Here is a 72,089-nt window from a genome sequence, read left to right on the forward strand (position 1 = left end):
AATTATCACTGTCCTCAATTTCAACCATGGTAGAGGATGTATTTTTTGTGTTCAATTATATATATATATATATTTTTTATTTTGTGCGCAAAAGCGCCTCCATGCGGCTGATCTGCCGCGCAGCATGCATTTTGGCGACGCATGCGCACTGGCGCACCAGTTATGTGCACCCCTGCATATACCATTCCCATATATATATATATATATATATATATATATATATATATATATATATATATATATCAGTGGAGGGCGGCTGGTAACTTCCAGAATTGAGGAGGCCAATTTTTTTCTGCTTGCTCGCTTCACTCGCGATGGAATGTTCCCTGTTCTTCTTATCTCTGAAGAAATTACATTGCTGTAAGTCTATGAGCCTGCCTGATAATTAACTAAACTTTTTAAAATATAGATTTATATTAAATATATAGAATAAAACTACATTTGATAAATAAACTGTTACTTCTCTTTTTTATATGCTAAACTTGATTGAATTGATGATTACATGTTGAAGCTAAAAAAAAATGTAGGCTAAACAAAATTGTTTTTTAACCACATAATTATCAAATTCCTGCCTTTTACACATGTTCACTGGGCATTTATTACATCCAAATGTCATTTCTCAACTTAGTTATCAGGCAGGCTCATAGACTTACAGCAATGTCATTTCTTCAGGCAGGCACATAGGCTAAGCTCTGCACAATGAATTCCATCAATCAGAACTTTCTGATTGTAGCTTACACTCCAAATAGTATGCCTTTGGCCAGCACAAAGACAGATAAGAAGAACAGGGAACATTCCATCGCGAGTGAAGCGAGCAAGCGGAAAAAAAATGGCCTCCTCGAAATCGACTACATTAAAAATAAAACTGTTCAATAAATCCTAAATGTTGTCTACCTATTCGATGTATAAATAGCGCCAGAATCTCGCCGACCTCCGAGGTCATTTTAAGCAAAACTATTTGGCCAAATGAGCTATTATTTTCAGGGATAATAGCCATGGGTGTTCTAGACGTGTCCTGCAAGTTGACAGGACACTCGTAGCCACTATGGCGAGTGTTTCTTTGACTGAAGTGACTGGCGAATTCTCAAAATGTGATTGGACGAACAAAATGTCAATCTTTCAGACCTGGACTCAATGCATGGTGAGGCCAGGCCTCCTCTGCCCACCCATTTTCAGTGATTTGGCCAATCACATATTGCCATGAAAAAAATTGCATTACTTTGACTTCTATGATAAACCACTTTCCTCAATACAAACGGATAGGGATTCTGGCCTGTAGGTGCTTTACAATTGCAATATTGGGTTTTAGCCATGGAAAAATTCAGATTTACGAACAAAACGGAAATAATATTAATATAAAAAAAATAAAATGTTTTTTTGTTAAATAAATAATAAAATATATATATAATTATTGCTTTTTTAAATCTCTCTCTCTCTTCTCTCAAATTATTGGGGAGGCCAGGCCTCCTCCACCTCTATGGAGGAGCCATATATATATATATATATATATATATATATATATATATATATATATATATATATATATATGCCATATATCATGCCTCCACTAAGATTGGAAATGAATTGGTGTCCAGTTGTGGAATTATATTTAGTATATTCGGAGTCTGGGGCAGTTCTTATGCGCTCTGCCCTTCTGACTGCGCGATGCAGGACAGCTGTGAAAGGAGACTGACCGGGCAATCTTCAGGCATCCATTCACACTTACCGCAACCTGGGACTTTCCAAAGAATTATACATGGTCTCGACCCGGGTAATTGCCCGGGCGGATTTCCCTGGTCAGTCGCGTTCAGACATCCGCCGACACAGGAAATTGCATGGAATCTCCTGGGAAGGCTTGTATGTGTGAAAGGGGCTTAAGTGATTTTAAGGCAATAGACTGTCATTCATTCTGACAATTTCAGACTAGCTTGTCTGTTAACAGCTAAAATATTATAATTATAATTGTATATTAATTTAATCATATTCAGAAATCATCAAAACTAAGCTGAGATGTTATAGTAAAGTAAAAAAAAAAAAATATTTCTTTATTCGAACACCACACATGTTTTTGTTTTATCTCCTCCCTACAAGTAAATACTAGTATTTTAAACTTGTGATTAATTATGATTAATCGCAGCCTATTATTGTGATTAACTTGATTAAAATTTGTAATCGATTGACAGCACATTTTTTGTTTTAATATTTCAAAATACAATAATATATACAATCATATAGGGCTATATAATTGTACAAGTTAATGACTAACTAAAATGGCCATATGGAAAAAAAATGCTCTTCAAATGGCTTGATAAATATGAATGAATGAATTCGAACCTACGCTAAGTAAAAAAAAAAAAAGCTTTTTGTCACGTTTGCGGTTTTCAGGTACTTGTTTGACGTAAATGGAAGCTAATCAGATATGGGTACCAATATTTGAAGTCTGTTAATTCTACTGTATATAGCACTATATCTTTTTTTTAAATAAATGGTTGTTTTAGAGTGAGTTTGAGATTTATATTTATTTTTTGATGCAAATACTATTGTTAAATACCAAAATATATCATGGCTTTACAGTTTAAAAGTGATTTCCCAGAAATCGTCAAAAAGGGTTTGACCTGGAGACATTTCGTCCCAGGACTGCTATAGGAGATATTTTCTGCCTGCTGCATCCGCGATCCTCGATCGGGGTGATCAGTCAGGCTGGGAGAAGTTAAATCATACTGTAAATGGACTGCACTTATATAGCGCCTTTATCCAAAGCGCTTTACAACGGCCTCTCATTCACCCAGGGTTCGAGTTATAAGCTGAGCTTTGTGGGGGTCTCCAAAATAACAGTGCGAAATGTTCTCATGCACGCGCGCGAATCATGCCCACACAGCGTTGGGACTTACAAGTTTTAATTAGCCATAGGCTACTCATTTCACCACATCAACAGCACCACATGAAACAACAGCTATAAGCGATAGTCACAGGTATCTCGGCCAATCATTTTGTTGTTTTTGCAATACAGTCCATTCACTTTCCCTGTTAGCACGACACATTGTCCACATCTCCATTTCCAGTGACATCGCACCTGACATAAATAATCATGTATGCTCGTCCATGAATTGTGCTTTCATCTAATGTTATGCTACTACAGGAATCAAGTGATTTGACATTAGAAATGAATTTGTTTCATCTCTTGTGCAATGTGCTACAATCTGGGCACATCAATGATCGGATCGGTGAGCAGGGGCCAACTGTCGCGCCATTCATCTCATTAAGTTTCATAATTGGATTCAGTTTTGTATAAGGCATCCTTTCTTTAGCGACAGTATAGGCTACCCTGAACGAACTAGCTGTCTCCTTATACATACTGGAGGTGAGTTCTGCTACTTTCTTCGGAAGCACTTGGTTTTGTTTGAGCTCTGCTATTTCAACAGTTTCAACGTTGGGTGTCATAACAGGTGCAGCTGAATTCAAGTTTGGTTTCTTGGTTGAAAACACGAAACTTTCCAGGCTTGTCGACTCGGTCGGCAGCAGTGGCCTTTTTTGGGGCGGCATGATAGCTAGCTACTGAATGTTTTCTTCTCAATAATCGTGTTTTCACGTTCGCAAGCTCTCAACGATCATATTCTGCTGTTGCACAATATTCTACTGCGCCCCATATTGTCTTGGTGGTAAAGTGCAGGCAGTCAAAGGCATACTGTCATTCACAGGAGATTAATGCTGGTGCGCGTAGTTCTTTTGGAAAACGTGTTTATTTTAGAATATTTATCATATAAATATAAATAATACTCATTACGTTGACATTTTTGATCAAATAATGGTTGTGGTAATGTATTATTAGCGACCCCCACAGATGTATGATTTTACTGCTTTCATGGGAGCTCAGACCTTCCTTATGGGAGCTCAGCTCCCATTGGCTCCCACATAACTCAAACCCTGCATTCACACATTCACACATTCACACACCAATGGCGACAAGCTACCATGCAAGGTGCCGGCCCGCTCACTGGGAGCAATTTGGGGTTCAGTATCTTGCACAAGGACACTTCGACATGTGGCCAGTCGGGGCTTGAACCGCCGATCTGCCAACCTGGCGATCATTAGACAGATCATTAGCTCTACCTCCTGCGCCACAGCTGCCCCAGTAATGTTTGTATGATGTTTCAGATGTCTATTTTATTCTATTGTCACTTTATTTTGTTATTGTTGTTTGTGATGTGAGTTGTTTGTGATCTATCTATCTATACCAGGAAACTTTTGGTAAACAGCCTTGGTACCATTAAGACCTTAAGTTAACCAACTTATCTTGTCTTATACTGTAGTTTGGCAAGCAAGCAAAGTACAGAAGCGTAGTGTGGCATGGTTGAATGCAGAAAGAGCTGTTCAGTAAGTTACCTAGCACTGCTGGTCTGCTTTCTGTGACAAAGCTGTCAGGTCCAATGCTTTGATACATACAATGCCCTCCAGTACCTGATGATGTAGAGAAAGGGAACATATTACTCAACCATTACAAGATACAGATCAGACGAGGCAGACAAGGACCCACACCCACATAACAGCCTGTTCTCCATGCTACCCTCGGGCAGGAGGTACAGGAGCCGAAGAACTTGCACCAACAGACAGAAGAACAGTTTTTTCCCCCAGCCATAAGACTGCTAAATAAATAACACACACACACACACACACACACACACACATACACACACAAACATATTACATGTTACAAATGTATATTTTGTGCGTATCATTTTCGATAATTAATTCGATAATTTTTAATTTATTTAGTTTTTACCTCTTTTTAAAAATATATGATATTCTCTATGTCTTCTTATGCACCCTAAATGGAGACCCCCCACCCCCTGTACTTGTATAACCGGAGTTACAAATAAACACCTTGTATCTTGTACTGCAACATAGCGCTCGTTCTATCAAGTTATAAAGTGAGGAGACATGGACACCATCGATGAATTTATCTGGCTTTCAACACAGTATTTACAGAGGGGGATATTTAACTACTCTCACAGTACTGACTGAGTCCTCTAAACTAGGTATAGCTTCCCTGTATTACCCAGACTTGCTAGACAGAACAGATAATTTAAGTCACCAGCTTGTCATAGTGAAAAACAACTGATATTCTCAAGCTGTTATATATAATATATATATATATATATATATATTATAAATATATATAAATGAGCTCTGTTGTTGTATGCAAGCATATAAAATATGTGGAATTTATACATGCGCTAATCACATTGTATTGACAGTCTAGGGCACTATTAGCTTTCAATGAAACATCTCTAGACATTAGATGACCATGTGCATATTATGCAGAACAGAAGTATTAAATATTGGCCTTGTACATATGTGAACACTTATAAAAACTGCAAAACATTTTAAAATTGCTTTGTTTAACAGTCCTTTCTCAGTTAATATCCATAAAGAAATGATGTGGTCACAATTAATATGTACTGGTGCTCACTGTACCTAAACATATCAAATAGAATCAGCAACTACCAAATAGCACAATGCATGTAATTATTTAGTAATTACCATGCTAGACATTACTTTCATTTGAAAAGCCAAATAGCTAGGTCTGACCAAAACTTGTCATTGAGCATATCATTGAAATACTTTTTAATAACTAAACACCTGATTAAGTCTTACCTTGCTTACTTCTCTGTGTGACATTCAACAAATGATCATATTTCTCCAGGAAGCTTACAGTCCAGACACACACTGCACCATCATGTAACTATGGTAAGCATGAGCGTCAACTTCTCTTCAGTAAGGATACTGTACAGCAGGGGTGCTCACACTTTTTGGAACCAAGATCTACTTTTCAAGTAGCCAGTCTGCCAAGATCTACCAGTCTAGTTTCAACATCGCAAACGTACATGCACGTACTACAAACACACACACACACACACACACACATACACACACACACACACACACACACACACACACACACACACACACACACACACACACACACACACACACAGTTCCCAGCCTGCATAGTAAACTCACAATACACTTTCCCTCTCTCTGTCACACAGCCACAGGAGAAGACTATCACAAACCCTCCCTCTTTGCTATTCTCGCTCACACACATTCACACACACACACACACACACACACACACACACACACACACACACACACACACACACACACTCACTCACTTTCTCTCACTCACACACTGACAGCCAGTCTGCAGTACCATAGCCAACTACTGATCCAACAAACAGAAAAGTAAACCAGATACAAAACAGGTAGTTCCCTAGTTTGAAAGGAGGAAATAAATGCATTTCTCTACCTTAGTGGGAGACCTGGCACTGGGAAGAGGCAGCTAGTTTCTAATAGTCAGGGCTGTAGGAGCTGGTTGCAAGGTGTCATCAGCCACTCCTGGATCTGTCATCGAAAAGGCAATCTGCAGCCTCGAGAAACTTTTTTCACAATTTCGCCGTCTTTGAATGACTTCTTGTGTTTAACAAGAACGTGACTGACGCGATAAGAAGCTATCGTTGCAGCCGTACGTTTTCGCTCTTTTGCCACATTTCCCTTCTTCGAAATAGCCATCGTAGATTTGCAGATCAGACAGACGCATTTCCAATATCACATCGTGTAAAAAAGTCCTCCTCCCATTCTGGATGGAAGTTATACGTTATTGGTTTCTTACTTGGTCCAGCTTCCCCACTCATTTGTATAGCCTTTATTTAGTATTATATAGTAAATAGTAGAAATTGGAAGGCTAACTAGGTAATTAGTCTCGCCGGTATTTTGTATTTTGTAGTTGGTGCTGTTGACTGCGCATGCGTGGTGAACCGCGTGTTAGGTGTAGGTGAAAAGATCAGATCTCAGACTGGCTTACCTGTACGTCAATCAAGTGGCAAAAGCCATAGTGAGGATGGATGATAGGCGATTTATTTATTTATTTTTCGTTTTGTTCAATGCCATGCGATCTACCCATACTACCTTTGCGATCGACCGGTCGATCGCGATCGACGTATTGGGCACCCCTGCTGTACAGGTAGGCAATGACCCCGAAACCAGGCCCGGCACCTGAACCAAGACCTTGGGTGGGCAGGGCCAACGGGGCGGGGTGGCGGTGCTACTGGTCAGAGGTGTCAAAAGTATTCACATTCATTACTCAAGTAGAAGTATAGATACTATGGTTTAAAAAGACTTCTGTAGAAGTTGAAGTATCAACTCAAGCTTTTTACTCAAGTAAAAGTATAAAAGTACTGGTTTCAAAACTACTTAAAGCTCTTCCCCTCTCTGGAAGAGCTGTACAACACACGCTGTCTCAGGAAGGCCTCCAAGATCTCCAGGGACCCGACCCACCCTGGGCACGTACACTTTATCAGGCTGCCCTCGAAAAGGAGGTACAGGACCCCGGCCGCTAAGACAAACAGACTGAAGAACTGCTTCTACCACAGGGCCGTCAAGGCCCTGAACACAGCAAAGACCTAAGTTCTGGGCCCAGGACAGTCTGGACGGATTGTATGGCAGCTGCTGGACTGAAAAAATCAGGTGTAGTGCTGAGGCACAAACATGTACATTTCAAGCCTGCAAACTGTGACACTTTAAATAACGTGAAAAAATACTATTGTGCAATATGACAACCCTAGTTGACTATCTGTGCAGTATAGTACAGTGGATTGTGTACATAGCCTTTATTTATGTAAACCAGCTCCTTACCTTCTTGTGATTTTATTCTTTTTCTAAAAGTTTTTTTTTTTCCCTTTCCTAACACCAGGGGAGCCACCCCTCCTAAATGTCGTTGTTTGGTACCTGTACTGTAGCAATGACAATAAAGTCCATTCATTCATTCATTCATTCATTCATTCATTCAAAAGTAAAAGTAATGTAAGGGGAAAAAAATGCCATTAAGGACAAAAGCTTAGGCCACGCCACAGGGGCCTATAGTGCACTACCCCACCTCCCCCCCATTTTTTTTTTTCTAAAGGCCATAATGACTATTATGTTATTATTAAAATGTTGAAACATTTGGGATGCACTTGTTTCAGACGCATTTATGCCCATTGAAAATGAACACATTTTAGTACAATGCAAATACATTAAAGAACCATATATGTGTACTACTGAGCATTAACATGTGAACACGGAAGATATGATGACTAGTTGCCTAAGTATTGTAATGGTGCAAAAAGTCAAACGTCAAAAGTCAAACGTCAAAAGTCAAAAGTCAATAGCCTTTATTGGAACTGTGAGGGCAAAACCATACAAACCATAACAAAGTAGTGATTCAATATTTCCTGAAAAAACACACACATACACACAATCTACATCAGCATCAGAGTTACCAATAAGCTTTGTTCAGCCGCAAAAGCAGCAGGTTCTCAAAGTTCTTTGAGCCAATGCATGCTCTTTTTGGCCTGAAGATCAGCCCTGCGACACTAAACAGTCTTTCACAGGCTGCTGAGGCAGGGAGTCCCGTATTAAGTCCAACTGCTGGGACGTTTCAAGAGGGCCGGTCTTCTTCAAGGAGGAATATAAGTCCTCTTCCTCAGACGATTGGGAGCCCTCACTGAAGTGTTTCTCGGCCTGACAGTCCAAGTGGCTTCTGATATAGTGAAGGCCTGTGGAATAAAAAACAAAAATCATGACAATTTAGACTATATGGCAGTATTGTAACTGTGTATTGGATAGTGTTGTGTGTGTGTGTGTGTGTCATTAAATGTAATTTCAAACTAATTTCACTGGCTTCATAGAAATTAGTTACACATATTAAGCGGAAGTGAGACACTTACCAAGTTTGAGGATATTTTCGTCACTTGTCCAACAGGTCTTAAATTTGGGAACTAGAATGGCTGCGGCTATCAGTTCTGGATCTGCAAGCATCTCTCCGAAGCGTTTCTCAAGGCCTGAAAGAAGTGCAGCAATCAAAGGCTCACAGAACTTGGAGGCGACTTGAAGGTGCTGTAGCTTGGTCCTTAGCAGAGTTATGGTGGGGACCAACCATCCCATCTGCACACTGGTTTCTCCCTGAAGAACATCCAGTGCCTTTGCAACTGGGCTCATTGTCTTCGCATAATCTGCAAGAAATGCAAGTTCCACTGGAGTAAACCTGTACAAAGAAGAAGAGAAAAACACAACATGGAACATTAAGTCTACTTGATGTAGCACCTTCAACTGGAGGAACTGATCATTAAAAAGGAAAAATATTGTCATCTGAGACTTGAAGTTGTGTTGCTACAAATCACATTCATAGTAAATATGGGGACTGCATATTGGCATAGTGCATACGTGTTCTACAGTATTCCAAGTATAAAACTGTGACTTAATCTATTGTTAATCACTTCATTAACTGTAAGGCAGAAAAACACGCACTTACTTGGGTGTATCTAGTTCACTGCAGACAGCTGCAAGGGCTCCCTCGCCTTGTTCTCGTGTTATTCTCACTATTCTTTCTACGGCTGAGAAGAGTGAATTCCACCTTGTAGCAACAGGCCTTACGAGTTGGAGTTTGCAGTGGTCTTCAATTACTTCAGATGCGGTGGTTGATCTTGAACTTTTATTCCACAGGCTAGAGCATTTGGCAAATGTGGACCTTGACACGCGCTTGTACAGTGGGTTGAGCTCTGCTTTTGAAGCATCAACTGTGGACACTAAATTGAGGAGGTGGCAGGCGCAGCGATGGTGCTTGGGTAGCTGGTATTCTAAGTAGTCATCTTCTTCCAACAGGGCTCCGGCATCAACAAATTCAACACCCTCAAGGCTTTCCTCTTCTTCATCGTTATCATCATTTTGGCCACCATCATCCTCTTCTCCATCACCCTCTCCTACAGGTTCAGCATTGTTGTTCTCGTCAGTCTGCCCATAAACTCTGAAGGCTTTCAGGAAGTTTGATCCGTTGTCAGTTGTAGTGCGAACAATCTTCTCTCTGACATTGAATTCTGTGTGAATATCATTTAGGGCACCAGCCAGGGCAGAAAAGGTATGTGACCCTTTAAGTTGCTTGCATGCCAGGGCAGCACAGGATCTCTGCATGGTCTGGGGGTTAAACCAGTGCGCAGTGACACCAATGAAACCGCGACGGTGTGCCGTCCAGCAGTCTGTTGTTGTTGCTATGAACTCAATTTCACTAAGGGCAGCTTTCAGTTTTCTTTTCATTTCAACAGAGGCCTTTGTGACTTTGTTAACAACAGTATTACGCGTCATGACATTTGTATTTGGCTGAAGATGTTGCACAAGCTCAATGAAGCCCTGTTGCTGAACAATGATAAATAGACTACAAATGGTTCAAAATGCTGCTGCTCGTGTCCTTACTAGGACCAAACGGAGAGCGCACATCACACCTGTCTTGAGATCACTACACTGGCTCCCTGTCAGTCATAGAATAGACTTTAAGATCCTTTTACTAGTTTATAAATCACTTCACTGTGATGCACCCAATTACATGGTGGACATGCTCATAAGATACACACCAGCTAGACCCCTACGGTCTAGTGGCACGGAACTTTTAATAGTGCCAGAGGCTAGGACAAAGAGATTTGGAGGATCAGCTTTTAGCATATATGCTCCTAGATTGTGGAACACCCTACCTGAGGGCCTGAGGTTGTCTAAAACTCAGGACATTTTTAAGCGTGACCTCAAGACCTACTTATTCAATGTCGCCTTTTGATACTAAGGGAGACATTGGACATTATAGAACTAGGATCACTAGGCCATTACACCATGTTTTGAGATTTGTGTTGACAGGAAAATGGACCCGGGTGCTGATGAGGCACTGTCAGCTCCAAATAGCACCTAGAGCAGTACTGGAACCGGTACAAGGGTGTACCAGGACCACCATCAGGTTGTATTGCTGTCATCTTTATTGTCTCTATTGTGTTGTTGCATCATAACTGTGCTTAAGTTTCTCTTTTGGCAGGACCTGTGACCATACTGGATGCAGAACGATGCAAATACAACACAAAATTTATGGACAGTGTGTACGCCGATAATATGCAAGGAATTTTTCCTGGATACATGGTGTACAGGTTTTTGCCCTTGCTTGCTTGCTTTGTGCCGGTGGTCCTGGCCTCCCCTGGGGGACCGCTGGGTACTGGTAAGCAAACTGGCTAGTAGTCGCTCTATTGGTAGAGGGCTGCAAGGGAATTTTTCCTGGCTACATAGTATACAGGTTTTTTACTTTTGCCTGCTCGCGGCTCTGTCAGTATTGATTGATTGATTGACTGATTGACTGAACATTTTCATTGTGTGAAGCGCATTGAGTTGCATCTTGTAAGAAATGCGCTATACAAATAAAATTTGATTTGATTTGAATTTGAATGTGTGGTGGGTGCAAGCCTTGGACAATGAATTTGAGGACTACTTCATCCACACTTGCCTGGGACACTCTTCGAGCCTCCCACAGCTTGGTTTGTTTGGAGGGTGGGGTCAAAGAACCTTCAGTGGATGACTTCCTTTTGAGGGCTGTTGAAGAAAGTTGTGTGTACCTCTTTAGACGAGTGGGGTGTTTCTTCTGTGGAGAAAATGAATGCACAGGCACAGATTGAGATTCATATTATTTCTCTCAAACCACAAGCTGAGACTATCTAGGACTTCCGCTGTATTAAATGTCACGCTGGAAGTTCATGAATGGAGGTCAGACTACAAGTTAGGGAGCAGTTTCACTGGTCTATGCAATTATGTTGAGCAGACCAGAATATTGCCACTTAAAGCTGTTTTAGGACCACAAGCAGCTGCTGGCATGACTGAAAAGTAACATTAGTGTTAATGGCACACACCGTGCACATTTCTTCTCCCGTGGGAACATAATTAACTCTTTACAGCAACAAACACGGTAAAACTCCGACCTCAACACATGAAGGATTACAAATGAAACATTGAATCATAGCCTACTGCTAGCAAGCAAATCATGGCATGTTCTTAGCCATAGCAAACATTGCAAATTTACCATTAGTACGTTACTAGGTTACTACAAAATGTCGACTGATAATAACAAACTTTCAGCTTACCTCAATATGCTTTTTCAAATTAGACGGTGAGTTTTTGAAGGCCATTAGCTCGTGGTACTTGGGTGCGCAGAGCTTGCAGCGCATTCGAAAGGAGTTGTTTTTGCATCCAACCATTTCAAAAAATTCTTCCAGGTACGGCCAGGGATGGAGAAGGGTTGGCTGATCTTCCTGGCTATCAACCTGGTTGATGCTGGTGCTTGGTTGGGACATTTCGCTGTTATTTTGAGTCTCTGGCACGGTCACAGACATCTTTGGCTACATACATCTGCTTTCCTTGCTGGAGTGTGATTTGTGTCATGTGCAGCAGATGGAATGCATCTCGTACAAACCAATAGGGTGTCGGAATGGTATAATGTTTATACTTCTCATCCAACCACAATCAAATTCACTCTATCCGGATGGCGCGACTTATCTGGATAGTTTTTTTTTGTGTGTGTTTTTTTTAACGATGAAAAGCTGTAATGAAAACAAGCTGAAATGAAATAGGAGTAACGAGGCTATTTTTAAAATGTAAGGAGTAGAAAGTACAGATAATTGCGTGAAAATGTAAGGAGTAGAAGTAAAAAGCCGGCTGAAAAATAATTACTCCAGTAAAGTATAGATACACAAAATGTCTACTTAAGTAAGGTAACAAAGTATTTGTACTTCGTTACTTGACACCTCTGCTACTGGTCACTGGCATGACAGGTTTGATCAGACGTACATACCGTACATGTACAAAAAATACATCAAATTACACCAAGCAAAAACATACTTAAACTTTAGTTGTTGTTTTTTACATCTTTTAATTGGTTTTAACAAATACTAAAGACTCATTGGATGACAATGGCATATTCCATATACAAGTGAGGGTGGAACATTCTTCATCATACATTAAACATAAGTGATAAACGCGATCAAATCATGAAATCCCAATTAATAATGTTGCAGAGTAAAACAACATTCTCTGTTGTACAGTATAATACTTAAGAATGCTGCACAGTAGCAGCTAACTGACCTTGATAGTTTTCTCATAATGTGAATGTCTGTCCATCTATTCTATTAAAATGTTGCCTTCTGGAATAACTTCATTATGCATTAAAACAAGTCCTTCAATACCGTACACAGTATGTAAAGTGCTACAGTATATGTTGTTTGAGACCTCAACAAAACAGGTAATTCATTCACAGTAGTGTCACTCTTTCCTGTAAGGCCCACAGTTGCAAAATTACAACATCACGTTTATAGCTATCCTAAAAGAAAATCTGTAAATGACCAGATGGACATAGTTGGTCCTATTTTTTATCCTCGCAATGCTATTGTATGGTAAATGTGTTTAGAGGTCCTGCCCTCTGGCCACTTTCCTTCATGCTCATTATTGGAATGGGTTTGTCAAGATTCAAGTAAAATGCCTTAAATATATATTTTTTGTGATTACAATATCTAGAACATGTAGATATTTAGCTGTTGTGGAATACATTCATCAAATTAGATTTTGAGCTTGTTATTGCAATTCTACATATCTGGGCAAGGTTGGTAGTTAAAATAGCATGTGCACCTCACACATTACATGGGGACATTACACTTCTCACATGTCCACATATGGGTAAAAAATACTAATAGAAATATAATGTCTTTGATTATTATTATTATTATAACTACGTTCTAAATGTCTTTTCTGTGTTAAAATGCTGAGTTTAGACCAGAATTGAATAAATGACTTAAATTATTTCTGGTTGTTGTATTTGAAACTCTTATCTTTAGCAGTATTTGAAACGGTATCTCTATCTTATCAGTTAAAAAGGCATTTTTCTGGCCTTTGTTTCTTTGTCCAGATAGCTGCTTGTTGCATTAGACAGAAACAGGTTCTGAATGTTCTGGAATGTTTTGGGGGATTCTTGTTGCATTGTTCAGGGGCAGGCGAGACTGGGTTAGGCCCACTAGGGTGTAACCCTAGTGCTGTATGTAGGGATGTAAGTGTACTGGGAGGATGCATGTATTCCTTTTAGTATGATAAGTAGAGAGCATAATAGGCTAGCTGAACAGTATTGTGTGCACTTATTGGAAAGTGTGAATAGGATTAATTTGCATTGAAATTATTTAGCCTGGAAAATACTTAGCTCTCTACTGTGAACATTTGGTCCACCACCCTATCTATTGCTTCAGGTTAACTAATGCAATACTCCTATGTATTACTTACAGTGGGGTGCAAAAATGTGGGCACCCTTAGTCAAAATGCCTTTTACAATTAATATCTAAGTGAAAAGAAGCAAACCTAACCTCTAAATGGTACAATGTTAAACATGACACATTTCATCACATTATAAAGCAAGATACATTTTTATTTTTAACTTTTTACAGTTTAAAAATAATAAAACAAGGAAAAGGGCCTTGTGCAAAAGTTTGGGAACCCTGTCAACTAGTACTTTGTAACTCCTCATCGGGCAACTATAACGGCTTGCAAACGCTTCCTGTAGCCAGCTAAGTCTTTCAATTCTTGTTTTTGAAAAATTTCCCCATTCTTCCTGGCAGAACACCTCTAGCTTAGAAATATTCTTCGGCCTTCTTGCATGCACGGCATGTGTTGCTCTCCACAGATTTTCAATAATATTCAAGTCTGGGGACTGTGATGGCCATTCCAAAAACCTTCATCTGTCTTTCTTGGAGGTAATTCATGGTTGATTTTGTGGTATGCTTCGGGTCATTGTCTAGCTGGAATACCCAACCTCTTTTCAACTTCAATTTCTAGACTGACCTTCGAACATTAGCCTCTAGAATGTCTTGATGGAATCCATTCTTCCTTCCACAATATTGCCTGTGCCCCCAGCTGCTACACAACCCCAAAGCATAATGGATCCACCTCCATGCTTAACAGTTGGCAAGGTGTTCTTCTCTACAAATGCTTCACCCTTTTTTCTCCAAACATACCGGCTTTGGTTGTGGCCAAAAAGTTTTTTTTTTGTTTTGTCAGTCCAAAGCACATTGTTCCAATAGGCTTCAGGTTTCTCAAGGTTTTCTTTTGCATACATCAGACGCTTAATATTGTGTTGAGGTCGTAGGAAAGGCTTCTTTGTGGCAACTCTGCCATGTAGGTCTTTGTTGTTTAAGATACACTGTATTGTTGTCCTGTGAACAACTAGACTGGTGTCTGCTACTCTTTTTTGCAGCTCTTTTGCAGTTATGTGTGGGTTCTTCTGACCATTTCTCACCAGATCTCGCGCCATTCTATCTGAAAACTCTCTTGGTCTTCCAGATCTTGCATTGACTTCAATTGTTCCATTTATTTTCCATTTTCTGATGATGTTTCTGACAGGGTAGTTTGAAACGTTGCAAGAGTTTTTTGTAGCCTTCTCCTTGATGGTGGAAGTGAACTATCTTGATTCTGACATCCTTGAATAACTGTTTAGAGGAACCTATGGTTTTTAACAGCAACAACAACAGCCTTGGAGATTAATTGTAACAGACATTTAAACCAGGGGTGCCCAAACCTTTTTCCATGTCAGAATTCCACCAGCAAAGACAGGTCTTCTATACAGTGTGCAGGATGTGATTCTGTGATGCTGCCATCCAAAATGTAGAGTGATTTTGAGATGGAATCAGATGACACTGATGCGAGTGACGAAGAGGCGGTTGAAAAGGCTGTTGAAGTGGACAAAGAAACCCAACAACCCACTGACTTCCCAGACGATGATTATGTGGACATCGAGCCCCAACCAAACAAACACACCATGCCCCAGGCACCTGCACCATACCACCCGCACCGCTATGAAGAAAGTGTAATGTTTGTCTTTGCTTTTCAGAGGAAAATAACTGTTTCTGGGACTATCATTGCAAATGAACATAGCTGAACACAGGGACCAAAGACTCATCAAGGATCCCAAACAGGGTCCCAGCCAAGAGGTCATCAGTACACCCCCCACTGGATGTACGCTAGGCAGGCCCAGCCCTAGAACTTTTTTGGTCCTGAACAAGATTTTGATTGTGCCCCCCCCCCCCGGCCACATTTTGTTGACGGCGGCGCTAGTAGCAGGGTTTTTGATTGACGGGTGTTTCGGTGACTGGGGGGCGGGGTGGTAGCTTGCACTAAATTGATGGGTGGTAGCTTGCACTAAATCGACGCCGCACATATGGCCGCCTCTAGCGATGTCCAGTGGAATACCTAATGTATCTGGCATCTCACCTGTGGGGCACAGAATACATTATTGTTCCAATTCCATTGCCTTATGTTTTCTATGCTTTCTGTGTATATGTGACAGGGCATGGTTAAAAAGTCCGCAACTAGGGCAAAATCAATTTTCTATTTTTTCCAGATTATGAAAGGGTAGATTGTAAGCTTTAAAATGATGTGTCATACATTGAAATCTGAAACAAGTTGAAGAAGTCATGGATATTTGAATGTTGATACCCCCTGAACCACCGTACTAAGATATCCAGCCTCAGTCTTCAGAGACGTTTTTCACAGAGGTAATGGGTGGGAACAATAGCTGGTTAACTCCACCCTAATCACTCCCTTAAGACAACCACACCCTCAAGACAACCACTCCCCCATTACACTACCTGTCATTGTCTACCTGTCATCTGTCAGTGGGGTTGTTGCAGGGCTGACACGTTTAAATTGCTAAACAATAATAATAATAATAATAATAATAATAATTCAAGATTCATGATTTCTTATTGCCATGTGTGCCAAAAGTGTATTACATCCCATTACAAGTACAAGAGAGTAAAATTCATGGCAATGGAAAACATTAGGCAAGATACAATTGAGCAATACAATAATAGAATGGTAAAAAATAATAATGTTGTGTCCGTGTGCATGCATTTATCATTATAGTCCATAAAGCATCTAGTGGGACTTCGGTGTGGTTCCTTCCCATCCCATCTGGGCATCAAAGCTGTAATAAAAAAAGAAGACAGTACATTTAAAATGATTGCGAACTGTTACCAACACCACTTATGACGAAATAGCCTACCACTATCTTCATAAAATAGAATTGCTTATATAATGACAATGACAAATACCTGAAGTGCTGGTGACTCATCAAGGTGTCATCTCTCAGAACCTCTCACCTCCTCATTCTGTAACACAAATTTCAGGTCAGACCTACTGTAGGTTTTCCATAGACTCAGTGTACTGTAAGTAGGCTTTGTATGTCAGCCTTGTTTTGGGGTCCGGTTTTCTCCTCCTTTTATTTTCCGTTATTTGTCCTGTGGTGGATATCTGTAAATTCAATGATTCAATTAGTTACCCAAGTTTCAATGGTTTATGATCAATTAAGGCTTTCTGCAGAATGGATTGTCAACATAGAGAAGTAAGGTCTCTCATGAAGCACAACCCTGAAAACATGGCAACACAATTGTCTAATTGTCACAATACTAGAGGTGGTTTTGATGACGCATGCAACAGTTCTGCATGTCTGCTCTCGATCACGTGCAAGGGTATCGTTGCCCTTTAAAAGATGAATCTTTACTAAACCAAATCACAAGATCATGTAAGGCTACAGAAAATTAAAGTCAACAATAATCAGTATACAATTCAACAGTCTTAGTATTTTTCTATTGCAGTACTTTGTACTTTATTACCGTTATTTGGACTTTGCCTAACTACCGATCTCAGTAAAGACAACTTTAATTTACTATCGTTGTCTATCGTCTACTCTCTGCTCTGCACCTGGGTCCACAACATACACCAAAACCTTACAGTTTACCACTTACCTTTGTTAAATCGCTTAAATTTCTATAAAACTGGAAGAACTATTGCCATTTTCTCTTGCTGCAATGTCAAGAAAACCGAAGCCTACGATTTTATACTTGTGTAATGGGATGTTACAATCCCCAAGTAACATGAAATGGTCTACAGACATGGGGAAATCAATGTTGCAAACTAGGCTAATATATTTACACGCCCTCTGATATCAATGTTAGTCCATACCTGTCACTGTACTGACAGGTACGTCATGTTCTGTCATTACAGGGATTACAGATGCATTAATCTGGAAAAACAACAATGGGAGCATGATTAGATTTAACTATTAGTGTGCCTACATACATTCCAGCCGAGAGCTGACTCCTTTAGCATTGTGGTTAGCTGCATGATTCATGCACATCGTACGCACGATTTACTACATTTCCTGTGCTCGATGTAGTAAATTGTGGCCTTGTTTTCTTTTTTTTCTTCTCTCTGTGGCCACTCCAGGGCTTCGTAGTTTTGTGTTGTTGTAAAGAGTAATAATACAGTTTACAGTGTGATAAGTCTACCTGTATAAATAAGCACAACATGATAAGCTTTTTAATTAACATTAAAGAACAGTACATACTGTACAATAGGGTAAGTGTTTACAGTTCTTACCCTATGGTTAGCGCCTCTGCTTGCTGAAGAGAAAGTTCCTACTATAGCTGCCCGGATCTGAAAGTAGATGATATGTTTGAATCAGCACATATTTACACTAACACAACACTCTTACCCACATACACACACACACACACACGCACACATACACACACACACACACACACACACACACACACACACACACACACACACACACACACACACACACACACCTTGGAATCTAGAAGTGTGCCAAACACCAAAATTAAGAAGCCCTTAGAAATGGAAAAATGGAATGAAGGATTTAGTATTAATCTTCTGTGCATACCACACTGTACAGTATTTCACAGAACATTGTTATGCAATTGTAATCATTTGATACTTCAGAACATAATACTGTACCAAAATGCCCTTATTTTGAAACACTACATTTGGAAATGTGAAACAAGGATTTATGTACCAGAAACCCACCAATACATGTGCAGTTACCTGTAATGAATTGAAAAATGCAAACGCAATATGGATGCCCACATTCTCTGGACTAGTCATGGTTCCTACTCCCAGCCCCCAGGTAAGTCCAAAGAAGGGTGTCAGAATGGCCAGACACCTGGCGATGACCATCATAGCATTCTTCTCATCTGGTTGTCTGGAGTCTCCAGAACCTCTCCTCAGAATTTTATACAGAACCACAATCAGGACTAAAAAGTTGATGAACACTATGGCCAGGGCAGGGATCACAAATGCCAGGAGGGCCATGGTCTTATCAAATTTTAGCCAACACGCCTCTCTTTCCCTAATGTAACCACCACTTGGGGCTGTTGCAGCCACGGTAACCACAGCGATAATAAGAGGTCCGCCGTAGCCCAGTGAGAAGCCAATAGCCAGCATAGTCGACTTTGACATGTGGGAGAAGACCATGATTGTCCGGTAGAACAGAAGGAGGCCTGTGACAAGCATCCAAAAGAACAGGGCGAGGTAGAAAAAGTGGATGAAAAATGTTGCAGCGCTACATGGACCTACTGGTATTGTGAGGTCTTCGTCTGGTTTTTCAGTCTTCTTCAATATCGCTGCCCCAATGATGAAACAGATGTCGGCAATCAGGAGAGACACAGCGATATTCATTATGGAGACGTGACACATGTAGGAAGTGCTGTTCCCTGTCACAGCCTTCCATACAACCCCCTCAATAATGAGACATATGACCAAGCTTCCCATTGATATACCCACTCCAATGTACGACATTACATCTAAAAGTTCTCGTTCTGCTTCTGGAATGGAGGGCGACAACAGGGAGGAGAAGGGGGCATCAGCTGCTTTAGTACACGTGTCTTCCACGAGTCTCCATTCTCCATTACTTTCACAAATCGCAGTCTTTCTTCCGACCTCATCTGCATTACATTCTGCCACTGCTCTGTCATTCAAGCGGTCATTACCATATTCATTGTCCTGGCAGACAAAATCTTTTAAAAAAAAGAAGAAAAAAAAAGGATAAGTTAGTATGAAATACTGCTATACAATTAACGTTTGATTTATTTATTTATTCATTCATTCATTGAGCATAAATTCTAAATCTGGACTTTTTTATTTGAACTTTTTTGACAACTAATGAGTACCTACCCTCTCTGAAAATGGTTAGTGTTGTAATGATTGCATAACTCACATTTTTTCTCAACAGTTTTCAGTGTTAAGAGTACCTGGTGTTGTCATTGGAGAGTTCGTTGTTGTTGTTGTTGGACATGGTGTCAAATCTGTTGGTTGAAGCAGAAATTATATTGTTTAGTGAATGGAGGTGTACAGCAGTGGAGGCTCCTCCATAGAGGTGGAGGACGCCTGGCCTCCCCAATAATTTGAGAGAAGAGAGAGAGATTTAAAAAAGCAATAATTATATTTTTTATCAGACACACAACATACAATTCAGAACAATACTTCATCCATTTCTAATATTTATCCTGCAGAACAGCACTCATACACGCGTGTGGCGGAAAAAGGTACTACACGGAGTCCAGGCCTCCTGTCGGAAAGTGGTTTCTCATAGAAGTCAATGTAATGCAATTTTTTTCATGGCAATATGTGATTGGCCAAATCACTGAAAATGGGTGGGAACAGGAGGCCTGGCCTCCGTGTAGTACCTTTTTCCGCCACACGCGTATGAGTGCTGTTCTGCAGGATAAATATTAGAAATGGATGATGTATTGTTCTGAATTGTATGTTGTGTGTCTGATTGACATAGTGTTTGAGTGCTTTTGACATGTCATTGATTGTATGTAGTATGTTGTGGTGAATGTTGTGAGCCTGAGCAGAAGGAATAATAGCTGCTGCAGGCGGACCAGAGATTCATGCCAATTGTTTTGTTTATTTGATGACCCATTGTGCAGGCAATAAAAGCTGCTTCATCCACCATCCTGCGAGTGTCCCAATCCCTTCAGTACCGCCAAACACAAATTATTAATTTTTAACAAAGACAGATAAGAAGAACAGGGAACATTCCATCGCGAGTGAAGCGAGCAAGCGGAAAAAAAATTGGCCTCCTCAATTCTGGAAGTCACCAGCCTCCACTGGTGTACAGAGTATGTGTGTCAGAGAATGTATGTCATTATATGTATCTGTATTTGTATCTGTATCTTGTATCAGAAAAAATTATCTGCATTCGGATAGAAGACCGGACGTATGCGTGGTTTATACTGGAAGTCATATTAAATCAGGCAAATGTTGTATTTTCTAATCTAATATTCATTGGCAATGCAATTTTGAAGCGGTGTGTGTGTGTGTGTCTGCGTATTCGTGGCATGAGATTTAAACCAATCAGGAGTCGCCTATGCATCACATGCCCGGCAATACAATAGTAGTTTGAGAAAAGCATGCCCAGATTCAGACAGCTCTATCTCAAAAAGTATAAATGTTTTGTGTATGTTAAAAACTGTTGTCGTGGTCACAAGTTAGGGTTTGAAATGGAAATTACCAGCTCCCACTAGAGTGGAGTTTTGAACATTGCACCATTTGTGCGAATGGGGAGCATGGTTTTCAAACAACATTGAATATTTGAATTGGTTTGCCGATATGAGGACCAAAGCATGATTTCATATTGGTATATAATAAATTATGAAATATATTTCCACATCCCTCATACTATACTTTTAATCTCTCTCTCTCTTTTAAAAAAAAAAACTAAACTAAGTTTTACTTTTATCTTGTGGCCATCCACAATGATATTAATTGATTTAAAGAAAGCACAGACGTCAATGATGGCTTTTTTTCAGCAACTTCGGGTAGAATTTGTATCTGTTTCCATCGCATTATTTGTGCTTTCCTGAATAACATATTCATATTTGGGTACATCCCTATTAGTGAACAAAACCTACAACATGGTAACAACACCATCACCTATCAGGATGTTACTGCTTACTTTGGTGGAGTACCGACTGGCAGTACTCTCCATCTGGAGGAATGGCACTGATGCACCAAAGTTTTCTCAGTTAATTATGATTATAGGTAGACAATTACCATGCAATTACTTCCAGACTCTCAACTGACTGTTCCTACCTGTAGTGAAGTTGACATCAATGATTTTTATTTGGTTATTGATTGTGATGGTGTAATTGGTGTTTCTCAGACTGGTCCTTAGTTGATCTATTACTTTAACGTCTGTGGTGTTCACTTCAATATCAACAATGTACTCATACAGAGTTGGTGGGGCTGTGTAAACATTAAATAAACATTGTCACAAGTTAATTAGGTTTCATATCATTAAAGTCATGCATTTAAACACAATTTCTTTTACATAGCTGTTGTTTTTGGAAAATTCATCAATAATTTTGTTCTGTCTTCGGGTGCTGTTGTTGGAGAGTCTGTTGTAAAGTCTGGTGGGTGAAGCAGAAATTATATTACAGAGAAAATAAATAATAATGGAAATGTTTATTTAGTTTCTTTCTTGCAGCAACAGAGAATGGATAAAAATGGCATACAAGCAGCAGTGGAGGTTAACAGCCTGACATCTCCCCCATTTACTCAGCAGAGGGTTCCCTGACAGGGTTGCCCTTTATCACCGCTGTTCTTTGCCCTAAACATGGAGCTTTGGTGCCAGAATAAGTCTGGGCCAAATAGTGTCCATCCTATTAATGTGTGTATCTTAAATTGGGAAGACAACTGTAATCTTCTTGCACTTGTATAGCATTAAGGTTGATGCAGGCTCACTAGTCAGCTATAGCTTTTATGTTGGCATGGCCATTTTACATGAAAACAGCTGCTAGCATGCTAATCAATTCGCTCCGCTAATGTTGCTGAGTTGGCTAGTTAACCCACATCACATCAGCCAAAGTAGTGATAAATATAATTCCATAACTGGATACTACTTTGTTTCCAATCATAGCTAGCTAGTTTATGTACCTAGCTTACTTACGTATCAAGTCTAGCTTACTTACCTATAAAATGTAGCTTTTATGTTTATATTTAGAAGCCGGACACTATTTGGCAGACAGACTCATTCTGGCATGACAGAGCCCCTGGCTGAGGCAATTAGAACACACCTTTGAGAGTGGTCATAGACATTTCAGAATCTCTCTTTATGCGGATGATGTTTTATTATGTGTGACCAACCCAAATCAATCACAGCTGTACTTAAAACGAATGAATTTAGTATTTTCTCATTATATGAAATAAACATTGGTAAACCTGTGGCATTTCCAATAGGAGCAGGTAGGAATCATGAAAATACAATTGTCACTCTTTCATCAATCACGGGATCGGTTACAGTAACCTATGTACTAACCAGTGGAGGCTGGTGACTTCCAGAATTGAGGAGGCCAATTTTTTTCCGCTTGCTCGCTTCACTCGCGATGGAATGTTCACTGTTCTTCTTATCTGTCTTTGTGCTGGCCAAAGCACACAATCTCGCCGACTTCCGAGGTCATTTTAAGCTAATTTGTTTTTGTATTTGGCCAAATTAGCTATTATTTTCAGGGATAATAGCCATGGGTGTTCTAGACGTGTCCTGCAAGTTGGACAAGTTGATAGGACACTCGTAGCCACTATGGCGAGTGTTTCTTTGACTGAAGTGACTGGCGAATTCTCAAAATGGCTTCATGTGATTGGACGAACAAAATGTCAATCTTTCAGCCCTGGACTCAATGCATGGTGAGGTCAGGCCTCCCTTGCCCACCCATTTTCAGTGATTTGGCCAATCACTATTTCCATGAAAAAAATTGCATTACATTGACTTCTATGAGAAACCACTTTCCTGGGGGAGGCCTGGCCTCCCTCAATACAAACGGATAGGGATTCTGGCCTGTAGGTGCTTTACAATTGCAATATTGGGTTTTAGCCATGGAAAAAAAATCTAATTTATGAACAAAACGGAAATAATATTAATATATAAAAAAATTAAATATGTTTTTTGTTAAATAAATAAATAAATAAATAAAATAAATATAAGTATTGCTTTTTTAAATCTCTCTCTCTTCTCTCAAATTATTGGGGAGGCCAGGCCTCCTCCACCTCTATGGAGGAGCCTCCACTGGTACTAACAACACCTAAACCTATCAGGATGTTGTTGCTTTATGATTTTTATCTGGTTATTGATTGTGATGGGGTAACTGGTGTTTCTCAGACTGGTCCTCATTTAATCTTTCACTGGAATATCTGTGGTGTCTCTGTGGTGTCTCTGTGGTGTCTCTGTAATGCACCGAAAAAGCACCGATTTAGTTTTTCCTAAATTTCGTTGTTTGGTACCTGTACTGTAGCAATGACAATAAAGTCCATTCATTCATTCATACAGGGGGTACTGTGGACAATTTAAGATAAGGATATAGAAGACAAGTGTTCTCACTGCATTATGCTATTCACATTTCATGAATGCATTTGATGAAATTAGATGATTTCAATTTATTTTACTATCTTTGTAAAAGTGAAATATGCAAGTTGCTAAATTACTTACATTCTGTCTTTCTGTCAAAGAATTGAGGACATTTCTGTGAAACAAGAATAACAGAGTTCATAGCATTAAAATATATTCTATAAAAGATACCATCATATTGTATTTCTTGAATAGTAAAGGCGTCTGCTAAATGCCAAAAATGTAAATGTAATGTGAGCTTGGCTTTGCATTCAGTGTTAACTTTTAGATAACTCTCTAACTCTCTAATTCCATAAGTGCCATAGAGCCCCCTTGTGGACAATCATCAGGTGTTCTGTCTTTGTTAAAATGCAACTCAGGTCATTCCTAGAGTTGAGTTGAAATCTCTTCACCAGTTAACAGAATAAATAAATAATTTTGGTATACACTAATAATAATTTAGACGCAAAGCATCCAATGTTCTTGAAAGTGTTTTTGTGTTCAAACACTGAAATTGTTGTTATTAATTTATTTATGTTGTAACACAAATGGATGTCTTACCTGCGAAAAGAGTCTTGATATGTCAAAGCAAACACATGTTCCCAAGTTGCAGCATCTCAGGAAGGTGGAGATATACCACCATTTCACTGACATTGTCATTCCTGCAATTCAGTAGAAAAACAATTCAAATTCACAGAAGCTTAGATGTATTAACTGAGTTCAAAAGTACATCACTTTAGGAAAGGGAAGGTGCTATTTTGCCTGACATTATATAAATGTTCTTATGTGTTTAGATGATACAAATCTAAAATATAATAACATGCTTTTTAAACAGGGACCTCTTAGAGTTTACAGTGAGCATAGGAGATTTTTCTCTACCCAGGATTCTAAACATTCTGAACAGATAAGAGGTATCATTAATAACCATTGGCATATACTTTAATCTGATACCAGTCTGCATAATACTTTTAGGGATCCCCCCTGACTGTGTTTAAGCGGGGTAGCAACTTGAGAGATTGACTAGTTAACTCTGATCTACCTCCCACCCGTGCTGTACCCAGTCAATTGCTTCTTACACCTATTCCAGATGGTAATCGGTGCTGTGGAGCCTGCTCCCAGTGTAACTACACCTACCACTGCAGCTCCTTTAAGCATCCTCATACTGGGAAGCCCCCCCCCCCCCCGTTCTCTATATACAGTATTGTATGATTCTTTTCTTTTCTTCTTTCAGGATTCATCTCTATGCATTAGGCTACATGTTATTTCTATCTAGCCTTCACCAATAAATCGATTCATGTGCATAGAATCTTGAGTTAGTGTATAGCCTACTTGTGACACTGATTGTTTTGATTGTTCTTAATTCATGTACTTATGACGTCATTGTAATCCCACTCAGGTGTGCTCTCACAGGTCTACTCAATTAGCCTACCTGACTATATAATGGCTGTCTTGCACTGTGTGTTTGTATTTAAGACTTGACAAAGGCTACTGCCGAAACCGTTGTCCTATTAAGCCAGAATTTGTTACATCTGGAACTTGAGTGTGCGGCTTCCACTTCTTTTAATTGGATTTTGTTCCGTTGCCAGCACCTCGGTCACATTTTCTGTGGTGTGCGCTCTCTTCTTTTATTAAGTATAGGAGATAACATAGGAGTTAGCAGGTTAGTTGAAAGGTTAAAACTTAATTCTCTCTTCAAACAAAAAAACTGGTCAGAAATCTTGGTGTTATTCTAGACTCCGATCTAAACGTCAACAGCCACAAAAACTAAATCAGCCTACTATCACCTGAAAAACATAACAAGAATGATTTCATGTCCAAACAAGACCGTGAAAAGCTCATCCATGCATTTGTTTTGAGTAGATTTGATTATTGTAATGGTCTACTAACAGGCCTATCTAAAGGGGCTTTTCGTAAATTGCAGCTCATCCAAAACGTGGCTGCTAGGGTCCGAACAAAAACGAAGAAGTTTGAACACATTACACCAATCCTGAGATCTCTACACTTAATTCAAAGTACTTCTAATTGTATAAAAATCACAAAATGGTCTTGGACCAAAATGCATATCAGATCTCCTCCCACCTTATATTTCAGCAAGGATCCTAAGGTCAGCTGAGACGGTGCAGCAGCTTTTAGTCACTCTGCTGCGTGCTCCAATAACAAACTCCCTGAAGAAATCAAACAGGTCCAAACTCTAATATAATTTCCCCTTTTTTTTATCTGTTTACTTTTCTCCCCTTGATGTATCTTTTTAATGCTGTATGTAAAGTACTTTGAATTGCCCCTGTTGTATGAAATGTGCTGTACAAATAAACTTGCCTTGCCTTGCCTAGTATGTTGCAGGATTGAGCTTTTGGCCTGGTTGGGAAACTGGTGGTGTATCCAGTATGTGCACGTGTTAGGGATATAGGTAGGAAGAGGGGTGGACTCCAGTTAGGGTGCATCATGATGAAGTCACCTGACCAGCTGCTTGGTAAGATAATTAACTATGTATTTGATGAAGACAATGGTAGTAAAGTCTGGTAAAAGTCAACAGTTGCAGGGTCCAAAGATGTTAATGGAAAGACCATCTTCCATGTTAAATATGATGGAGAAAGGAGATTGTGGTGGTTGGATTTATGGAGGGAATTTATTGAAGGCTATGTGGAGTTGGTGTCTGTTAGTGCTGCATACATCATCGGCCAAAAGATAAACCACATGTATATAAATGGTAATGAAGATGGATTGGTGTGCTGGTATCCAGGCACGGTTGTAGATAGCAGCACAAATAGTTTACTTGTTGTTGAGTACAAGGTTGAAGATGAGGATGGCAGTGTTTTTGAGTGCCCTCTTTTGGATGACTATGTTAGTCATGTGGTTAGGAAGTAAACAGGAAACATAGCGAGAAATCAAAATCATTCTTTTAAGGATATAAACTGTCGTTTTAGAGTGAGTTTGAGATGTATATTTGTTATAGGCCTATATATATATATTTTTAAATTATTATTATTTATTTTATTAAAAAATATATATGCAAATACTATTGTTAAATACCAAAAATATATCATGGTTTTACAGTTCAAATGTAGTTTCACAGAAATCGTCAAAAAGGTTATGACCTGGAGACATTTAATTGCACTAAGGACCATTATAGGAGGTTTTTCTGCCTGCTGCAGGCTTGGGGATGTTAAATCATACAACAATAACAAAATAAAGTGACAATAGAATAAGAGAATAAATAGACTGAAACTATGTATACCATACGAACAGTCCAGTTTGTGATGTGAGCTGCTGTCACACCTTATCCGTCAATGTCCTCCTCCCATTCAACACTACCAAATCTGTGCAAAAGTGGCTTCTCAACTTTGGTCCAGCTCAAGTCAAAGCAGAGGAACAGGTTGGACACTGAGCATGATCTGAGAGTAGCTCTCTCTACCATCATCCCAGACTTTGAAACTCTTATCGGGAGTAAAGCACATCCCCAATTATTTCATTAGCTTCCCCAAATGCCTGTTTTTGAGTGACAGCCCGTTTAGTAGGACTACTCAGAGAGGTGATCATATTGTGTGTAAACACAGATATGTAGTTATGATGTTCATTTTATTCATAATCACCAGGATCAGCAGCATGCAGTTTGCTATTGCTAGAGTAATGTGACCCCTTTATATTATATATATATATATATATATATATATATATATATATATTTAAAAAGGTCATGATAACATTGTGTAAGTGTTTACTAGACCATTTTACATAGTGTAAGTCTAGTATTCAGTATATCATTTTTGAGAAATAAATTTGCTTGGTTTGAATTCTATAAAAGTGGGTTGTGACTTAATGACCTTGGGAAAATGTGGGTCCCAAAGCCAGACCAATGAGAGCCACTGCTCTAAACTATGTATAGCTGAACTGTACCCCCAACTCTGAGCAGACAGACAGAACAGATAATTGAAGTCATCATCTTGTCATAGTGGAAAAACAACGGGCAGTCTTAAGCTGTTCCTGGTGATAATACTTAACTGGAATATAAATTAGCTCTGTTGTTGTATGCAAGCATATAAAATATGTGGAATTTATACATGAGCTAATTGTATTGACAGCCTAAGGCAGTTTTAGCTTTTAATGAAACATCTCTAGACATGAGTTGAGAATGATGTGCATAAGCAGAACAGTATTACACATTGGCCTCGTATATGTGAACACTTATAAAAACTGCTAAACATTTTAAAATTGCTTTGTTTAACAGTCCTTTCTCACTTCATATCCATTAACAAATGATGTGTTCACAATATGTTCTGGTGCTCACTGAAACTAGTGCTCACTGATTCTATCTGGTGCTCACCTAAACGTATCAAATAGAATCAGCAACTACCTGGCACCAAGTAGCATAATGCATGTCATTATTTAGTAATTACCATGCTAGACATTACTTTCATTTGAAAAGCCAAATAGCTAGGTCTGACCAAAACTTGTCATCGAGCATATCATTGAAATACGTTTTAATAACTAAACACCTGATTAAGTCTTACCTTGTTTACTTCTCTGTGTGACATTCAACAAATAATTTTTCCAGGAAGCTTACAGTCCAGACACACACCATCATGTAACTATGGGAAGCATGAGCATGAACTAATCTTCAGTAAGGAATCCTTATTAAGGACACTGTACAGGTAGGCAATGACCCCGAAACCAGGCTGGGAACCTGAACCAAGACCTTGGGTGGGCAGGGCTGACAGGGGGCGGGGTGGGATGCTAGTTGTCACTGGCATGACAGGTTTGATCAGTGGAGCAAGATGAGATCAGTGGATCAAGTTAATGGATAAATACTCAGTGGAGATGACACATAGTCTGTGGACAGACCACCATCATCAATACATGTTTTGCACTCGCAACACATCACTACATGTACATACTGTGCATGTACAAAAAATACACCAGCAAAAACATACTTAATTTTTTGGTTTTAATTTGTTTTTAACAAATACTAAAGACTCATCGGATGACAATAGCATACTCCACATACAGGTGAGGGTGGAACATTCTTCATCTTAACAAATTCATAAGTGATAAAGGCAAAACAATCCCAAGTAACATAATGTTGCAGAGTAAAACAACATTCTCTGTTGTACAGTATAATACTTAAGAATGCTGCACAGTAGCAGCTAACTGACCTTGATCGTTTTCTCATAATGTGAATGTCTGTCCATCTATTCTATTAAAATGTTGCCTTCTGGAATAACTTCATCATGCATTAAAACAAGTCCTTCAATACCGTACACAGTATGTAAAGTGCTATATGTTGTTCGAGACCTCAACAAAACTGGTAGTTCATTCACAGTAGTGTCACTCTTTCCTGTAAGGCCCAGTTGCAAAATTACAACATCACGTTAAGCTATCCTAAAAAATAAATCTGTAAATGACCACATGGACATAGTCAGTGGGTCCTTTTTTGTTGTTGTTGTTAATGGGTTCTATTGTTTATCCTCGCAATGCTATTGGATGGTAAATGTGTTTAGAGGTCCGGCCCTCTTGCCACTTTCCTTCATGCATTATTGTAATGAAGTACATAAAATGCCTTAAATATATATCTTTTTGTGATTATTACAATGTCTAGAACATGTAGATATTTAGTTATTGTGGGATAGCATGTGCTACACATTACACATTACATGGGCACATTACACTTCTCACATGTTCACATAAGGAAAACACATACTAATAGAAATATAATGTCTTTGATGATTATTATTATTATTACTAAGTTCTAAATGTGTTTTCTCTGTTAACATTTTTTAAATAAATGAAAACATTATTTGGCCTTTGTTTTTTTGTCCAGATAGCTGCTTGTTGTATTAGGCAGAAACAGGATCTGAATGTTCTGGAATGTTTAGGGGAATGCTTGTTGCATTGTTCAGGGGCAGGTGAGAATGGGTTAGGGTGTAACCCTAGTGCTGTATGAAGTGTTCTGCGGGGATGAAAGAAGAAAAAATAATGTTTTATTTGCCATGCAATTAACTTTTCTGTCAATTGTTGGAAATGTGTATTATTTGCTCTAGCCACAGGGTCAGCCATAGTCTGGCTTAAGTGCCTTAGGGCTTAAGTGCCTTGCTCAAGGGCACATGCAGTTCCTTCCTGAGGCAGGGATCGAACCAGACCTATTGCTAGCCGGCCTCTCTACCATTTAGGCTTCCGCCGATAATATGTGTTTTGTGAATTTTGTGGAATGTGTGAATAAGAAATAATTAATTTGCATTGAAAGTATTTAGCCTGGAAAATACTTAGCTCTCCACCCTGAACACTTGGTCCACCACCCTATCTATTGCTTCAGGTTATCTACTACAATATAATACTACGAAGAGGCAGATGAAAATGCCATGAAAATACCCAACAACCCACTGACTGCCCATCCGATTGATTATGTGGACATCGAGCCCCAACCAAAACAAACACACCATGCCCTGTGCACCTGCACCATACCACCGGCACCGCTATGCAGCAATTGTAATGTTGGTCTTTGCTTTTCAGAGCAAAAGGACTGTTTTGGGGACTATCATTTTGAACATTAATGAACATGGCTGAACACTGGGACTAAGACCAAACTCATCAAGGAGTCCTTTGAATGCTTAGAAGAGACCATCCTCAGGTGATGGGAGTCCCAGACAAACGGGGTCCCAGACAACAGGTCATCTGTATCTGTACACCCCCAACTGGATTTACGCGAGGACCTAATCGCACATCTCCCTGTGAAAAGAAAAGAAAAGAAAGAAGAGGAAAATAACTGTTTTTGGAACATTACAGATGAACATGGCTGAACATTGGGACTAAGATGAATTTCAGTTCTGTAAATACAATGTTATCCAGTTTTTTAAATTAATTAATAACTATTCATAAAAAATATGACTGTTGTGTAATTATTATTCATGATATATACTCTTATGGGGCTAAATAAGCAATCATCCCTGTAAATGGACCATTAGTTGTTCTGTAAATTTGTTCAGACAATGTGAGTACAGAAATCTCAATGTTGCAATATTACAACTTCTAATATATTTACAACTTATTTCCCTAAAAGCTAAACGAAACGTAAAACATTTGAAAACCCTTTAATTTCTATATAACTGGTGAAAAAAGAAATAGCATTTTTTATATATAGATTTGGGCTTTACCTAGTTAATCCTTATTAAACTGAATAACCCTGTAAACTCACCAGAAATTACTAGGATATTTTTTGCACCTGAACAGTGTCCAAGATCCAACACAATACAATCCATCTTCAATGGAGATTCTCCAGGTCTGGGAAACCATTTTATATATTACGACTAAAAACATGCTCAGAGTTATCTTTCAGAGTGACACTTTATGTGCCGGTTTCACAGACAAGGCTTAAACCTAATCCTAGACTAAAAAAAACATCTTCAATAGAGATTTTACATTCAAAGTGTGCCTTATATGTGTGTACACCAGGGGTCCATTCCATGCATTACAGTAAGCCCATCCTCATTCTACCTTGACCAGCCTTCCCATGTAGACAAAGCAACATACAATAGTGACTTACTGGGTCAATATCTTTGTTGCTACAGTACCTATTACTGGACATGGGGTTGCTCTTTAAAAGTGGCTGTTATGTATGTATGTATGTTATGACAGATACACTGGTCCATATTCCACTTGTGTAATGCCCAAAAAAATCAGAAATCAATAACAATAACAACATTACTGATCCTAATATAATGTTATAACTGTTAATACAGTGCCATTGCTAGACTAATAACAGCCTTATTACAGAAGTGCAGCATAAGAGCAACTGATTGTCGAGGGTTACCAGATATGTGTTGCATTGAATTAGGCGTTGAGAGCCTCTGAAACACCACCATTGTTGCTGGAATTTGCACCCCCTGAGACATTATAGCCATCTGGAAAACCAAAAGTAATTCGGTCAGATACAGTTAAATACAGGAAGATGCCGTAGTTAAACTCAACAAATCTCAACAAATAAGTTATTTCTTATCTACACATTTACTTACCCCTCCTCCCGAGTCTTCTGAAGAAGTCCAATGCACTGGTTGACGATGTTCCACCTGTTCCCGCACCGGTGCTCTGGAATGGAGATACGATATGTGGATTGTATAAAACAATATAAATGTATAAACCTTAATCTGAAACCATTAAGACCCAACTGAACAATATAGAAACCATGTTTCTGTCAAATGAGGATGAGGGAGATGATTAAAAAAGGAGACTAAGCTAGTACTTTCCTCTAAACTCTTATTTTCTCTGTCTCTCTGTCTTGTTTTTTTTTCCGGTCCTACAGCAGCTGTGTTTTTTGTTGTCGTAAAGAGTATTTGGGTCTTGATAAATGTGCTATAGAAAATGTATGTATTTGTATTATTATTGCATTTAATTGTTTTATTCTTAGGGAGATTTATAATACAGTTTACAGTGTGATATGTCTCCCTGTAAACAAGCACAACATGATAAGCTTTTTAATTAACATGATAGAATAGTACATACAATAGCATAAGTGTGTAAAGATGTTCTTACCCTTGTACGGTTAGAGCCTCCGGGTGCTGAAGAGAACGTTCCTACTATAGCTCCCCGGATCTGAAAGCAGATGACATGTCTGAATCAGCACATATTTACACTAACACAACACTCATACCGATTATACTCATACCGAATAATGACACACACACACACACACACACACACACACACGCACACACACACACATACACACACACACACACACACACACATACACACACACACACACACACACACACACACACACACACACACATACACACACACACACACACACACACACACCTTGGAATCTAGAAGTGTGCCAAACACCAAAATGAAGAAGCCCTTGGAAATGGAAAAATGGAATGAAGAATTTAGTATTAATCTTCTGTGCATACCACACTGTACAGTATTTCACTGAACATTGTTATGCAATTGTAATCATTTAATACTTGAGAACATATATTATTACTCTACCCAAATGCCCTTAGTTAGGAGCATTACATTTGGAAATGTGAAACAAGGATTTGTGTGTATGAAACTAGAACCAGAAACCCACCAATACATATGTACACATACATACCTGTAATGAATTGAAGAATGCAAACGCAATATGGATGCCCACATTCTCTGGACTAGTCATGGTTCCTACTCCCAGCCCCCAGGTAAGTCCAAAGAAGGGTGTCAGAATGGCCAGACACCTGGCGATGACCATCATCGCATTCTTCTCATCTGGTTGTCTGGAGTCTCCAGAACCTCTCCTCAGAATTTTATACAGAACCACAATCAGGACTAAAAAGTTGATGAACACTATGGCCAGGGCAGGGATCACAAACGCCAGGAGGGCCATGGTCTTATCAAAGTTTAGCCAACACGCCTCTCTTTCCCTAATGTAACCACCACTTGGAGCTGTTGCAGCCACGGTAACCACAGCGATAATAAGAGGTCCGCCGTAGCCCAGTGAGAAGCCAATAGCCAGCATAGTCGACTTTGACATGTGGGAAAAGACCATGATTGTCCGGTAGAACAGGAGGAGGCCTGTGACAAGCATCCAAAAGAACAGGGCGAGGTAGAAAAAGTGGATGAAAAATGTTGCAGCGGTACATGGACCTACTGGTGTAGTGAAGTCTTCGCCTGGGTTTTCAGCTGGATTCTTCACTATCGCTGCTCCAATGATGAACCAGATGTCAGCGATCAGGAGAGACACAGCGATGTTCACTATGGAGACGTGACGCATGTAGGAAGTGCTGTTCCTTGTCACAGCCTTCCACACAACCCCCTCAATAATGAGACATATGACCAAGCTTCCCATTGATATACTCACTCCAATGTACGATATTACATCTAAAATTTCTCGTACTACTTCGGGAATGGAGGACGACATCAGGATGGAGAAGGAGGTGAGATGGTTACAGGTACAGGTCACAGTTCCGTTCTCATCAGACTGCAGTTCACATCCCTCGTCATCCCATCCCCCCATACCTTCAAAGAGACTGAAGTTCCAGAACACACACTGAGGATTGGCCGTAAGGGACTGGTTAACCTTATCGAAGCTCAATGTCACATTATCAATTGTCCCATTCAACTTTATCAGCACAACAAATCCATTGATTGTGTTGTCGTTGACACTCTGATTGCTACCGTTCCTGGCAGGTAAGACATTGTTGAGGGAGGAGAATGTTACCGTGGTTATGAAGGCGGTGCGAGAATCAATTTCAGGAATGTCTAACTGGACACTGGAGTTCAAGTCTGCGCTAAATGAGTTTCCAACGGTTGTCCTGTTTAACAGAATGCGCTGAGTTGAGATAATAAACGAGTCTCCAACCAGTCTATCTGTAATAGTTTCTAGGGAGCCCAGTAATAAAGAACTGCTGTTCAGGGATTCATTGGCATTTAGAACCGTCCAGGAGTCTCTTGCATCATCAGAAACCAGGACGTCCACAGTTTCCAGAAAATTCTACAGATCAAAAGAGAAATCTTATTTTAGTCACTAATGCCTTTGATTTTAGTGGTAGAATGCAAAAAAAGCACAAGCATCCAGCTACGCCACCATCTGCAGTTTTGTCAGTTTTGCTTGTTCTTTTTTCCTCTGCTGATATTCATTGTGTGGATCAGAGGAGGCAGAAATTGGAGAACAGGCTCTTTATAATGCATGGAATGGAAACACCTGTTTGATACCAGGGGGCGGCTGTGGCTCACTCAGTTGGTAGAGCCGGCATCTAATGATTGCAAGGTTTGGCGGTTTGGTGGTCCGATCCCCGGCTGGGCACGTGTTGAGGGCAAGACACTGAACCCCAAATTGCTCCCAATGAGCAGGCCAGCGCCTTGCATGGTAGCTTGCCACCCTCGTTGTGTGTGTCAATGGGTTACTGAGAGGCCATTGTAAAGCACTTTGGAATAAGGCCCTATATCCTGTAAGTGTAGTCCATATCATTCCTCATTCCATTCCATGCATACAATGAGCCCATCCTCTGACTTCTACCTCCACAAGCCTCCACTGATCATTACAGTACTGTTTTGTTTGATTTCTCCGTACCTGTATTACAGGCTGACTGAAAGTTGTCAGAACAGTAACAACAGTGTTCAGAATATCAACGATAGCAAGGATAGACGTAGAAGACACTGTGATCTTCTCCGCTAGCTTTTCTGTGGTGTTCTGGAGTATTTCCAGAAATGTTGGAACCGTCGATTCATCCAAATCCTGACCGAGACAATAAATTAAATATACAGTCATTGGTCGACACAATACTTTATAGGAGTTCAGACAAATGCTATAAATCAGGTGTGAGCACTGTCATTGGGACAATAACTGCCATCATATTACTTACAGTTCTCTTTAATTGCTAAGAAATAGTTTTTCAAAATATGAAATAAACCCTAAAACTGCAGTCTATTGCCTATAAACAAGAAATAAAGAAAGTGTACTTGTTATGGTTTATCAGTGATCATAATCATCATGGAGAAGTCTTGCTGTACCTGAGATGTGATCAGTAAGTCATTAATTTCAGTCAAGATACACGTGTCTTTATCAAGTCTCCATTCTCCATTACTTCCCACTATTACACAAAACGCAGTCTTTCTTCCGACCTCATCTGCATTACATTCTGCCACTGCTTTGTCATTCAAGCGACCATCACCATATTCATTGTCCCGGCAAACAAAATCTTGAAAATGCAAAAGGATAAGTTAGTATCAAATACTGCTATACAAATAATGTTTGATTTGATTGATAGATTCATTCATTCAGTATAAATTCAAAATCTGAACTTTTTTTGGACAAATTCATATTCAGCACCTACCCTCTGTGAAAATGGTTAGTGTTGTAGTGATTGCATAAGTCGGTAGGCCTATCACCTCACATTTAAACATGAGTACTTTTGCTTCATCACAGTTTCCCACAATGTAGTTAAATGTTTCACAGTTTCCATCAGTCACTGTAAGGAATAAAAAAAAACATATACCCAGATTGTAATGAAATGTAGACAACTGAGAGTATTGATTTTAAAGATGTATTAATAATCCCGAAGAGATATTGAGTATCAGCTGAATCTTACCTGTGTCTTGTACTTCCATAGTATTTCCATCCTTCCATTGGACCTCATAGGGAAACTGCACACAACACTCAAGTCCCTGAGTGCTTCCCTCCACACACTGGGCATTGACTTCTCTGTTTGTTTGAATATTGGGAGCAGGTAAAATCTCAATTTTTCCAGTCTGATGGAATTCAATTTCTGCACCCCGCAGAGTACATTCATAAAATCCTTTAATAAAACAATAAAACAGAGTCAAGAAACAAACATTGACTAAAACAATTATAAACATCTTTTAAAAAATAAAAAAAGTATAATCCTTTGGAACTTTTGAGGGTTTGCCCCAGGGCAGATTATGTTTTAATTGCAGAAAATCCTATATCTAACCAAGCTAATACTATAATAATACAGTACTTACACAATAAATGAAATCCACACAGTACAACACCAACCAAGCTACTGTTTCACTTACCTGCATCACCTGTAGTGACCTGTCTGACATCAAGTTTGTCTTTATAGACTGTGAACCTTCCAGTGGTAGATGTTATAACTTTCCCCTTTACTTTCCACTCAACTTCCGGTTCTTCTCCAATTTCCACAGTGGTAGGAGGGGGCCCACACGTCACAGTCATTGTGCCACCAGAGTACATGGGATTTGGTGTGTAAGGTATCGTGTTTGAACCTTGGAAGAGGAAACATGATTGGTCCCTAAGTTTAATAAAATCGACTTTGACAACATTTCCATTTGAACTTCACGTCATCATGTAAGAAGAATATAAACATGTATCTCTGTGGTCTTACTGTTAAAAATGATTCTGAAAGAATCTGGAAAAATAGGAAAAGTCTCCTGAAGTGCTGTCTGAATTACTGCATTGGCAGTAGAGATTTCAGCAGGAATTGCAGTAGTTGTGTTGATAATGAAATCTACAAAAACACTCCCTGGCCTGTTTGAAACCAACGACAAAACAAATAGATACATCATAAATGAGTGGGCATGACTTGTTTTCATAGTAATGGTGGATGCTGTTACACTCACCTGAATCCTGTTATTGTAGCTGAACCAAACCCTGTCATTGTGCGAGCATACTGCAGCTGGATCTGTCAGAGACAATGGTGATTATGCAGACAGTAAAAACGTAACAATGTTTCTAATATCTATGTCATATTCTCGATTTATAGAAATATCAACAATATCAATTCCAATAACATGATTGTGCCAACAGTATATTGAGGCATGCACTTACCGTAGGTTCTATACCATTTACAAAGTCTCTATATGTGGTACTTGTGTCATCATTTAAGTCCGCTGTGAAAGTTCTGTCCACTCTGAATAAAAAGTTCAACACAATTCCTGGACCTAAAAGTAAAAACACATAAAGAGGAAACAATAAAACAAATAAAACCAAAACATCTGGAGAAAGAAGAACTTGTTGATGCAGATATCTTTTGAATGGGGACGTACCAGATGGTATGATGGTGGTGTTGTTACTGGTCAGTTGTGTTGTGGGTTCAGGTATGGTGGTCAGTTGTGTTGTGGGTTCAGGTGTGGTGGTCAGTTGTATTTTGGGTTCAGGTGTGGTGGTCAGTTCTATTTTGGGTTCAGGTGTGGTGGTCAGTTGTATTTTGGGTTCAGGTGTGGTGGTCAGTTGTATTTTGGGTTCAGGTGTGGTGGTCAGTTGTATTTTGGGTTCAGGTGTGGTGGTCAGTTGTGTTGTGGGTTCAGGTGTAGTGGTCAGTTGTGTTGTGGGATCAGGGGTAGTGGTCAGTTGTGTTGTGGGTTCAGATGTAGTGGTCAGTTGTGTTGTGGGTTCAGGTATGGTGGTCAGTTGTGTTGTGGGTTCAGGTATGCTGGTCAGTTGTGTTGTGGGTTCAGGTATGGTGGTCAGTTGTGTTGTGGGTTCAGGTATGGTGGTCAGTTGTGTTGTTGGTTCAGGTGTACTGCTCAGTTGTGTTGTGGGTTCAGGTATGGTGGTCAGTTGTGTTGTGGGTTCAGGTATGGTGGTCAGTTGTGTTGTGGGTTCAGGTATGGTGGTCAGTTGTGTTGTGGGTTCAGGTATGCTGGTCAGTTGTGTTGTGGGTTCAGGTATGGTGGTCAGTTGTGTTGTGGGTTCAGGTATGGTGGTCAGTTGTGTTGTTGGTTCAGGGGTAGTGGTCAGTTGTATTTTGGGTTCAGGTATGGTGGTCAGTTGTGTTGTGGGTTCAGGTGTAGTGGTCAGTTGTGTTGTGGGTTCAGGTGTAGTGGTCAGTTGTGTTGTGGGTTCAGGTGTAGTGGTCAGTTGTGTTGTGGGTTCAGGTGTGGTGGTCAGTTGTGTTGTGGGTTCAGGTGTAGTGGTCAGTTGTTTTGTGGGTTCAGGTGTAGTGGTCAGTTGTGTTGTTGGTTCAGGTGTACTGGTCAGTTGTGTTGTTGGTTCAGGTGTACTGGTCAGTTGTGTTGTGGGTTCAGGTGTAGTGGTCAGTTGTGTTGTGGGTTCAGGTATGCTGGTCAGTTGTGTAGTGGGTTCAGGTGTAGTGGTCAGTTGTATTTTGGGTTCAGGTATGGTGGTCAGTTGTGTTGTGGGTTCAGGTGTAGTGGTCAGTTGTGTTGTTGGTTCAGGGGTAGTGGTCAGTTGTGTTGTTGGTTCAGGTGTAGTGGTCAGTTGTGTTGTTGGTTCAGGTGTAGTGGTCAGTTGTGTTGTGGGTTCAGGTGTAGTGGTCAGTTTTGTTGTTGGTTCAGGTCTGGTGGTCAGTTGTGTTGTTGGTTCAGGTGTAGTGGTCAGTTGTGTTGTTGGTTCAGGTATGGTGGTCAGTTGTGTTGTTGGTTCAGGTGTAGTGGTCAGTTGTGTTGTGGATTCAGGTGTAGTGGTCAGTTGTGTTGTGGGTTCAGGTATGGTGGTCAGTTGTGTTGTGGGTTCAGGTGTAGTGGTCAGTTGTGTTGTGGGTTCAGGTGTGGTGGTCAGTTGTGTTGTGGGTTCAGGTGTGGTGGTCAGTTGTGTTGTGGGTTCAGGTGTAGTGGTCAGTTGTGTTGTGGGTTCAGGTGTAGTGGTCAGTTGTGTTGTGAGTCCAGGTATGGTGGTCAGTTGTATTTTGGATTCAGGGGTAGTGGTCAGTTGTGTTGTGGGTTCAGGTATGGTGGTCAGTTGTTTTGTGGGTTCAGGTGTAGTGGTCAGTTGTGTTGTTGGTTCAGGTGTACTGGTCAGTTGTGTTGTTGGTTCAGGTGTAGTGGTCAGTTGTGTTGTGGGTTCAGGTATGGTGGTCAGTTGTGTTGTGGGTTCAGGTGTACTGGTCAGTTGTGTTGTGGGTTCAGGTGTAGTGGTCAGTTGTGTTGTTGGTTCAGGTGTAGTGGTCAGTTGTGTTGTGGATTCAGGTATGGTGGTCAGTTGTGTTGTGGGTTCAGGTATGGTGGTCAGTTTTGTTGTGGGTTCAGGTGTACTGGTCAGTTGTGTAGTGGGTTCAGGTGTAGTGGTCAGTTGTGTTGTGGGTTCAGGTGTGGTGGTCAGTTGTGTTGTTGGTTCAGGGGTAGTGGTCAGTTGTGTTGTTAGTTCAGGTATGGTGGTCAGTTGTGTTGTGGGTTCAGGTGTAGTGGTCAGTTGTGTTGTGGGTTCAGGTGTACTGGTCAGTTGTGTTGTGGGTTCAGGTATGGTGGTCAGTTTTGTTGTGGGTTCAGGTATGGTGGTCAGTTGTGTTGTGGATTCAGGTGTAGTGGTCAGTTGTGTTGTGGGTTCAGGTGTAGTGGTCAGTTGTGTTGTTGGTTCAGGTGTAGTGGTCAGTTGTGTTGTGGATTCAGGTATGGTGGTCAGTTGTGTTGTGGGTTCAGGTATGGTGGTCAGTTTTGTTGTGGGTTCAGGTGTACTGGTCAGTTGTGTAGTGGGTTCAGGTGTAGTGGTCAGTTGTGTTGTGGGTTCAGGTGTGGTGGTCAGTTGTGTTGTGGGTTCAGGTATGGTGGTCAGTTGTGTTGTGGGTTCAGGTGTAGTGGTCAGTTGTGTTGTGGGTTCAGGTGTAGTGGTCAGTTGTGTTGTGGGTTCAGCTGTGCTGGTCAGTTGTGTTGTGGGTTCAGGTGTAGTGGTCAGTTGTGTTGTGGGTTCAGGTGTGGTGGTCAGTTGTGTTGTGGGTTCAGGTGTGGTGGTCAGTTGTGTTGTGGGTTCAGGTATGGTGGTCAGTTGTGTTGTTGGTTCAGGGGTAGTGGTCAGTTGTGTTGTGGGTTCAGGTGTAGTGGTCAGTTGTGTTGTGGGTTCAGGTGTAGTGGTCAGTTGTGTTGTTGGTTCAGGGGTAGTGGTCAGTTGTGTTGTGGGTTCAGGTGTAGTGGTCAGTTGTGTTGTGGGTTCAGGTGTAGTGGTCAGTTGTGTTGTGGGTTCAGGTGTAGTGGTCAGTTGTGTTGTGGGTTCAGGTGTAGTGGTCAGTTGTGTTGTTGGTTCAGGGGTAGTGGTCAGTTGTGTTGTGGGTTCAGGTATGGTGGTCAGTTGTGTAGTGGGTTCAAGGGTAGTCGTCAGTTGTGTTGTGGGTTCAGGTATGGTGGTCAGTTGTGTTGTGGGTACAGGTGTAGTGGTCAATTGTGTAGTGGGTTCAGGTGTAGTGGTCAGTTGTGTTGTGGGTTCAGGTGTAGTGGTCAGTTGTGTTGTGGGTTCAGGTATGGTGGTCAGTTGTGTTGTGGGTTCAGGTGTAGTGGTCAATTGTGTAGTGGGTTCAGGTGTAGTGGTCAGTTGTGTAGTGGGTTCAGGTATGGTGGTCAGTTGTGTTGTGGGTTCAGGTGTAGTGGTCAGTTGTGTTGTGGGTTCAGGTGTAGTGGTCAGTTGTGTTGTGGGTTCAGGTGTACTGGTCAGTTGTGTTGTGGGTTCAGGTGTAGTGGTCAGTTGTGTTGTGGGTTCAGGTGTACTGGTCAGTTGTGTTGTGGGTTCAGGTGTAGTGGTCAGTTGTGTTGTTGGTTCAGGGGTAGTGGTCAGTTGTGTTGTGGGTTCAGGTGTAGTGGTCAGTTGTGTTGTGGGTTCAGGTGTAGTGGTCAGTTGTGTTGTGGGTTCAGGTGTAGTGGTCAGTTGGGTTGTGGGTTCAGGGGTAGTGGTCAGTTGTGTTGTGGGTTCAGGTGTAGTGGTCAGTTGTGTTGTGGGTTCAGGGGTAGTGGTCAGTACAGGTGCTGTAGAATCTATAGCAGAGAGTGAGAGAGGAGTGACATAGTGAGACTGGTTAGGATGGACAATTTGATTGATACATTTGTGACACGTGTGAACAGTTGTCAGTAGTGCTCTGTTCTGTGGTGCTGTCATGCCAAATAGTGTCTGGTGGCAACATTTGTCCAGGTGGTCTACTCGAGGTTGTGCTGTTATACTGAATATCAGCACGGCTGTGATTTGGTCGTAGGTACAAGGCCGAGGGCCTCCTAACGTGCTGATATTCAGTATAACAGCACTCCCACTCGTGTGATATTGCTTAAGTAGAGTTTACTCAAGAATGTCTGCAATGCTCAGGTGGGCATAGCAACGAATGTCATGGCGTTCGAAAGACCTGATTAGACCACCTGGACAAATGTTGCCACCAGACACTATTTGGCATGACAGCCAACTCGTTTTCTCCAGGTTTTCATGTACTTTATATACACACTGGTATTTTCTAATTCCATACTCTATTTCAAATGGTCAAATTACATGTCATTCTCAGAGTATATTATTAAAGGCGCTTTGTAATTTTTATTGGTCAGTAGTGACACATAAGTGTCACAAGTACATGTTGGAGAGTCAGACGGGTCCTCAGTTAATATATCACTGTAACGACTGTGATGTTCATCTCAATATCAACAATGTACTCATACAGAGTTGGTGGGGCTGTGGGCACTTTTAATAAACATTGTCAACTTAATTAGCTTTCATATATTAAAGTCTGCACCATTCATACATCTACTACACTGAACTATTTATAACACTATGGTTTTTAAGTAAATCATCAGTACATATTTCAGTCTGAAGTACCTGGTGTTGTTGTTGTTGAAGAATCTGTTGTTGTTTTTGGACATGCTGTGAAGTCTGTTAGGTGAAGCAAAAGTTATATTGTTTAGCCAACAAATCTACCAACATGGTAACAACAACTAAAAACAACTAGAAATGGTATTGTTTATTGATGAAATCTAACAACATGCAAACAATGCCTAAGACTATCAGGATGTTGCTGCTTACTTTGGTGGAGCACCAACTGGCAGTATTCTCCATCTGGAGGAATGGCATTGATGCATCCACACGTGTCATCAGTGATGTCATCACAGGACCCATAGGTGGTGCACTTGTCACATGACCAACGGAACTGGTCCTCACATCTGCACTGGTGTCCAGTAGTGTTTGGGTAGCACACTGTAGAACACAAATGTGAATGGAAAAAATTATTATCAATCCATAAACTGAATAAAAAGATTTACTATTAGAAGAAATCTAAATCAAATTGTTCTGTATTTTTACCTGTAGAGATCTTTATATCAGTGAATTGTATCTGGTTATTGATTGTGATGGGGTAACTGGTGTTTCTCAAACCGGTCCTGAGATGATCTATCACTGTAGTGTCTGTGATGTTCACCTCAATATCAACAATGTACTCATACAGAGTTGGTGGTACTGTGGAACCTCGAAATAAACAGGATAGCAAGTTAATTAACTTTCAGATATTAAAGTCTGTATCATTCAGTCATGCATCTACTACATTAAAATGGTTAAATTGCAATATTTTTTGCATTATTTATTGGAACATATTTCAGTCTGAAGAGTACCTGGTGTCGTTGTTGAAGAGTCTGTTGCTGGTGTTATTGTTGTTGGAGAGTCTGTTGTTGTTGTTGTTGTTGTTGTTATTGTTGTTGTTGTTATTGTTGTTGTTGTTGTTGGAGAGTCTATTGTTGTTGTTGGAGAGCCTGTTGTTGTTATTGGAGAGTCTGTTGTTGTTGTTGGAGACTCTGTTGTTGTTGTTGTTGTTGTTGTTGTTGTTGTTGTTGGAGAGTCTGTTGTTGTTGTTGGAGACTCTGTTGTTGTTGTTGTTGTTGTTGGAGACTCTGTTGTTGTTGTTGGAGACTCTGTTGTTGTTGTTGGAGACTCTGTTGTTGTTGTTGTTGTTGGAGACTCTGTTGTTGTTGTTGTTGTTGTTGCTGTTGTTGTTGTTGTTGTTGGAGACTCTGTTGTTGTTGTTGGAGAGTCTGTTGTTGTTGTTGGAGACTCTGTTGTTGTTGTTGTTGTTGTTGTTGGAGACTCTGTTGTTGTTGTTGGAGAGTCTGTTGTTGTTGTTGTTGTTGTTGTTGGAGACTCTGTTGTTGTTGTTGGAGAGTCTGTTGTTGTTGTTGTTTTTGGAGAGTCTGTTGTTGTTATTGTTGATGTTGTTGGAGAGTCTATTGTTGTTGTTCGAGAGTCTGTTGTTGTTATTGGAGTGTCTGTTGTTGTTGGAGAGACTGTTGTTGTTGTTGTTGTTGTTGTTGTAGCATCTGTTGATCTTGTTGTTGGAGAGTCTGTTGTTGTTTTTGTTGTTATTGTTGTTGTAGCGTCTGTTGATGTTGTTGTTGGAGAGTCTGTTGTTGTTGTTGTTGTTATTGGACATGCTGTAAAGTCTGTTGGTTGAAGCAGAAAGGGTATTGTTTATTGATGAAATCTAACAACATGCAAACAATGCCTAAGACTATCAGGGGCCCATTCCACTAAGGTTGTTGATTATCTTCTAATCCTCGATAAAGTTCTAATCGGCGATAATTTTATCTTGCATTCGGGTCCATCAATGTGGCTCAAATAATTCGCTGTTTGGTTGCTATGTAACATAGCCTCCCGAATTATTCTGGTCGCGAGCAGGCTAAAAGGCTGGCTAAAGTAATGCGTGCGTCAAAATTGTCTCACAGGCGGAAACTATATCCCGAACGACAGTTCCATCAAGTGTCTTTTAGGAAATATTAGTTCCCACTTTTTACGAGATAGATAGATAGATAGATAGTTTGACTGTGTGATAGATAGATAATTTGATCATTTGAAAGTGTGATCGATCGATAGATAGATAGTTTGATTGTGTGATAGATAACCTGATATTTTGAAAGTGTGATAGATAGATAGATTGATAGATAAATAAATTAAAAAGTGTAAAAAATAAAATAAAATAAAATAAATAGGTATGTCTATCAACTTGCATTGCTTTTGACACAGCGGTCTGGCTTGCGGAGTGGTTAAGGCAACCAGCTAGAGTTCCGAAGGTTGCGAGTTCGAGACTTGAATAAGTGATATATATTAATTTGTTTACATTTAACCGAAGATTTCATGCAAAGGCTTCAAACACCATTGTAATCGTGTCAGTTCTTGTAAATTAGCCTGCACCATAATTTTATAGCCTACATACTTTTTTAGATGAGATTTTAGATTAGATTCAGACAACGAAATGCAGTAAAAAGTGTGTCCGAAGAGGGATTCGAACCACCGTCTAAAAATTACGAAAAAATACCACTAGGCCATTGTGGCGATATGACGGTTTGTATGACGGTTTGTAGCCTGCTGCTGATATCACCAAAGTAGTAATATTCATTTATTAAAATATGAACATATAACAATAACTGGGGCTAGTATGACCTACGCATTTAATCGGTCAGCAATTTCTTGCCAAACCATTTCCCTCGCCTTGTTAATTGCGGCAGTATTGCACTATTTTACATCTTATTTTTCCGTCTTCATAAAGATCAATAATTCGGAATGCTGCGCAAATGTAGGACCCCTGCAGAGTGGAGTATCTTCATTTCAACAGATCAACTCTTCGGGGCTCTTTATGTCTGCGTGCACGCGCCCATATCGAGGATTTCTAAGCCGGTGTTCTGTGAACACTGATGACACAAGCCTGATCCTCGTTCAAGGAATCACCTGAGGCTTGAATTCCAATCCCGAGTTGCCTGATCGCCTGATTTATTTCAATCGCCGATATACTAATCCACTTTAGTGGAACGGCCCCCAGGAGGTTGCTGCTTACTTTGGTGGAGTACCGACTGGCAGTATTCTCCATCTGGAGGAATGGCATTGATGCATCCACACGTGTCATCAGTGATGTCATCACAGGACCCATAGGTGGTGCACTTGTCACATGACCAACGGAACAGGTCTTCACATCTGCACTGGTGTCCAGTAGTGTTTGGGTAGCACACTGTAGAACACAAAGGTGAATGGAAAAAATTATACCAATCAATAAACTGAATAAAGACTTTCACAATTAGAAGAAATCTAAATGAAATGATTCTGTATTTTTACCTGTAGAGATCTTGATATCAGTGAATTGTATCTGGTTATTGATTGTGATGGGGTAACTGGTGTTTCTTAGACTGGTCCTGAGATGATCAATCACTGTAGTGTCTGTGGTGTTCACCTCAATATCAACAATGTACTCATACAGAGTTGGAGGTACTGTGGAAACTTCAAATACACATTGTAACAAGTTAATTCGCTTTCAGATATTAACATTTGTACCAATATGTGATGTATCTGCTATATTCAAGTATTTAAATTGCTATGCTTTTTGCGTTATTCATCAGGACATATTTCAGTCTGATGAGTACCTTGTGTCGTCGTTGGAGAGACTGTTGTTGTTGTTGGAGAGTCTGTTGTTGTTGTTGTTGTTGTTATTGGACATGCTGTAAAGTCTGTTGGTTGAAGCAGAAATGGTATTGTTTATTGATGAAATCTAACAACATGCAAACAATGCCTAAGACTATCAGGAGGTTGCTGCTTACTTTGGTGGAGTACCGACTGGCAGTATTCTCCATCTGGAGGAATGGCATTGATGCATCCACACGTGTCATCAGTGATGTCATCACAGGACCCATAGGTGGTGCACTTGTCACATGACCAACGGAACAGGTCTTCACATCTGCACTGGTGTCCAGTAGTGTTTGGGTAGCACACTGTAGAACACAAAGGTGAATTGAAAAAATAATACCAATCAATAAACTGAATAAAGACTTTCACAATTAGAAGAAATCTAAATGAAATAATTCTGTATTTTTACCTGTTGAGATCTTGATATCAGTGAATTGTATCTGGTTATTGATTGTGATGGGGTAACTGGTGTTTCTCAGACTGGTCCTGAGATGATCTATCACTGTATTGTCTGTGGTGTTCACCTCAATATCAACAATGTAGTCATACAGAGTTGGAGGTACTGTGGAAACTTCAAATACACGTTGTAACAAGTTAATTCGCTTTCAGATATTAAAGTTTGTACCATTATGTGATGCATCTGCTATATTCAAGTTTTTAAATTGCTATGCTTTTTGCGTTATTCATCAGGACATATTTCAGTCTGAAGAGTACCTTGTGTCGTTGTTGGAGAGACTGTTGTTGATGTTGTTGTTGTTGTTGTTGTTGTTGGAGAGTCTGTTGTTGTTGTTGTTGTTGTTGTTATTGGACATGCTGTAAAGTCTGTTGGTTGAAGCAGAAATGGTATTGTTTATTGATGAAATCTAACAACATGCAAACAATGCCTAAGACTATCAGGAGGTTGCTGCTTACTTTGGTGGAGTACCGACTGGCAGTATTCTCCATCTGGAGGAATGGCATTGATGCATCCACACGTGTCATCAGTGATGTCATCACAGGACCCATAGGTGGTGCACTTGTCACATGACCAACGGAACAGGTCTTCACATCTGCACTGGTGTCCAGTAGTGTTTGGGTAGCACACTGTAGAACACGAAGGTGAATTGAAAAAATAATACCAATCAATAAACTGAATAAAGACTTTCACAATTAGAAGAAATCTAAATGAAATTGTTCTGTATTTTTACCTGTAGAGATCTTGATATCAGTGAATTGTATCTGGTTATTGATTGGGATGGGGTAACTGGTATTTCTCAGACTGGTCCTGAGATGATCAATCACTGTAGTGTCTGTGGTGTTCACCTCAATATCAACAATGTAGTCATACAGAGTTGGAGGTACTGTGGAAACTTCAAATACACATTGTAACAAGTTAATTCGCTTTCAGATATTAAAGTTTGTACCATTATGTGATGCATCTGCTATATTCAAGTTTTTAAATTGCTATGCTTTTTGCGTTATTCATCAGGACATATTTCAGTCTGATGAGTACCTTGGGTCGTCGTTGGAGAGACTGTTGTTGTTGTTGTTGTTGTTGTTGTTGTTGTTGTTGTTGTTATTGGACATGCTGTAAAGTCTGTTGGTTGAAGCAGAAATTGTATTGTTTATTGATGAAATCTAACAACATGCAAACAATGCCTAAGACTATCAGGATGTTGCTGCTTACTTTGGTGGAGTACCGACTGGCAGTATTCTCCATCTGGAGGAATGGCATTGATGCATCCACACGTGTCATCAGTGATGTCATCACAGGACCCATAGGTGGTGCACTTGTCACATGACCAACGGAACAGGTCTTCACATTTGCACTGGTGTCCAGTAGTGTTTGGGTAGCACACTGTAGAACACAAAGGTGAATGGAAAAAAATTATACCAATCAATAAACTGAATAAAGACTTTCACAATTAGAAGAAATCTAAATGAAATGATTCTGTATTTTTACCTGTAGAGATCTTGATATCAGTGAATTGTATCTGGTTATTGATTGTGATGGGGTAACTGGTGTTTCTCAGACTGGTCCTGAGATGATCAATCACTGTAGTGTCTGTGGTGTTCACCTCAATATCAACAATGTACTCATACAGAGTTGGAGGTACTGTGGAAACTTCAAATACACATTGTAACAAGTTAATTAGCTTTCAGATATTAAAGTTTGTACCATTATGTGATGTATCTGCTATATTCAAGTTTTTAAATTGCTATGCTTTTTGCGTTATGCATCAGGACATATTTCAGTCTGAAGAGTACCTTGTGTCGTCGTTGGAGGGACTGTTGTTGTTGTTGGAGAGTCTGTTGTTGTTGTTGTTGTTGTTGTTGTTGTTGTTGTTGTTGTTATTGGACATGCTGTAAAGTCTGTTGGTTGAAGCAGAAATGGTATTGTTTATTGATGAAATCTAACAACATGCAAACAATGCCTAAGACTATCAGGAGGTTGCTGCTTACTTTGGTGGAGTACCAACTGGCAGTATTCTCCATCTGGAGGAATGGCATTGATGCATCCACACGTGTCATCAGTGATGTCATCACAGGACCCATAGGTGGTGCACTTGTCACATGACCAACGGAACAGGTCTTCACATCTGCACTGGTGTCCAGTAGTGTTTGGGTAGCACACTGTAGAACACGAAGGTGAATTGAAAAAATAATACCAATCAATAAACTGAATAAAGACTTTCACAATTAGAAGAAATCTAAATGAAATTGTTCTGTATTTTTACCTGTAGAGATCTTGATATCCGTGAATTGTATCTGGTTATTGATTGGGATGGGGTAACTGGTATTTCTCAGACTGGTCCTGAGATGATCAATCACTGTAGTGTCTGTGGTGTTCACCTCAATATCAACAATGTAGTCATACAGAGTTGGAGGTACTGTGGAAACTTCAAATACACGTTGTAACAAGTTAATTCGCTTTCAGATATTAAAGTTTGTACCATTATGTGATGCATCTGCTATATTCAAGTTTTTAAATTGCTATGCTTTTTGCGTTATTCATCAGGACATATTTCAGTCTGAAGAGTACCTTGTGTCGTCGTTGGAGAGACTGTTGTTGTTGTTGTTGTTGTTGGAGAGTCTGTTGTTGTTGTTGTTGTTGTTGTTGTTGTTATTGGACATGATGTAAAGTCTGTTGGTTGAAGCAGAAATTGTATTGTTTATTGATGAAATCTAACAACATGCAAACAATGCCTAAGACTATCAGGAGGTTGCTGCTTACTTTGGTGGAGTACCGACTGGCAGTATTCTCCATCTGGAGGAATGGCATTGATGCATCCACACGTGTCATCAGTGATGTCATCACAGGACCCATAGGTGGTGCACTTGTCACATGACCAACGGAACAGGTCTTCACATCTGCACTGGTGTCCAGTAGTGTTTGGGTAGCACACTGTAGAACACGAAGGTGAATTGAAAAAATAATACCAATCAATAAACCGAATAAAGACTTTCACAATAAGAAGAAATCTAAATGAAATTGTTCTGTATTTTTACCTGTAGAGATCTTGATATCAGTGAATTGTATCTGGTTATTGATTGGGATGGGGTAACTGGTATTTCTCAGACTGGTCCTGAGATGATCAATCACTGTAGTGTCTGTGGTGTTCACCTCAATATCAACAATGTAGTCATACAGAGTTGGAGGTACTGTGGAAACTTCAAATACACATTGTAACAAGTTAATTCGCTTTCAGATATTAAAGTTTGTACCATTATGTGATGTATCTGCTATATTCAAGTTTTTAAATTGCTATGCTTTTTGCGTTATTCATCAGGACATATTTCAGTCTGATGAGTACCTTGGGTCGTCGTTGGAGAGACTGTTGTTGTTGTTGGAGAGTCTGTTGTTGTTGTTGTTGTTGTTGTTATTGTTGTTGTTGTTATTGGACATGCTGTAAAGTCTGTTGGTTGAAGCAGAAATGGTATTGTTTATTGATGAAATCTAACAACATGCAAACAATGCCTAAGACTATCAGGAGGTTGCTACTTACTTTGGTGGAGTACCGACTGGCAGTATTCTCCATCTGGAGGAATGGCATTGATGCATCCACACGTGTCATCAGTGATGTCATCACAGGACCCATAGGTGGTGCACTTGTCACATGACCAACGGAACAGGTCTTCACATCTGCACTGGTGTCCAGTAGTGTTTGGGTAGCACACTGTAGAACACGAAGGTGAATTGAAAAAATAATACCAATCAATAAACTGAATAAAGACTTTCACAATTAGAAGAAATCTAAATGAAATTGTTCTGTATTTTTACCTGTAGAGATCTTGATATCCGTGAATTGTATCTGGTTATTGATTGGGATGGGGTAACTGGTATTTCTCAGACTGGTCCTGAGATGATCAATCACTGTAGTGTCTGTGATGTTCACCTCAATATCAACAATGTACTCATACAGAGTTGGAGGTACTGTGGAAACTTCAAATACACATTGTAACAAGTTAATTAGCTTTTAGATATTAAAGTTTGTACCATTATGTGATGTATCTGCTATATTCAAGTTTTTAAATTGCTATGCTTTTTGCGTTATGCATCAGGACATATTTCAGTCTGAAGAGTACCTTGTGTCGTCGTTGGAGGGACTGTTGTTGTTGTTGTTGGAGAGTCTGTTGTTGTTGTTGTTGTTGTTGTTATTGGACATGCAGTAAAGTCTGTTGGTTGAAGCAGAAATGGTATTGTTTATTGATGAAATCTAACAACATGCAAACAATGCCTAAGACTATCAGGAGGTTGCTGCTTACTTTGGTGGAGCACCGACTGGCAGTACTCTCCATCTGGAGGAATGCCATTGATGCATCCACACGTGTCATCAGTGATGTCATCACAGGACCCAAAGGTGGTGCACTTGTCACATGACCAACGGAACAGGTCTTCACATCTGCACTGGTGTCCAGTCGTGTTAGGGTAGCACACTGTAGAACACAAAGGTGAATGGAAAAAATAATACCAATCAATAAACTGAATAAAGACTTTCACAATTAGAAGAAATCTAAATGAAATAATTCTATATTTTTACCTGTAGAGATCTTGATATCAGTGAATTGTATCTGGTTATTGATTGTGATGGGGTAACTGGTGTTTCTCAGACTGGTCCTAAGATGATCAATCACTGTATTGTCTGTGGTGTTCACCTCAATATCAACAATGTAGTCATACAGAGTTGGAGGTACTGTGGAAACTTCAAATACACATTGTAACAAGTTAATTCGCTTTCAGATATTAAAGTTTGTACCATTATGTGATGCATCTGCTATATTCAAGTTTTTAAATTGCTATGCTTTTTGCGTTATTCATCAGGACATATTTCAGTCTGATGAGTACCTTGTGTCGTCGTTGGAGAGACTGTTGTTGTTGTTGGAGAGTCTGTTGTTGTTGTTGTTGTTGTTATTGGACATGCTGTAAAGTCTGTTGGTTGAAGCAGAAATTGTATTGTTTATTGATGAAATCTAACAACATGCAAACAATGCCTAAGACTATCAGGAGGTTGCTGCTTACTTTGGTGGAGTACCGACTGGCAGTATTCTCCATCTGGAGGAATGGCATTGATGCATCCACACGTGTCATCAGTGATGTCATCACAGGACCCATAGGTGGTGCACTTATCACATGACCAACGGAACAGGTCTTCACATCTGCACTGGTGTCCAGTAGTGTTTGGGTAGCACACTGTAGAACACGAAAGTGAATTGAAAAAATAATACCAATCAATAAACTGAATAAAGACTTGCACAATTAGAAGAAATCTAAATGAAATTGTTCTGTATTTTTACCTGTAGAGATCTTGATATCAGTTAATTGTATCTGGTTATTGATTGGGATGGGGTAACTGGTATTTCTCAGACTGGTCCTGAGATGATCAATCACTGTAGTGTCTGTGGTGTTCACCTCAATATCAACAATGTAGTCATACAGAGTTGGAGGTACTGTGGAAACTTCAAATACACATTGTAACAAGTTAATTCGCTTTCAGATATTAAAGTTTGTACCATTATGTGATGCATCTGCTATATTCAAGTTTTTAAATTGCTATGCTTTTTGCGTTATTCATCAGGACATATTTCAGTCTGAAGAGTACCTTGTGTCGTTGTTGGAGAGACTGTTGTTGTTGTTGGAGAGTCTGTTGTTGTTGTTGTTGTTGTTGTTGTTGTTATTGGACATGCTGTAAAGTCTGTTGGTTGAAGCAGAAATGGTATTGTTTATTGATGAAATCTAACAACATGCAAACAATGCCTAAGACTATCAGGAGGTTGCTGCTTACTTTGGTGGAGTACCGACTGGCAGTATTCTCCATCTGGAGGAATGGCATTGATGCATCCACACGTGTCATCAGTGATATCATCACAGGACCCATAGGTGGTGCACTTGTCACATGACCAACGGAACAGGTCTTCACATCTGCACTGGTGTCCAGTAGTGTTTGGGTAGCACACTGTAGAACACGAAGGTGAATTGAAAAAATTATACCAATCAATAAACTGAATAAAGACTTTCACAATTAGAAGAAATCTAAATGAAATTGTTCTGTATTTTTACCTGTAGAGATCTTGATATCAGTGAATTGTATCTGGTTATTGATTGGGATGGGGTAACTGGTATTTCTCAGACTGGTCCTGAGATGATCAATCACTGTAGTGTCTGTGGTGTTCACCTCAATATCAACAATGTAGTCATACAGAGTTGGAGGTACTGTGGAAACTTCAAATACACATTGTAACAAGTTAATTCGCTTTCAGATATTAAAGTTTGTACCATTATGTGATGCATCTGCTATATTCAAGTTTTTAAATTGCTATGCTTTTTGCGTTATTCATCAGGACATATTTCAGTCTGATGAGTACCTTGGGTCGTCGTTGGAGAGACTGTTGTTGTTGTTGTTGGAGAGTCTGTTGTTGTTGTTGTTGTTGTTGTTATTGGACATGCTGTAAAGTCTGTTGGTTGAAGCAGAAATGGTATTGTTTATTGATGAAATCTAACAACATGCAAACAATGCCTAAGACTATCAGGAGGTTGCTGCTTACTTTGGTGGAGTACCGACTGGCAGTATTCTCCATCTGGAGGAATGGCATTGATGCATCCACACGTGTCATCAGTGATGTCATCACAGGACCCATAGGTGGTGCACTTGTCACATGACCAACGGAACAGGTCTTCACATCTGCACTGGTGTCCAGTAGTGTTTGGGTAGCACACTGTAGAACACGAAGGTGAATTGAAAAAATAATACCAATCAATAAACTGAATAAAGACTTTCACAATTAGAAGAAATCTAAATGAAATTGTTCTGTATTTTTACCTGTAGAGATCTTGATATCCGTGAATTGTATCTGGTTATTGATTGGGATGGGGTAACTGGTATTTCTCAGACTGGTCCTGAGATGATCAATCACTGTAGTGTCTGTGGTGTTCACCTCAATATCAACAATGTACTCATACAGAGTTGGAGGTACTGTGGAAACTTCAAATACACATTGTAACAAGTTAATTCGCTTTCAGATATTAAAGTTTGTACCATTATGTGATGCATCTGCTATATTCAAGTTTTTAAATTGCTATTCTTTTTGCGTTATTCATCAGGACATATTTCAGTCTGATGAGTACCTTGTGTCGTCGTTGGAGAGACTGTTGTTGTTGTTGGAGAGTCTGTTGTTGTTGTTGTTGTTGTTGTTGTTGTTGTTATTGGACATGCTGTAAAGTCTGTTGGTTGAAGCAGAAATGGTATTGTTTATTGATGAAATCTAACAACATGCAAACAATGCCTAAGACTATCAGGAGGTTGCTGCTTACTTTGGTGGAGTACCGACTGGCAGTATTCTCCATCTGGAGGAATGGCATTGATGCATCCACACGTGTCATCAGTGATGTCATCACAGGACCCATAGGTGGTGCACTTGTCACATGACCAACGGAACAGGTCTTCACATCTGCACTGGTGTCCAGTAGTGTTTGGGTAGCACACTGAGGACATGAAGGTGAATGGAAAAAATAATACCAATCAATAAACTGAATAAAGACTTTCACAATTAGAAGAAATCTAAATGAAATGATTCTGTATTTTTACCTGTAGAGATCTTGATATCAGTGAATTGTATCTGGTTATTGATTGTGATGGGGTAACTGGTGTTTCTCAGACTGGTCCTGAGATGATCAATCACTGTAGTGTCTGTGGTGTTCACCTCAATATCAACAATGTACTCATACAGAGTTGGAGGTACTGTGGAAACTTCAAATACACATTGTAACAAGTTAATTCCCTTTCAGATATTAAAGTTTGTACCATTATGTGATGCATCTGCTATATTCAAGTTTTTAAATTGCTATGCTTTTTGCGTTATTCATCAGGACATATTTCAGTCTGAAGAGTACCTTGTGTCGTCGTTGGAGAGACTGTTGTTGTTGTTGGAGAGTCTGTTGTTGTTGTTGTTGTTGTTGTTGTTATTGGACATGATGTAAAGTCTGTTGGTTGAAGCAGAAATTGTATTGTTTATTGATGAAATCTAACAACATGCAAACAATGCCTAAGACTATCAGGAGGTTGCTGCTTACTTTGGTGGAGTACCGACTGGCAGTATTCTCCATCTGGAGGAATGGCATTGATGCATCCACACGTGTCATCAGTGATGTCATCACAGGACCCATAGGTGGTGCACTTGTCACATGACCAACGGAACAGGTCTTCACATCTGCACTGGTGTCCAGTAGTGTTTGGGTAGCACACTGTAGAACACGAAGGTGAATTGAAAAAATAATACCAATCAATAAACTGAATAAAGACTTTCACAATTAGAAGAAATCTAAATGAAATAGTTCTGTATTTTTACCTGTAGAGATCTTGATATCAGTGAATTGTATCTGGTTATTGATTGGGATGGGGTAACTGGTATTTCTCAGACTGGTCCTGAGATGATCAATCACTGTAGTGTCTGTGGTGTTCACCTCAATATCAACAATGTACTCATACAGAGTTGGAGGTACTGTGGAAACTTCAAATACACATTGTAACAAGTTAATTCGCTTTCAGATATTAAAGTTTGTACCATTATGTGATGCATCTGCTATATTCAAGTTTTTAAATTGCTATGCTTTTTGCGTTATTCATCAGGACATATTTCAGTCTGATGAGTACCTTGGGTCGTCGTTGGAGAGACTGTTGTTGTTGTTGGAGAGTCTGTTGTTGTTGTTGTTGTTGTTGTTGTTGTTGTTGTTGTTGTTATTGGACATGATGTAAAGTCTGTTGGTTGAAGCAGAAATGGTATTGTTTATTGATGAAATCTAACAACATGCAAACAATGCCTAAGACTATCAGGATGTTGCTGCTTACTTTGGTGGAGTACCGACTGGCAGTATTCTCCATCTGGAGGAATGGCATTGATGCATCCACACGTGTCATCAGTGATGTCATCACAGGACCCATAGGTGGTGCACTTGTCACATGACCAACGGAACAGGTCTTCACATCTGCACTGGTGTCCAGTAGTGTTTGGGTAGCACACTGTAGAACACGAAGGTGAATTGAAAAAATAATACCAATCAATAAACTGAATAAAGACTTTCACAATTAGAAGAAATCTAAATGAAATTGTTCTGTATTTTTACCTGTAGAGATCTTGATATCAGTGAATTGTATCTGGTTATTGATTGTGATGGGGTAACTGGTATTTCTCAGACTGGTCCTGAGATGATCAATCACTGTAGTGTCTGTGGTGTTCACCTCAATATCAACAATGTAGTCATACAGAGTTGGAGGTACTGTGGAAACTTCAAATACACATTGTAACAAGTTAATTAGCTTTCAGATATTAAAGTTTGTACCATTATGTGATGTATCTGCTATATTCAAGTTTTTAAATTGCTATGCTTTTTGCGTTATTCATCAGGACATATTTCAGTCTGATGAGTACCTTGGGTCGTCGTTGGAGAGACTGTTGTTGTTGTTGGAGAGTCTGTTGTTGTTGTTGTTGTTGTTATTGGACATGCTGTAAAGTCTGTTGGTTGAAGCAGAAATTGTATTGTTTATTGATGAAATCTAACAACATGCAAACAATGCCTAAGACTATCAGGAGGTTGCTGCTTACTTTGGTGGAGTACCGACTGGCAGTATTCTCCATCTGGAGGAATGGCATTGATGCATCCACACGTGTCATCAGTGATGTCATCACAGGACCCATAGGTGGTGCACTTGTCACATGACCAACGGAACAGGTCTTCACATCTGCACTGGTGTCCAGTAGTGTTTGGGTAGCACACTGTAGAACACGAAGGTGAATTGAAAAAATAATACCAATCAATAAACTGAATAAAGACTTTCACAATTAGAAGAAATCTAAATGAAATTGTTCTGTATTTTTACCTGTAGAGATCTTGATATCCGTGAATTGTATCTGGTTATTGATTGGGATGGGGTAACTGGTATTTCTCAGACTGGTCCTGAGATGATCAATCACTGTAGTGTCTGTGGTGTTCACCTCAATATCAACAATGTACTCATACAGAGTTGGAGGTACTGTGGAAACTTCAAATACACATTGTAACAAGTTAATTCGCTTTCAGATATTAAAGTTTGTACCATTATGTGATGTATCTGCTATATTCAAGTTTTTAAATTGCTATGCTTTTTGCGTTATTCATCAGGACATATTTCAGTCTGATGAGTACCTTGTGTCGTCGTTGGAGAGACTGTTGTTGTTGTTGGAGAGTCTGTTGTTGTTGTTGTTGTTGTTGTTATTGGACATGCTGTAAAGTCTGTTGGTTGAAGCAGAAATTGTATTGTTTATTGATGAAATCTAACAACATGCAAACAATGCCTAAGACTATCAGGAGGTTGCTGCTTACTTTGGTGGAGTACCGACTGGCAGTATTCTCCATCTGGAGGAATGGCATTGATGCATCCACACGTGTCATCAGTGATGTCATCACAGGACCCATAGGTGGTGCACTTATCACATGACCAACGGAACAGGTCTTCACATCTGCACTGGTGTCCAGTAGTGTTTGGGTAGCACACTGTAGAACACGAAGGTGAATTGAAAAAATAATACCAATCAATAAACTGAATAAAGACTTGCACAATTAGAAGAAATCTAAATGAAATTGTTCTGTATTTTTACCTGTAGAGATCTTGATATCAGTTAATTGTATCTGGTTATTGATTGGGATGGGGTAACTGGTATTTCTCAGACTGGTCCTGAGATGATCAATCACTGTAGTGTCTGTGGTGTTCACCTCAATATCAACAATGTAGTCATACAGAGTTGGAGGTACTGTGGAAACTTCAAATACACATTGTAACAAGTTAATTCGCTTTCAGATATTAAAGTTTGTACCATTATGTGATGCATCTGCTATATTCAAGTTTTTAAATTGCTATGCTTTTTGCGTTATTCATCAGGACATATTTCAGTCTGAAGAGTACCTTGTGTCGTCGTTGGAGAGACTGTTGTTGTTGTTGGAGAGTCTGTTGTTGTTGTTGTTGTTGTTGTTATTGGACATGCTGTAAAGTCTGTTGGTTGAAGCAGAAATGGTATTGTTTATTGATGAAATCTAACAACATGCAAACAATGCCTAAGACTATCAGGAGGTTGCTGCTTACTTTGGTGGAGTACCGACTGGCAGTATTCTCCATCTGGAGGAATGGCATTGATGCATCCACACGTGTCATCAGTGATGTCATCACAGGACCCATAGGTGGTGCACTTGTCACATGACCAACGGAACAGGTCTTCACATCTGCACTGGTGTCCAGTAGTGTTTGGGTAGCACACTGTAGAACACGAAGGTGAATTGAAAAAATTATACCAATCAATAAACTGAATAAAGACTTTCACAATTAGAAGAAATCTAAATGAAATTGTTCTGTATTTTTACCTGTAGAGATCTTGATATCAGTGAATTGTATCTGGTTATTGATTGGGATGGGGTAACTGGTATTTCTCAGACTGGTCCTGAGATGATCAATCACTGTAGTGTCTGTGGTGTTCACCTCAATATCAACAATGTAGTCATACAGAGTTGGAGGTACTGTGGAAACTTCAAATACACATTGTAACAAGTTAATTCGCTTTCAGATATTAAAGTTTGTACCATTATGTGATGCATCTGCTATATTCAAGTTTTTAAATTGCTATGCTTTTTGCGTTATTCATCAGGACATATTTCAGTCTGATGAGTACCTTGGGTCGTCGTTGGAGAGACTGTTGTTGTTGTTGTTGGAGAGTCTGTTGTTGTTGTTGTTGTTGTTGTTATTGGACATGCTGTAAAGTCTGTTGGTTGAAGCAGAAATGGTATTGTTTATTGATGAAATCTAACAACATGCAAACAATGCCTAAGACTATCAGGAGGTTGCTGCTTACTTTGGTGGAGTACCGACTGGCAGTATTCTCCATCTGGAGGAATGGCATTGATGCATCCACACGTGTCATCAGTGATGTCATCACAGGACCCATAGGTGGTGCACTTGTCACATGACCAACGGAACAGGTCTTCACATCTGCACTGGTGTCCAGTAGTGTTTGGGTAGCACACTGTAGAACACGAAGGTGAATTGAAAAAATAATACCAATCAATAAACTGAATAAAGACTTTCACAATTAGAAGAAATCTAAATGAAATTGTTCTGTATTTTTACCTGTAGAGATCTTGATATCCGTGAATTGTATCTGGTTATTGATTGGGATGGGGTAACTGGTATTTCTCAGACTGGTCCTGAGATGATCAATCACTGTAGTGTCTGTGGTGTTCACCTCAATATCAACAATGTACTCATACAGAGTTGGAGGTACTGTGGAAACTTCAAATACACATTGTAACAAGTTAATTCGCTTTCAGATATTAAAGTTTGTACCATTATGTGATGCATCTGCTATATTCAAGTTTTTAAATTGCTATTCTTTTTGCGTTATTCATCAGGACATATTTCAGTCTGATGAGTACCTTGTGTCGTCGTTGGAGAGACTGTTGTTGTTGTTGGAGAGTCTGTTGTTGTTGTTGTTGTTGTTGTTGTTGTTGTTGTTGTTATTGGACATGCTGTAAAGTCTGTTGGTTGAAGCAGAAATGGTATTGTTTATTGATGAAATCTAACAACATGCAAACAATGCCTAAGACTATCAGGAGGTTGCTGCTTACTTTGGTGGAGTACCGACTGGCAGTATTCTCCATCTGGAGGAATGGCATTGATGCATCCACACGTGTCATCAGTGATGTCATCACAGGACCCATAGGTGGTGCACTTGTCACATGACCAACGGAACAGGTCTTCACATCTGCACTGGTGTCCAGTAGTGTTTGGGTAGCACACTGAGGACATGAAGGTGAATGGAAAAAATAATACCAATCAATAAACTGAATAAAGACTTTCACAATTAGAAGAAATCTAAATGAAATGATTCTGTATTTTTACCTGTAGAGATCTTGATATCAGTGAATTGTATCTGGTTATTGATTGTGATGGGGTAACTGGTGTTTCTCAGACTGGTCCTGAGATGATCAATCACTGTAGTGTCTGTGGTGTTCACCTCAATATCAACAATGTACTCATACAGAGTTGGAGGTACTGTGGAAACTTCAAATACACATTGTAACAAGTTAATTCCCTTTCAGATATTAAAGTTTGTACCATTATGTGATGCATCTGCTATATTCAAGTTTTTAAATTGCTATGCTTTTTGCGTTATTCATCAGGACATATTTCAGTCTGAAGAGTACCTTGTGTCGTCGTTGGAGAGACTGTTGTTGTTGTTGGAGAGTCTGTTGTTGTTGTTGTTGTTGTTGTTATTGGACATGATGTAAAGTCTGTTGGTTGAAGCAGAAATTGTATTGTTTATTGATGAAATCTAACAACATGCAAACAATGCCTAAGACTATCAGGAGGTTGCTGCTTACTTTGGTGGAGTACCGACTGGCAGTATTCTCCATCTGGAGGAATGGCATTGATGCATCCACACGTGTCATCAGTGATGTCATCACAGGACCCATAGGTGGTGCACTTGTCACATGACCAACGGAACAGGTCTTCACATCTGCACTGGTGTCCAGTAGTGTTTGGGTAGCACACTGTAGAACACGAAGGTGAATTGAAAAAATAATACCAATCAATAAACTGAATAAAGACTTTCACAATTAGAAGAAATCTAAATGAAATAGTTCTGTATTTTTACCTGTAGAGATCTTGATATCAGTGAATTGTATCTGGTTATTGATTGGGATGGGGTAACTGGTATTTCTCAGACTGGTCCTGAGATGATCAATCACTGTAGTGTCTGTGGTGTTCACCTCAATATCAACAATGTACTCATACAGAGTTGGAGGTACTGTGGAAACTTCAAATACACATTGTAACAAGTTAATTCGCTTTCAGATATTAAAGTTTGTACCATTATGTGATGCATCTGCTATATTCAAGTTTTTAAATTGCTATGCTTTTTGCGTTATTCATCAGGACATATTTCAGTCTGATGAGTACCTTGGGTCGTCGTTGGAGAGACTGTTGTTGTTGTTGGAGAGTCTGTTGTTGTTGTTGTTGTTGTTGTTGTTGTTGTTGTTGTTGTTGTTATTGGACATGATGTAAAGTCTGTTGGTTGAAGCAGAAACGGTATTGTTTATTGATGAAATCTAACAACATGCAAACAATGCCTAAGACTATCAGGATGTTGCTGCTTACTTTGGTGGAGTACCGACTGGCAGTATTCTCCATCTGGAGGAATGGCATTGATGCATCCACACGTGTCATCAGTGATGTCATCACAGGACCCATAGGTGGTGCACTTGTCACATGACCAACGGAACAGGTCTTCACATCTGCACTGGTGTCCAGTAGTGTTTGGGTAGCACACTGTAGAACACGAAGGTGAATTGAAAAAATAATACCAATCAATAAACTGAATAAAGACTTTCACAATTAGAAGAAATCTAAATGAAATTGTTCTGTATTTTTACCTGTAGAGATCTTGATATCAGTGAATTGTATCTGGTTATTGATTGTGATGGGGTAACTGGTATTTCTCAGACTGGTCCTGAGATGATCAATCACTGTAGTGTCTGTGGTGTTCACCTCAATATCAACAATGTAGTCATACAGAGTTGGAGGTACTGTGGAAACTTCAAATACACATTGTAACAAGTTAATTAGCTTTCAGATATTAAAGTTTGTACCATTATGTGATGTATCTGCTATATTCAAGTTTTTAAATTGCTATGCTTTTTGCGTTATTCATCAGGACATATTTCAGTCTGATGAGTACCTTGGGTCGTCGTTGGAGAGACTGTTGTTGTTGTTGGAGAGTCTGTTGTTGTTGTTGTTGTTGTTATTGGACATGCTGTAAAGTCTGTTGGTTGAAGCAGAAATTGTATTGTTTATTGATGAAATCTAACAACATGCAAACAATGCCTAAGACTATCAGGAGGTTGCTGCTTACTTTGGTGGAGTACCGACTGGCAGTATTCTCCATCTGGAGGAATGGCATTGATGCATCCACACGTGTCATCAGTGATGTCATCACAGGACCCATAGGTGGTGCACTTGTCACATGACCAACGGAACAGGTCTTCACATCTGCACTGGTGTCCAGTAGTGTTTGGGTAGCACACTGTAGAACACGAAGGTGAATTGAAAAAATAATACCAATCAATAAACTGAATAAAGACTTTCACAATTAGAAGAAATCTAAATGAAATTGTTCTGTATTTTTACCTGTAGAGATCTTGATATCCGTGAATTGTATCTGGTTATTGATTGGGATGGGGTAACTGGTATTTCTCAGACTGGTCCTGAGATGATCAATCACTGTAGTGTCTGTGGTGTTCACCTCAATATCAACAATGTACTCATACAGAGTTGGAGGTACTGTGGAAACTTCAAATACACATTGTAACAAGTTAATTCGCTTTCAGATATTAAAGTTTGTACCATTATGTGATGTATCTGCTATATTCAAGTTTTTAAATTGCTATGCTTTTTGCGTTATTCATCAGGACATATTTCAGTCTGATGAGTACCTTGTGTCGTCGTTGGAGAGACTGTTGTTGTTGTTGGAGAGTCTGTTGTTGTTGTTGTTGTTGTTGTTATTGGACATGCTGTAAAGTCTGTTGGTTGAAGCAGAAATTGTATTGTTTATTGATGAAATCTAACAACATGCAAACAATGCCTAAGACTATCAGGAGGTTGCTGCTTACTTTGGTGGAGTACCGACTGGCAGTATTCTCCATCTGGAGGAATGGCATTGATGCATCCACACGTGTCATCAGTGATGTCATCACAGGACCCATAGGTGGTGCACTTATCACATGACCAACGGAACAGGTCTTCACATCTGCACTGGTGTCCAGTAGTGTTTGGGTAGCACACTGTAGAACACGAAGGTGAATTGAAAAAATAATACCAATCAATAAACTGAATAAAGACTTGCACAATTAGAAGAAATCTAAATGAAATTGTTCTGTATTTTTACCTGTAGAGATCTTGATATCAGTTAATTGTATCTGGTTATTGATTGGGATGGGGTAACTGGTATTTCTCAGACTGGTCCTGAGATGATCAATCACTGTAGTGTCTGTGGTGTTCACCTCAATATCAACAATGTAGTCATACAGAGTTGGAGGTACTGTGGAAACTTCAAATACACATTGTAACAAGTTAATTCGCTTTCAGATATTAAAGTTTGTACCATTATGTGATGCATCTGCTATATTCAAGTTTTTAAATTGCTATGCTTTTTGCGTTATTCATCAGGACATATTTCAGTCTGAAGAGTACCTTGTGTCGTCGTTGGAGAGACTGTTGTTGTTGTTGGAGAGTCTGTTGTTGTTGTTGTTGTTGTTGTTATTGGACATGCTGTAAAGTCTGTTGGTTGAAGCAGAAATGGTATTGTTTATTGATGAAATCTAACAACATGCAAACAATGCCTAAGACTATCAGGAGGTTGCTGCTTACTTTGGTGGAGTACCGACTGGCAGTATTCTCCATCTGGAGGAATGGCATTGATGCATCCACACGTGTCATCAGTGATGTCATCACAGGACCCATAGGTGGTGCACTTGTCACATGACCAACGGAACAGGTCTTCACATCTGCACTGGTGTCCAGTAGTGTTTGGGTAGCACACTGTAGAACACGAAGGTGAATTGAAAAAATTATACCAATCAATAAACTGAATAAAGACTTTCACAATTAGAAGAAATCTAAATGAAATTGTTCTGTATTTTTACCTGTAGAGATCTTGATATCAGTGAATTGTATCTGGTTATTGATTGGGATGGGGTAACTGGTATTTCTCAGACTGGTCCTGAGATGATCAATCACTGTAGTGTCTGTGGTGTTCACCTCAATATCAACAATGTAGTCATACAGAGTTGGAGGTACTGTGGAAACTTCAAATACACATTGTAACAAGTTAATTCGCTTTCAGATATTAAAGTTTGTACCATTATGTGATGCATCTGCTATATTCAAGTTTTTAAATTGCTATGCTTTTTGCGTTATTCATCAGGACATATTTCAGTCTGATGAGTACCTTGGGTCGTCGTTGGAGAGACTGTTGTTGTTGTTGTTGGAGAGTCTGTTGTTGTTGTTGTTGTTGTTGTTGTTATTGGACATGCTGTAAAGTCTGTTGGTTGAAGCAGAAATGGTATTGTTTATTGATGAAATCTAACAACATGCAAACAATGCCTAAGACTATCAGGAGGTTGCTGCTTACTTTGGTGGAGTACCGACTGGCAGTATTCTCCATCTGGAGGAATGGCATTGATGCATCCACACGTGTCATCAGTGATGTCATCACAGGACCCATAGGTGGTGCACTTGTCACATGACCAACGGAACAGGTCTTCACATCTGCACTGGTGTCCAGTAGTGTTTGGGTAGCACACTGTAGAACACGAAGGTGAATTGAAAAAATAATACCAATCAATAAACTGAATAAAGACTTTCACAATTAGAAGAAATCTAAATGAAATTGTTCTGTATTTTTACCTGTAGAGATCTTGATATCCGTGAATTGTATCTGGTTATTGATTGGGATGGGGTAACTGGTATTTCTCAGACTGGTCCTGAGATGATCAATCACTGTAGTGTCTGTGGTGTTCACCTCAATATCAACAATGTACTCATACAGAGTTGGAGGTACTGTGGAAACTTCAAATACACATTGTAACAAGTTAATTCGCTTTCAGATATTAAAGTTTGTACCATTATGTGATGCATCTGCTATATTCAAGTTTTTAAATTGCTATTCTTTTTGCGTTATTCATCAGGACATATTTCAGTCTGATGAGTACCTTGTGTCGTCGTTGGAGAGACTGTTGTTGTTGTTGGAGAGTCTGTTGTTGTTGTTGTTGTTGTTGTTGTTGTTGTTGTTGTTGTTGTTGTTATTGGACATGATGTAAAGTCTGTTGGTTGAAGCAGAAATTGTATTGTTTATTGATGAAATCTAACAACATGCAAACAATGCCTAAGACTATCAGGAGGTTGCTGCTTACTTTGGTGGAGTACCGACTGGCAGTATTCTCCATCTGGAGGAATGGCATTGATGCATCCACACGTGTCATCAGTGATGTCATCACAGGACCCATAGGTGGTGCACTTGTCACATGACCAACGGAACAGGTCTTCACATCTGCACTGGTGTCCAGTAGTGTTTGGGTAGCACACTGTAGAACACGAAGGTGAATTGAAAAAATAATACCAATCAATAAACTGAATAAAGACTTTCACAATTAGAAGAAATCTAAATGAAATAGTTCTGTATTTTTACCTGTAGAGATCTTGATATCAGTGAATTGTATCTGGTTATTGATTGGGATGGGGTAACTGGTATTTCTCAGACTGGTCCTGAGATGATCAATCACTGTAGTGTCTGTGGTGTTCACCTCAATATCAACAATGTACTCATACAGAGTTGGAGGTACTGTGGAAACTTCAAATACACATTGTAACAAGTTAATTCGCTTTCAGATATTAAAGTTTGTACCATTATGTGATGCATCTGCTATATTCAAGTTTTTAAATTGCTATGCTTTTTGCGTTATTCATCAGGACATATTTCAGTCTGATGAGTACCTTGGGTCGTCGTTGGAGAGACTGTTGTTGTTGTTGGAGAGTCTGTTGTTGTTGTTGTTGTTGTTGTTGTTGTTGTTGTTATTGGACATGATGTAAAGTCTGTTGGTTGAAGCAGAAATGGTATTGTTTATTGATGAAATCTAACAACATGCAAACAATGCCTAAGACTATCAGGATGTTGCTGCTTACTTTGGTGGAGTACCGACTGGCAGTATTCTCCATCTGGAGGAATGGCATTGATGCATCCACACGTGTCATCAGTGATGTCATCACAGGACCCATAGGTGGTGCACTTGTCACATGACCAACGGAACAGGTCTTCACATCTGCACTGGTGTCCAGTAGTGTTTGGGTAGCACACTGTAGAACACGAAGGTGAATTGAAAAAATAATACCAATCAATAAACTGAATAAAGACTTTCACAATTAGAAGAAATCTAAATGAAACTGTTCTGTATTTTTACCTGTAGAGATCTTGATATCAGTGAATTGTATCTGGTTATTGATTGGGATGGGGTAACTGGTATTTCTCAGACTGGTCCTGAGATGATCAATCACTGTAGTGTCTGTGGTGTTCACCTCAATATCAACAATGTAGTCATACAGAGTTGGAGGTACTGTGGAAACTTCAAATACACATTGTAACAAGTTAATTCGCTTTCAGATATTAAAGTTTGTACCATTATGTGATGTATCTGCTATATTCAAGTTTTTAAATTGCTATGCTTTTTGCGTTATTCATCAGGACATATTTCAGTCTGATGAGTACCTTGGGTCGTCGTTGGAGAGACTGTTGTTGTTGTTGGAGAGTCTGTTGTTGTTGTTGTTGTTGTTGTTGTTGTTGTTATTGGACATGCTGTAAAGTCTGTTGGTTGAAGCAGAAATGGTATTGTTTATTGATGAAATCTAACAACATGCAAACAATGCCTAAGACTATCAGGATGTTGCTGCTTACTTTGGTGGAGTACCGACTGGCAGTATTCTCCATCTGGAGGAATGGCATTGATGCATCCACACGTGTCATCAGTGATGTCATCACAAGACCCATAGGTGGTGCACTTGTCACATGACCAACGGAACAGGTCTTCACATCTGCACTGGTGTCCAGTAGTGTTTGGGTAGCACACTGTAGAACACAAAGGTGAATGGAAAACATTATACCAATCAATAAACTGAATAAAGACTTTCACAATTAGAAGAAATCTAAATGAAATGATTCTGTATTTTTACCTGTAAAGATCTTGATATCAGTGAATTGTATCTGGTTATTGATTGTGATGGGGTAACTGGTGTTTCTCAGACTGGTCCTGAGATGATCAATCACTGTAGTGTCTGTGGTGTTCACCTCAATATCAACAATGTACTCATACAGAGTTGGAGGTACTGTGGAAACTTCAAATACACATTGTAACAAGTTAATTCGCTTTCAGATATTAAAGTTTGTACCATTATGTGATGCATCTGCTATATTCAAGTTTTTAAATTGCTATGCTTTTTGCGTTATTCTTCAGACAATATTTCAGTCTGATGAGTACCTTGTGTCGTCGTTGGAGAGACTGTTGTTGTTGTTGGAGAGTCTGTTGTTGTTGTTGTTGTTGTTGTTGTTGTTATTGGACATGCTGTAAAGTCTGTTGGTTGAAGCAGAAATGGTATTGTTTATTGATGAAATCTAACAACATGCAAACAATGCCTAAGACTATCAGGAGGTTGCTGCTTACTTTGGTGGAGTACCGACAGGCAGTATTCTCCATCTGGAGGAATGGCATTGATGCATCCACACGTGTCATCAGTGATGTCATCACAGGACCCATAGGTGGTGCACTTGTCACATGACCAACGGAACAGGTCTTCACATCTGCACTGGTGTCCAGTAGTGTTTGGGTAGCACACTGTAGAACACAAAGGTGAATGGAAAAAATAATACCAATCAATAAACTGAATAAAGACTTTCACAATTAGAAGAAATCTAAATGAAATGATTCTGTATTTTTACCTGTAGAGATCTTGATATCAGTTAATTGTATCTGGTTATTGATTGTGATGGGGTAACTGGTGTTTCTCAGACTGGTCCTGAGATGATCAATCACTGTAGTGTCTGTGGTGTTCACCTCAATATCAACAATGTACTCATACAGAGTTGGAGGTACTGTGGAAACTTCAAATACACATTGTAACAAGTTAATTAGCTTTCAGATATTAAAGTTTGTACCATTATGTGATGTATCTGCTATATTCAAGTTTTTAAATTGCTATGCTTTTTGCGTTATGCATCAGGACATATTTCAGTCTGAAGAGTACCTTGTGTCGTCGTTGGAGAGACTGTTGTTGTTGTTGGAGAGTCTGTTGTTGTTGTTGTTGTTGTTGTTGTTATTGGACATGATGTAAAGTCTGTTGGTTGAAGCAGAAATGGTATTGTTTATTGATGAAATCTAACAACATGCAAACAATGCCTAAGACTATCAGGAGGTTGCTGCTTACTTTGGTGGAGTACCGACTGGCAGTATTCTCCATCTGGAGGAATGGCATTGATGCATCCACACGTGTCATCAGTGATGTCATCACAGGACCCATAGGTGGTGCACTTGTCACATGACCAACGGAACAGGTCTTCACATCTGCACTGGTGTCCAGTAGTGTTTGGGTAGCACACTGTAGAACACGAAGGTGAATTGAAAAAATAATACCAATCAATAAACTGAATAAAGACTTTCACAATTAGAAGAAATCTAAATGAAATTGTTCTGTATTTTTACCTGTAGAGATCTTGATATCTGTGAATTGTATCTGGTTATTGATTGGGATGGGGTAACTGGTATTTCTCAGACTGGTCCTGAGATGATCAATCACTGTAGTGTCTGTGGTGTTCACCTCAATATCAACAATGTACTCATACAGAGTTGGAGGTACTGTGGAAACTTCAAATACACATTGTAACAAGTTAATTAGCTTTCAGATATTAAAATTTGTACCAATATGTGATGTATCTGCTATATTCAAGTTTTTAAATTGCTATGCTTTTTGCGTTATTCATCAGGACATATTTCAGTCTGATGAGTACCTTGTGTCGTCGTTGGAGAGACTGTTGTTGTTGTTGGAGAGTCTGTTGTTGTTGTTGTTGTTGTTGTTGTTGTTGTTATTGGACATGATGTAAAGTCTGTTGGTTGAAGCAGAAATGGTATTGTTTATTGATGAAATCTAACAACATGCAAACAATGCCTAAGACTATCAGGAGGTTGCTACTTACTTTGGTGGAGCACCGACTGGCAGTATTCTCCATCTGGAGGAATGGCATTGATGCATCCACACGTGTCATCAGTGATGTCATCACAGGACCCATAGGTGGTGCACTTGTCACATGACCAACGGAACAGGTCTTCACATCTGCACTGGTGTCCAGTAGTGTTTGGGTAGCACACTGTAGAACACAAAGGTGAATGGAAAAAATTATACCAATCAATAAACTGAATAAAGACTTTCACAATTAGAAGAAATCTAAATGAAATGATTTTGTATTTTTACCTGTAGAGATCTTGATATCAGTGAATTGTATCTGGTTATTGATTGGGATGGGGTAACTGGTGTTTCTCAGACTGGTCCTGAGATGATCAATCACTGTAGTGTCTGTGGTGTTCACCTCAATATCAACAATGTACTCATACAGAGTTGGAGGTACTGTGGAAACTTCAAATACACATTGTAACAAGTTAATTAGCTTTCAGATATTAAAGTTTGTACCATTATGTGATGTATCTGCTATATTCAAGTTTTTAAATTGCTATGCTTTTTGCGTTATGCATCAGGACATATTTCAGTCTGAAGAGTACCTTGTGTCGTCGTTGGAGGGACTGTTGTTGTTGTTGGAGAGTCTGTTGTTGTTGTTGTTGTTGTTGTTGTTGTTATTGGACATGCTGTAAAGTCTGTTGGTTGAAGCAGAAATGGTATTGTTTATTGATGAAATCTAACAACATGCAAACAATGCCTAAGACTATCAGGAGGTTGCTGCTTACTTTGGTGGAGTACCGACTGGCAGTATTCTCCATCTGGAGGAATGGCATTGATGCATCCACACGTGTCATCAGTGATGTCATCACAGGACCCATAGGTGGTGCACTTGTCACATGACCAACGGAACTGGTCCTCACATCTGCACTGGTGTCCAGTACTGTTTGGGTAGCACACTGTAGAACACAAAGGTGAATGTAAAAAAATAATACCAATCAATAAACTGAATAAAGACTTTCACAATTAGAAGAAATCTAAATGAAATGATTCTGTATTTTTTACCTGTAGAGATCTTGATATCAGTGAATTGTATCTGGTTATTGATTGTGATGGGGTAACTGGTGTTTCTCAGACTGGTCCTGAGATGATCAATCACTGTAGTGTCTGTGGTGTTCACCTCAATATCAACAATGTAGTCATACAGGGTTGGAGGTACTGTGGAAACTTCAAATACACATTGTAACAAGTTAATTCGCTTTCAGATATTAAAGTTTGTACCATTATGTGATGCATCTGCTATATTCAAGTTTTTAAATTGCTATGCTTTTTGCGTTATTCATCAGGACATATTTCAGTCTGAAGAGTACCTTGTGTCGTCGTTGGAGAGACTGTTGTTGTTGTTGGAGAGTCTGTTGTTGTTGTTGTTGTTATTGGACATGCTGTAAAGTCTGTTGGTTGAAGCAGAAATGGTATTGTTTATTGATGAAATATAACAACATGCAAACAATGCCTAAGACTATCAGGAGGTTGCTGCTTACTTTGGTGGAGTACCGACAGGCAGTATTCTCCATCTGGAGGAATGGCATTGATGCATCCACACGTGTCATCAGTGATGTCATCACAGGACCCATAGGTGGTGCACTTGTCACATGACCAACGGAACAGGTCTTCACATTTGCACTGGTGTCCAGTAGTGTTTGGGTAGCACACTGTAGAACACAAAGGTGAATGGGAAAAATTATACCAATCAATAAACTGAATAAAGACTTTCACAATTAGAAGAAATCTAAATGAAATGATTCTATATTTTTACCTGTAGAGATCTTGATATCAGTGAATTGTATCTGGTTATTGATTGGGATGGGGTAACTGGTGTTTCTCAGACTGGTCCTGAGATGATCAATCACTGTAGTGTCTGTGGTGTTCACCTCCATATCAACAATGTACTCATACAGAGTTGGAGGTACTGTGGAAACTTCAAATACACATTGTAACAAGTTAATTAGCTTTCAGATATTAAAGTTTGTACCATTATGTGATGTATCTGCTATATTCAGGTTTTTAAATTGCCATGCTTTTTAGGTTATTCATCACGACAGATTTCAGTCTGAAGAGTACCTTGTGTTATTGTTGGAGAGACTGTTGTTAATGTTGGAGAGTCTGTTGTTGTTGTTGTTGTTGTTGTTGTTGTTGTTGTTGTTATTGGACATGCTGTAAAGTCTGTTGGTTGAAGCAGAAATGGTATTGTTTATTGATGAAATCTAACAACATGCAAACAATGCCTAAGACTATCAGGAGGTTGCTGCTTACTTTGGTGGAGTACCGACTGGCAGTATTCTCCATCTGGAGGAATGGCATTGATGCATCCACACGTGTCATCAGTGATGTCATCACAGGACCCATAGGTGGTGCACTTGTCACATGACCAACGGAACTGGTCCTCACATCTGCACTGGTGTCCAGTAGTGTTTGGGTAGCACACTGTAGAACACGAAGGTGAATGGAAAAATTAATATCAATCAATAAACTGAATAAAGACTTTCACAATTAGAAGAAATCTAAATTAAATTGTTCTGTATTTTTACCTGTAGAGATCTTGATATCAGTGAATTGTATCTGGTTATTGATTGTGATGGGGTAACTGGTGTTTCTCAGACTGGTCCTGAGATGATCAATCACTGTAGTGTCTGTGGTGTTCACCTCAATATCAACAATGTACTCATACAGAGTTGGAGGTACTGTAGAAACTTCAAATACACATTGTAACAAGTTAATTAGCTTTCAGATATTAAAGTTTGTACAATCATGAATGAATGAATGAATGAATGAATGAATGAATGAATGGTCTTTATTGTCATTGATATAGTACAGGTACCAAACAACGAAATTTGGGAGGGGGGGCTCCCCTGGTGCTAGGAAAAAAAAACTAAAAACAAGAAGGGAAAAGAGCTGGTTTACATAAATAAAGGCTATGTACACTATCCACTATACTATACTATACAAATAAAACACTGTGCTGTACTCTATGCTATGCTATACCTATTCTAACATTTCCAATCATGTGATGTATCTGCTATATTCAAGTCTTTAAATTGCTATGCTTTTTGTGTTATTCATCAGGACATATTTCAGTCTGAAGAGTACCTTGTGTCGTCGTTGGAGAGTCTGTTGTTGTTGTTGGAGAGTCTGTTGTTGTTGGAGAGTCTGTTGTTGTTGTTGTTGTTATTGGACATGCTGTAAAGTCTGTTGGTTGAAGCAGAAATTGTATTGTTTATTGATGAAATCTAACAACATGCAAACAATGCCTAAGACTATCAGGATATTGCTGCTTACTTTGGTGGAGTACCGACTGGCAGTATTCTCCATCTGGAGGAATGGCATTGATGCATCCACACGTGTCATCAGTGATGTCATCACAGGACCCATAGGTGGTGCACTTGTCACATGACCAACGGAACTGGTCCTCACATCTGCACTGGTGTCCAGTCGTGTTAGGGTAGCACACTATAGAACACGAAGGTGAATGGAACAATTTATATCAATCAATAAACAGAATAAAGACTTTCACAATTAGAATAAATCTAAATGAAATTGTTCTGTATTTTTACCTGTAGAGATCTTGATATCTGTGAATTGTATCTGGTTATTGATTGTGATGGGGTAACTGGTGTTTCTCAGACTGGTCCTGAGATGATCAATCACTGAACTGTCTGTGGTGTTCACCTCAATATCAACAATGTACTCATACAGAGTTGGAGATACTGTGGAAACTTCAAATACACATTGTAACAAGTTAATTAGCTTTCAGATATTAAAGTTTGTACCATTATGTGATGTATCTGCTTTATTCAAGTTTTTAAATTGCTATGCTTTTTGCGTTATTCATCAGGACATTATTCAGTCTGAAGAGTACCTTGTGTCGTCGTTGGAGAGACTGTTGTTGTTGTTGGAGAGTCTGTTGTTGTTGTTGTTATTGGACATACTGTAAAGTCTGTTGTTTGAAGCAGAAATTGTATTGTTTATTGATGAAATCTAACAACATTCTAACAACGCTTACACCTATCAGGAGGTTGCTGCTTACTTTGGTGGAGTACCGACTGGCAGTATTCTCCATCTG

At 39.5% G+C, this 72,089-nt stretch overlaps 1 protein-coding gene across 1 annotated transcript; it reads right to left on the reverse strand.

Moving 5' to 3' along the window:
- Positions 1-4,383: 4,383 nt before the first annotated feature.
- On the reverse strand, positions 4,384-19,533 carry LOC308151158 (adhesion G-protein coupled receptor F1-like; the record flags this gene model as incomplete). The annotated part of the gene is made up of 3 exons (XM_080523981.1): positions 4,384-4,458; positions 18,525-18,566; positions 18,781-19,533. 3 exons carry the CDS (start codon positions 19,531-19,533, stop codon positions 4,384-4,386), a joined length of 870 nt encoding a protein of 289 aa, XP_080380107.1.
- Positions 19,534-72,089: the final 52,556 nt, after the last annotated feature.

Source organism: Nansenia antarctica, assembly GCF_963989245.1.
Source record: "Nansenia antarctica genome assembly, chromosome: 1".
NCBI lineage: Eukaryota > Metazoa > Chordata > Actinopteri > Argentiniformes > Microstomatidae > Nansenia > Nansenia antarctica.